Source organism: Borostomias antarcticus (genome assembly GCF_949987555.1).
Source record: "Borostomias antarcticus genome assembly, chromosome: 23".
NCBI lineage: Eukaryota > Metazoa > Chordata > Actinopteri > Stomiiformes > Stomiidae > Borostomias > Borostomias antarcticus.
In genome coordinates this window covers 18,287,942-18,360,030 of record NC_140256.1, presented here as the reverse complement: position 1 = coordinate 18,360,030, position 72,089 = coordinate 18,287,942, and the positions used below count along the sequence as shown (strand labels likewise).

Sequence of the window (72,089 nt, the reverse complement as noted above, 5' to 3'; positions counted from 1 at the left end):
AAACCTTTTTTATCACGCTGTTTTTGAAAATGTAATACATGCTTTTATGACTTCTCGCCTCGATTATTGCAATGCTTTGTATGTTGGTGTCAGTCAGGCCTCTCTCTCGCCTCCAGAGCGCTGCCGCTCGTCTGCTAACTGGTACACGTAAGCAAGAGCACATTACCCCGGTGCTGGCTTCGCTCCACTGGCTTCCTGTGCGTTTTAGGATTGATGTTAAAATGTTGCTGTTTACTTTTAAGTGCCTAAATGGTTTGGCACCCATATACCTCTCAGAACTACTGGAACCCTATGCTCCTTCAAGGTCCCTCGGGTCCTCTGATCAGCTTCTCCCGATTGTTCCCAAATCCAGGCTGAAGCTCAGGGGGGATCGGGCTTTCGCAGTGGCAGCCCCTAAGCTCTGGAACGAGCTACCCCTGCATGTTAGACAGGCCCCCACTCTGCAGGTGTTTAAATCACGCCTCAAAACACACTTATATTCTTTGGCGTTTTCCTGACATGGCCCAAGAGACTTGTCCTTTTTCATGTGACATACTGCGTATGTTTTACTATGTGCTCTTTGTGTGTTATTGTTGTTTGACTTGTACAGCACTTTGGTCAACTTTGTTGTTTTTAAATGTGCTCTATAAATAAAGTGGTATGGTATGGACTCTCATCCAATTCATACACACTGCATCTTTTTAAATGAACTGAAGCTGCATACTATATTGTAAACACAAAAAAAAAATCTTTCTGCAATCTTTTTTCCACTACTGTTACAAAGGTTTCTATATAAACAACTGTACCACATTTTTATATACCAGGTGACATTGCAGTGCATACATGTAGTTTACTTCACCCAGCATTACATAACATACAATTAGATCTACTGATTACTTTTCCAGTCATTCAGAAAATAGAGAAAATTCACACTGTGGAGTAGTGTACAAAATAACAAAATAACATTTATACTACATTGTTGCCTCAGACTCTGTTTCAATGTTAGTTGGAGGAATGGGTCAGGTCGAGGGCCACACTCTATTGCTGCGCTACAAATGAGCCATTCAAACTGGGGGGCACCTCTGACTGATGTGCACTTCATCGCTGTCATGCCATTGTTGCACGGAGATCACAGTACAGTAGCATGGTTCAACTTAGAACCCAGTATATTTTGGAGTAGATTCGAATCACGGAGCCAGCTAGTTCTGCTCACAGCTAGCTAGATTACTGCTGTCCGTCATGTCAATGCCCACTTCCCTGCAGTGAGTCAGAGACTGGAGGACTCTAATCAGGAGCTCCAGGTGCTGTATCGGCTGATTAAAAATCTATTATAAATACATCACTTGAACAGTCATGATACATTACAACACTTTTTCGTATGTCTTAACATGGATTCTTCATGAGGTTCAAGCAGCTCATGAAGGGCCTTCCAGAACCAAAACTAGACTAGAAAGTGTGCTCAGAGAGTACAGACCTCCACCCCATTTGTCATGTTATCTCATTAATCAGGGTTCTTCGACAACTTGAGATATAGTTAACCAGCTTTTCAAGCAACATGGCACCTCACATACATACAGTATATGCGGGAATCTATCAATCAATCAATCAATCAATCAATCAAAGCTTTATTTGTATAGCGCATTTCATACCCAGAGGCAACACAATGCGCTTTACAGAGAACAAGGGAGGTGGGCATACGACCCACTCTCTACATATTCCAGAGGGAAGCAAAAAAACAGTAATCACCCGGGGGCCAGATAAGTGAGCTGTAAAAATCTTCCCTGACCCCTCTCAACAAGGCGATCGAGCAAGCTCCAGGAGTATGTTTGTCTACCGGCTAAGAACATTTATAAAGCAATACATTGCATTAAATTACATTTCAGAGTGAGAGAGGCTAAAAGCATCATAGAAGAGAGAATATTCTACGGACATGCTACATCATCCACAGCAGACACAGGGGTATCTATCGGACTTCAGGAGGTCTGCTGGTGAGGGTGGGGCATCCACTGGACCTGGTTAGAAGATAGGAGGGAGAGAGAGAGGCACTAGGGAGAGGGAAGGCAGAGGGAAGGCAGAGCAGGGTTAGTAGCACATAGAGCCATACAGACCACACAGATATTGAAACAGGCAACCTGGGGCAAGCTCCTGGAATATATTTGTCTAATGGCTAAGAACATTTAAAGAACAATAAATAACATTAAATTAAATTTTCGGAGCAAGAAAGGCTAAGGGCATCAGGTCCAGGCCTAAGCCGGATGTGGACTGATGTGTGTCTGTGTGTACGTGTGTGTGAGTGTACTAAATACTACGATATCCACAGCTCCGCAGCTGACACTGGACCTGGTTAGAGGATAGGAGGGAGAGAGAGAGGCACTAGGGGAGACAGAAAACGGTTAGTAGCACACTGAGTCATTGAAGCAACACAACAGTCAGAACAAGCCTGTTTCAGGATAACCAGCTTCTGTACACTACTTGATATACATACATTGCATAGCAGGATAAATACCAATGTATACAGAGGATTCACAGGTAGGTTTGAGGCTGCCTTTCTGTGTCTCAAGGTCCTAGCTAGTGATTGTAGGCTAGGTCGAAAAGGTACGTCTTGAGGTCTCGCTTGAAGACCTCCGTTGTTTCGGCCCTTCTTAGGCACTCCGGTAGGGTGTTCCAGAGGTTGAGGGCATAGAAACTAAAAGCTGCCTCTCCATGTTTCTTGGTCCTGGCTTTTGGAACTGTTAAAAGTTCAGTACCTGAGGATCTGAGTGGTCTGTTGGGCATGTACTTAACAAGCATGTCTGAAATATATTCTGGTGAGTGACTGTGGAGAGATTTATAGACAAGTAATAGTATTTTAAAGTCTATTCTAGAGTTGACTGGTAACCAGTGTAGTGATTTTTTTTTTTTTACAATTTCTTTATTGAAGATTTTTCACCTGTTAAATACAGAGACAGTGAAACAGTACAATTCAAACGTCAATCAACCCCACCCCCCACCCCCCTCCCCTTCCCCCCTACTGGTTCAATACAATGCAAGGAAATAGTGGTAAGTAAATAAATAAAATAAAATACAACAAAGCAACATCAACAGCAAAAGATAAATGACAGTAAATGTACAGATATAAATGTAAAGAGATGTTATCCAAAGAGCACCTTAAGATTTAGACTGAAATAAAGAATAAATTAAAGGCAATACAAACAGGTATATATATATATATATATATATATATATATATATATATATAAAAGAGCATGAATAGGAATAAAAGAAAAAAAAAGGCAGAGCAGACTACTCGATGAACCGCAACCATCTCTCGTCTTGGCATGACACCTCAATCGTCTACCTCAGCTGTCTCCATAAAGTCAATCAGGTTACGCCATATCCCTTCAAATACATCAGGCCTCTGCCTCAGATTGTACATTATTCTCTCACTGGGAATACAAGAGGTTAGTTCTCTGAGCCACAAAGAGTGTGTGGGAGGATGCTCATCCTTCCACTTAAGGGCTATGCATTTATCCGCCGTTACCAGAGCTATTTTTAGGAACCTTACAGTTTTTCTGTTGCACTGCCCTGGGAGCATTGACGTATCCCCTAAAAGTGCTAGTCTCGGTTCAGGTGGGATGTTTATTTCTGTTATCTTAGACATGGTTCTCAGTACTTCTTCCCAATAACTAGACAATCGTGAGCAAGACCAGAACATGTGAAGAAGGGAGCCAGCCTCAGATTTACACCTTGGACAGTATTGAGAGATAGTTTGATTTATTCTATGCAGTCTTTCCGGAGTGTAGTAGACTCTATGTATCAGATTGAACTGAGTCAGTGTGTGCCTAACATTAAAAGAAAAGTGTAGTGCCCTTTCACACAAACCCGCCCACTCGTCATCATCAAAGGTATGATTCAGGTCAGCCTCCCATTTTCCCCTCGCTAGAAGTTCCTCCTTGTCCAGTAGCCGATTAATACCAGCATAAGCATGAGATATAAACCCTTTAATTTCCTTCTTGCTACTCAACATACTGTCTAAGGGTTGCTTTGTGATAGGTAAAAGTCTACCCCCTTGTTCTGTTTGAATATAGTGTCTTATTTGCATAAATTTGAAGAAGTGTCTCCCATCTAGGCTATACTTAGCTGCCAGTCCTATATATGAATCCAACCCCCCTTCCTTACATAGATCTCCAAAAGTCTTAATGCCCTTCCTAAACCATATTTGAGTAATCCCATCCCTTAGAGTCTCAGGTAAGAGAGGGTTAGCGTGGAATGGAGTAAGGTCATAGATGGATAAATTACTTCTAGTTTTCCTGCGTACTTCAGACCAAATTTTGTACGTGTGTTTTATGAGCGGGTTTGTTGTTAATGTTTGCAGTTGCTTGGATGAGGGTATATATGGGATTGAGGCAAGAGACATAGAATTGAGATCTTGCTGTTCTATTTGCAACCAGGAGAGGGACTGTTGTATATCTGTTTGCCACACCCAAACAGCCCGAGCCTGTGCAGCCCAGTAATAGATCTGAAAATTGGGGAGTTTTAGCCCCCCCTCCTGGTGATTTCCCTGAATGGTTCTCAACTTTATTCTAGGTGTTTTCCCCCTCCATAAGAACCTAGAAATGCTAGAATCCAGTTGTTTAAAAAAAGATTTGGGTACGGGAGTAGGTAGCATTTGGAACAGATAGAGGAACTTGGGAAGTATGTTCATTTTAATACAATTAACTCGACCCATTAAAGACAGCGGAAGGTTCATCCATCTATTGAGCTCTTCCTCCGTTTTTACCAGTAGTGGGGAGTAATTTAAAGAGAAAACTTTGGCAAGCGAGTTGGGTATCTGCAGACCTAAGTATGTTATTTTCTTCGAGTCCCAGTGGAAGGGTATAGTGTGTCTAGGTATGTTCTCACCGGCTGAGTTTAACGGCATAACCACACTCTTAGTAAGGTTGATCTTGTATCCTGAAATAGCACTATATTCATCCAATATTTCTAACAGTGCTGGTATCGACACTCCGGGTTCCGTCAGGTAAAGTAGAATATCATCGGCATATAGCGAGACTTTGTGGGTAACCCCCCCAATCTGCATTCCTTTAATTGATGGGTGTGATCTTATCGCCACCGCCAGAGGTTCTATGGCAAGCGCAAAGAGTAAGGGAGAAAGCCCACATCCTTGTCTAGTGGAGCGTGACAGGGGGATCCTAGAAGAAATGTCATTATTTGTTTGAATTTGAGCCATTGGGCGCCTGTAGAGCATTTTAACAAATTTACAGTAGGTGGAGCCAATATTCATCCTATTCATTACGTCAAACAGATAGGACCATTCCACGCGGTCAAACGCCTTTTCGGCATCCAGCGACACAGCGATTGTTGGAGAGTTATTTGTTTGGGAGGCATTAATGACATTAAATAACCTTCTAACATTATCAAATGAGGAGCGGCCCTGGACAAACCCAGTTTGGTCTAAATTAATTAATTCCGGTACGTGCTTTTCCAATCTTAACGAGAGCATTTTAGAAAATATCTTATAATCGGTGGACAAAATGGAGATCGGTCTATAGGAGCTGCATAATTTAGAATCTTTCCCTGGCTTGGGTAGGACTGTTATTAGTGCCAATTCTAGTGATTCAGGTAACTTTCCTGTCTCGCAAGCATGGTTATACATCAAGAGCAGAGGTTTAATCAATTTAGAAAGAAAAGCCTTAAAAAATTCTATGGGAAAGCCGTCCAGACCAGGGGATTTTCCAGATGTAATTTTGGAAACGGCCTCTCTTATTTCATCTTCCGTTATAGCTCTCTCCAAAGCCTCCTTGGCATTCTCAGTTAGCTTGTTTAGGTCATATTTATCTAAAAATTGTTTTGTTTTCTCCTGAAAGTTACCCTGAGAGGAGTAGAGAACTTCATAAAAGTTTCTAAAGGTGTTGTTTATCTCCTTTGGGTTAGTAATTGTACTGGAGCCTGATTTTATTACATGTATTTCTCTACGGGCTTCCTCTCTGCGGATCTGCCATGCGAGAAGCTTGCCGGCTCTGTCGCCCTGTTCATAGTATCTATGCCTTATCCTCCTCATTGCATTTTCAGTTTTCTGAATGGTTACAGTATTATATTCTAGTTGTTTAGACCTGAGTTTTTGTTGGACCTCCTTATGTTGTGATAAAAGATATTCTCTTTCAAGTTCTGCAATTTCCTTTTCAAGGGACTCCACTTTTGACCTATACATTTTCCGTTTACCAGAAGTGTAAGATATAATTTGACCTCTGATGTAGGCCTTCATTGATTCCCAGACCACATCTGGGGAAGCAGAGTTCTGATTAATTTCCAAATAGAGATCCAAATGGGTGTTAATGAACTCCATAAACTCTGGATCATTAAGTAAATAGGAGCCAAGGCGCCATCTACTGGGGGGGCTCGATGGCACAGCGGTAGGAATGGTGAGCAGTAACCCTGAGTGGTCCGAGATAGTTTTTGCCAAATATTCACATGGGGGGATTGTATGCGCTATAGCCAAAGGGACCAAGAAAAGATCAATTCTGGAGTAGCTATCGTGAACGGGAGAATAAAAGGAGTATTCCCGTAATTGTTGATTCTGAGTACGCCATATATCACAAAGCCCAAAGTTCTTAAGTTCAGTAATTAGTGCTTTTGTCGCCTTTGTTAAAGTTAGCTGTTTGGATGAAGACCTATCTAGAGTGGGGTTGAGCACTAAATTAAAATCGCCTCCAATGAAAGTCTCACCGGGTGGGCTTGCTAAGTTAAAGAAAACACCACGAAAAAACTGGGGGTCATCATAGTTAGGTGCATATATACTTGCTAGAGTGATGGATTGAGAATAAATTGAGCCCCTAATTATAACATAACGGCCTCCTTTGTCCTTGGATGTAGATGTTAACCGGAAAGGAATTGTTTTACTGATCAATATAGCCACTCCTCTAGCCCTTGAGGTAAAGGAAGAGTAAAACGCTTGGCTATATCCCCCTCGTTTTAATTTAGCATGTTCCATGTCAGTCAAGTGAGTCTCTTGAAGTAAGGCTATATCTATTCGATGCTGTTTTAAATAGGTCATAATACGCTTTCTCTTAATATAGTGGTTGATGCCTTTAACATTGAGGGTCAAGCACCTGTACTGCACAGTGTTTGTCATTATTTAAGTAATACTATCATGAAAATGGAGCTGCCCATACCTATATCTCACCCTTTCCTTGTTACCTAGACGTTGCAGACAAGAGTAAACCTTACCCAAAAAAATAAAAACAACCAAAACCATTGTAAAGATAAACCAGTAGTTCAACCCTATTGCAATGACCTCTTTCCCTATTGAGGTCTCCTCAGCATTGAACTTGCCGTGTGATAGCAGTTTTGCAAACTCAACAACACCGCTTTTGGTTCCTCCGGTGTAATAAAATCCCAAAGTAGTCCCTCAAATATCGAGGCAATGAACTAGTAAACTAACTCTTGCATAAACAAGTGCAAAATAACAACAAATCAAAGTAACAACAAACTAGGTTATACTTTGTAAACGAGCCGCCCGTAGGCAATATGGCAGCATTCTATATTAGTGCAACAGAACGTTAAATTACCCGTAGCCGATTGATCGTCTGTGTTCGTGCACTCAGGTAGGCTGAGCTCCAGCACAGTGGTCGGCACCCGGTTCAGAGTCCACAGAAATCCTCTTAAGCATGATCCAAGAACGAATATGACCCCGTGGGCCATTCGAAGAGAGAATGTAAATGCAAAAAAATAACCATAAAATATAGGCCGAAAGTGCTCGGGGGGGGGCGGTCAGGTAAAGTAGAATGCGCTTTGCGCACAATACAAGAAATAGGGGGAGGATCCGTCTGCTTCCTGGAATAACATTGTACAGCATGCAGCCAGTCCAACCGATGCTTCAGTGTCACTTCCAAAATAACTCAAATAAACTTCCTCTGACAGTCCCCTAAGTAAACAATTACAATCTAGAGTGTCTCACTCCATTCGGCTCTAGAACGTCTAGCTTATTGTCGCCTCGTTCAGTTATGAGATGACCTCCGGGTACTCTCTACGCAGGAACAGGTGTGCTGCCTCTGCCGACTCAAACGACTTACTCCCACCCGAACGCAGGTCGACTCTGAACGTCGCTGGATACATCATCCCGTACTTCACTCCGGCCTGTCGTAGCTGTTTCTTCAGCGGGTTGAAGGCCATTCTCTTTTGGTGTAGAGTAGGCGAGAGGTCGGGGAAGATCATGATCTTAGAGTTGCCGAAGAGGAGCTCTTTCTTCCTGCGAGATGCCTCCAGAATCCGAGTCACATCTCTGAACCGGAGGAATTTGAGAACGAAGGCTCTAGGCGTACCATGTTCAGCTGGGCGTCTCTGTAGCGCGCGGTGGGCTCTCTCTATCTCTACTGGGTCGGTGAGTCCCAGGATCTCTGGAAGCCATTTTTCCAAGAAGCCCACACCCCTTCTACTCCTAACGGGAATCCCACGATTCTCAGGTTCTTGCGGCGCTGCCTATTTTCATAGTCATCCAGTTTGTCTCTCAGTTCTAAGACATCATTACGGTGTTTCTGTTCTAGCTCTGATAAACCCTGACGCAGGTCGACAACGGTGGCCTCGTACTCGGAGCATTTAGCTTCTAGTTCGGTTACTTTTGTGTTTGTGGATTGCATGGTTTCGTTCAATTTTTCCAGTGCTGTGTCCACTTGATCTAGTCGGGTCGAGAGAGAAGTTTGGATTGTTGTCGTGAACTTTTGCATTTCCGTGGAGAACCACGGAGGCGGCTCAGTCATCTGTAGCCCACTGTTAGCAGCCATTGCTAGCTCTGAGTCAATGCTAGTCGGGGCTAGCTCTACAGAATCCGGATTATTCGACGAGTTTGGTGTTCGCTTTCCAGTTTTACGACTTCCTCGCGACATAGAGCCTGCCCAAGTAAAATTCGTTTCAATAGAATGGTCAGGGAGGGTTCTACATATAAGAATTCTTCAAATTACATCGGAGGACCAAATGAGCGTGACCATTCACCGTGCTGCCATAACCGGAAGTCCAGTGTAGTGATTTTAACGCTGGTGTGATGTGTGTCCTTCGTCTAGTCTTAGTGAGGACTCGTGCTGCAGCATTCTGTATTATTTGTAGCTCAGAGATTGCTTTCTTTGGTAGGCCTGATAGTAGAGCATTGCAGTAGTCCAGCCTGCTTGTGATGAAAGCATGCATTAATCTTTCGGTGTCAGCCTGAGAGAGAAAGGGTTGCACCTTGGCAATGTTCCTTAGGTGGTAAAAGGATGTCTTTGTAATATTCTTGATGTGGTTTTGAAATTAAGATCTGAGTCAAGAATGACACCTAGGTTTTTAGCCTGGCAATTGGTGTCAATTTCCAGAGTTTTTAAGTGTGCAGCTAGTTTCTCTCTTTCAGCTTTTTCTCCAATAATCAGTACTTCTGTTTTGTCCTGGTTTAGTTGGAGGAAATTATGTGACATCCATACATTTATATCTGTAATACACTTGACAAGGCAGTCAACCAAGCTGTAGTTACTGGGTGTTACGGAAATATAGAGTTGAGTATCATCTGCGTAGCTATGGTAGCTAATATTGTGCCTCCTGATGACACTGCCAAGGGGCAGCATGTACAGGCTGAAGAGTAGAGGTCCTAGGATCGATCCTTGGGGAACCCCACAGGTCATAGGGATCTTTCCTGAGCTATATTCACCGAGGGCAACGAAGAAATCACGACCGGTTAGATAGGTCTTAAGCCAATTTAGGACTGGACCAGAGAGGCCAACCCACTTTTCCAGTCTTTCGATGAGGATTGCATGATCTATAGCAGGGGTGTCAAACTCTGGCCCGCGGGCCACATTTGGCCCGCAGTGTAATTATATTTGGCCCGCGAGGCAATACCAAATGACTACTAGAGCTGGCCCGCCAGTATTATACAGCGCATTCACCGCTAATACTACAAATCCCATAATGCTCTGCTGTTGTTTTGGCGCGTCAATCAAGACAGGACCCAGAAACGCCCTCTCTTCTGTGACAGTAGTCATAGCAATCTCATTCTACAACTGTAACCGTGTTACCCCTTCTTAAAAATGGCGAAAAGAAAGGCAGAAAGCAGAAGATCTACGTTATGTAACGTCTCACTGTGATAGAGACACCTGTGTTGACCTAGCCGGCCGCTGTGTTTGCTCTGTTCCTGTTCATTCAATCATGTCTGCCTTCTTGCCGGCCTGTCTGCCTGCCTGGCTGTCTGTCTGCATGCCGGCTGTCTGTCTGTCTGCCTGGCTGTAGGACAGTCAGGGTTTTCCAAGCTTCTCTACTGAGCAGATGGAGCACCAACACTTGTGTCTGAGGGCGTATTCACATATGTTAGTGCACACCATTGATGCGCACCAAAAGCGAAAGTGATAAGTGCATATTCAATGTTAAAGCAAAACTTGTTTGGGTCCATATTAAAATTTTCATTTGTTCAATGTTGGCCCGCGACTTTGTTCAAGTTTTAAATTTTGGCCCACTGTGTATTTGAGTTTGACACCCCTGATCTATAGTATCAAAGGCTGCACTCAGGTCCAGGAGGACGAGAACAGAAAGCTCTTTGGAGTCAGCATTAATTCTGAGGTCATTTACAATTTTGACTAATGCCGTCTCTGTGCTATGGTGGGCACGGAAGCCGGACTGGAAAAGGTCAAGGGTACAACTTGTAGCTAGGAAATCATTAATCTGTTTGAAAACAATTTTTTCCAGAATTTTACTCAAAAAGGGAAGGTTGGAGATTGGTCTAAAATTGCTAAAAACTGAAGTGTCTAAGTTGTTTTTCTTCAGTACAGGTCTCACCAGAGCAGTTTTAAGTATTGGTGGGAAGACACCTGTAGATAGGGAGTCATTAACAATGGATAAAATGTCATAGGATACAGAGTCAAAAATAGTTTTGAAAAAATCGGTGGGGATGGGATCCAGCAGGCATGTGGAGGTTTTGAGTTTGGATACTACTTTTCTCAACATTTCTGTGTCCATCAGTGTAAACAGGCTCATATGTCCATTACATGGAGGGAGAGGATCTGTGAACGGGATGCATGGCCTTTCCTGAGTGATATTCCTCCTAATATTCATAATCTTATCTCTGAAGTAAGCTGCAAATTCCTCACATTTGGAGGTAGAGAGCAGGTTATCAGGTGTTTTTACGGCAGGGTTTATTAGGCTATCAATTGTTGAGAAGAGCACTCTTGAATTATTTCGGTTGATAGATATACATTTTGAGAAGTGGTCTTTCCTTGCATTTCTTATTGCTTTATTAAAAGCAGAGAGATGTTCTTTGAGAATATCATGGTGGACCTGTAGCTTTGTTTTTCGCCATATACGCTCAGAACTTCTGCAGGTTCTCTTTAGTTGATATGTTTCCTCATTTCGCCATGGGGCTTTATTATTGGTTGTGATCCTTTTCAGTTTAATAGGTGCTACAGAATCCAAGGCTGCCCTTACTCTGGTGTTAAAGGTGGTTGCCAGGTCTTCAATAGTTCCTAAGGGCCCCACTTCTGGAGTTGATAAATTGTTTGTGGTCATTATTTCTCTAAAACTATCGGCTACTGCGGAGGTAAGATAACGTTTCTTGATAAAGCGTTCAGTACTACTTTTGACTTTAGGAACCAATGCAGTGAAGAAGATACAGAAATGGTCGGAGAGGGCGAGGTCACTATTAGAGGAAACAGTGATAGTTAGGTCCTTAGTAATCACTAGATCAAGGGTGTGGCCGCGGTTGTGGGTTGGCTCAGAGATATGTTGGGTAAAATCCATGGAGTTTAGGAGGTTGATAAAGTCCCTAGCTTTCGAGTCCGCCTCAGTGTTTACGTGTATGTTGAAATCTCCAATGATGATAATCTTATCATAATTTGTATGGATGATGGACAGGAGTTCTGAAAATTCTGTAGAGAAGGCAGGGCATTGTTTGGGAGGCCTATACACGGTTACTGCCAGAACTGGGGGCTGGCATTTTAGGACAATAGCGTGGTATTCAAAAGAGGCGAAATCATCAAAGGAGATGGTCCTGCAGCTGAGGGCATCTGTTGCTATGGTGGCTGTTCCTCCACCTTTTTTCCCACTTCTGATAGATTGAAAAAAGCTGTAGTTAGGAGGAGAGTCTTCAATGAGGGCTGCTGATCCATTTATATTTAGCCAGGTTTCAGTTAGGAACATACAGTCTAGTTTACGTTCACATATAAGATCATTAATGAGAAAAGTTTTGCTTGGTAGGGACCTGACATTTAGAATCGCCATTGAAATAGCTTCCGGAGAAAAGGGCTGGCTCGCCTGACTAGTAGGCCTGGATGGTATATTCAATGGAACGGATATCAGGTTTTTTATATTAGATCCACCTGACTGTTTCATTATGGTAACAGGGGTGCGGTGGGAGATAATTCGCTGAATGGCATATTCAGGTGGGCAGAATTTGTTTATAAAAATATAGACGTCGCTATGCCAGGTCTCAGTGAGGGGCAGGGAATCAAGGTCTATGGTGATGGGGCGCTGGTGAGATGGAGCTGGTGTAGCCCGACCCGCGGGTACAGGAGGTTTATGTTTGGCAGTAGGGTGGTTGAGACGGGTCGGGCTAACCCCACATCAAACGCTGGAAGATCTCAGCGTCAGGTCCATATTCATACTGAGCAGACGGGCACCTGACCTACTAGGATGAAGGCCGTCCCTGGCGAAGAGGTCCGAGCGGTTCAAGAAAGTGGTGAAATTATCTATGAAGGGAAGCTTCAACTGGCAGCAGTAGCCTTTCAGCCAGATGTGGAGCTGACGGATCCTACTATATTTGGCATCACCATACCGGGGGGAGGAGAACGGGCCAGAGATGATGCAGGTCTTTCCTGACGCCTGAGCAGTGGAGATCAGGGCCTTGAAATCCTCCTTCAGCCGCTCAGACTGCTGGAGCTTGATGTCATTTGTTCCGACATGGATGATAATGGATGAGGCCAGGGGATAATCTGCGAGGAGTGATGGGACAACAGTCCTGATGTCCGAGACCTTAGCTCCTGGGAAGCAGCAGGTCCGGGCTTTCGGGACCACTACATGGCGCACCATGGATGATCCGATGACGAGCACAGATGGGGGGGCGGGATCAGTGGCGGGCCCACTGGGCTTAGGGGACTTCCTTTGCTGCCTCACACCTGAAGGCCAAGTGGTAGAGGGTGGGGGCCGGGGGTCCCCTCGGTGGACTGGGCTATGCTCAGGCCGGGGAGCAGGCTTATTAGCCTGGCTATTATGCCGCTCACCAACCAGAGAGGTATGGGTGGGCTTTGGAGTATGGGTATGGTACTGAGTAGGGCAGGGTGTGAAATGAGCCCCAGTAGCAGGGAGCCAGGACGAGGAGCTGATGCTAGTATCCTTGGATCTCTTGGGTACAGGCTCGGCCAGTAAAGCAAAGCTATTCCTCAGTTGGAGGGTGTCGTCGTCGGAGGGTTGGGAGGGGACCCTGGAGGTTTCCCTTCCTCGTTTCCTCCTAACAGTGGTCCAAGGGGTGGAGCTTGAATGCTTGGGTCCGGCTCCGAGTCTGTGCCAGGATTTCTCACTCAGGAGGAAACTAAAATCCACATCCCCACCCCCGGATGCCGCCGACGGTGGAGCAGTGGGAGGCTGGACGCTGACATCTGGGTCGGGTAGCAGTGAGTCCAGGAGATGTTCGGCTTGATGTATAGAGTGTAGAGTAGAGATCCTACCTTCCAACTCTGAGATTTTTAGGCTACGCTGGAGGCAACCCGAGCAGTTAGGGGCGGTAGGGTGTGGAGCCATCGCAAGACTCATTAAAATAATTGCGGAATTAAAATAAGAGGATAAAACCGCCAATCTATTTTCTAAAAGCAGGGCTCAGATGCTGGCTTGAGCAAAACAACGCTCAGCAAGCTGTAAGACCAGCGAAAACCAGAGGACAACCAACCCAATCTACTTGCTAAAAGCAAGGTTCAGCTGCTGGCTTGTAAATCCCGCTCAGCAAACTGTAAACAAACGAAACCAGAAGACAACAAACTTAATCTACTTGCTAAAAGCAAGGCTCAGCTGCTGGCTTGTAAATCCCGCTCAGCAAACTGTAAAACGAACGAATACCAGAGGACAACAACCTTAGTCTACTTGCTAACGCAAGGCTCAGCTGCTGGCTTGTAAATCCCGCTCTGCAAACTGAAGAACAAACGAAAACCAAAGACATCAGACCTCGAGATCCAGACGTCGGACTCTCAGGTACCACCAATATTAATGCGCGATTTTGAGAACGGAGGTATGGTATGCAGGTGGATAAAACTGGAAAAAAGCAATGAACCTGCGATGCTAGCGGGGAGAGGGAGTGCTATTTACGTAGTAATGCTAACGGGGAGGTAGGGCTACTTAGCTGTGCTAGCAGGGGGAGTGGGGGCTGCTACCTAGCAGTGCTAGCCGGGAGAGTGGGGGCTACTTACCTAGTAGTGCTGGTAATACTCACGCGATCTACTGGGAGCAAGGCACAGCCTCCGGTGTGTTGGGTTGGTACTGGAAAGGCAGGGGACGGCAGTCCCCTGTTGGCTAATGGGCTATCCCAGTCAGGAGCTGGTTAGGGTTGGCTAGCTGCGGCAGCGTAGCTGTTTGATCTAGACTTGGGGCTCGATGTCCAAGCGTCGGATCCAAAAAATCAAATTATTGTGTACCGCCAATGTTAGTGCGCAGTTTTAAACGCGGAGATATGGTATACAAGTGAAGAAAACTGGATAAAACAATACACTTTGGGAGAGCTGGCGAGCGCAGCAAACTTAAGACTACTTCCGCATCCCTTAGACTACTTCCGCATTTATGTCTAAATCTACCTGCCCAAGCCCTGCGTGACTCTATGTAACATTACCGTAATTACTCCAATATTTTACACAACACCACATCTCCCTTTCTTTAAGAACAAAGGGTGGACAACCTTTGTCTCGGCAGGTCTTAATGGGTTATTCTGCCCTTGTGCTGGAAGACCTGTCCCTGCTCTACTATTTCAAATAAGGTTTACACATAACTACTAATCTTAACCTTTAACCAATAGTATGCTGTGCATTCTGTGGTAATCTCTAGGCTACATTTGCTTCCCACATACAGTGACTAAAACAACTCTGTCAAGCCTTTGCTTTTCACATAGCTATAACAGAACAATACTGTTGAGCACATATACTCATTAACTAACTATAACAAAACAATTTAACCTCTCACAGATTAAGTCTCTTTGGTTTTATAACCTCTCTACCAGACCTGGTTCTGACAGAGTCTGTGGGGACCTGTCGTGGCTGTCTGGTGGTGGGTGAGCTAGTCTCTGGTAGGCCTGGTTGTGGACTTGGCTGTGGATGAGTGGGTGAAGCATCCACAGTAGGCTCTCCAGTGTTGACATCCTCACTGTTGTTCTGCAGTGGCACCAAATGATACCGGTTTCTTCTCAGTGTGCCTTGAGGCCTCTGGACGAGGTAAGAACGAGGAGTGCTGTGTGTAGATAGTACTGTGCCCTGAACTTTTGCATCAGTGATCCACACCTCTTCTCCAGGCTCAAGTGGGTCCAGGTTCCTCACTCTGTGTCTCTGGCATCCTGGTTGGCATCAGGGGCTCTCTGGCGTTTGTTCGTTCTTGGATACAGGCTCTGCATTTCAGCACCAGTTCGTTCAGCTGGCTGCTGAGTCCTGGCCACCATACTGTCTGCTTGGCTCGCTCTCTACACTTTGTCACTCCTAGGTGCCCCTCATGTAGTCTTCCAAGCACGTCGTCTCTCATGGCTACCGGGATGACCAGCCTTGTTCCTCGTAGCAGCAGTCCATCGTGTACAGTCAGCACTGCCCGCTCAGCCCAGTAGTGTCTCAACACTCCCTGCAGTCTGCTCTGGTCTGGCCAGCCGTCCTTGCAGTACTCCATCAGTGCAGAGCAGGTGCTGTCAGTTTTCAACTGCTCACGAAGGTTGCTCAGATAATCTCCACTGACAGGTAAGTCGCTGATGACACATAGTGGTGTCCTCTAGTAGGCTTGCATCTGCTTGTCCTCTGTTCTCTTTCAGAGGAGAGCGAGAGAGGGTGTCGGCTGTCAGCAGGGTTTTGCCGGGGACATGTGTGACTGTATAGTTGTACCTCATGAACCTCATTCGAAATCTCTGTATTCTTGGCGGGAGCTCGTCCAATGCTTTCCCTACCAGTAGACTCACCAACAGCTTGTGGTCGGTTTCGAGCTCGAAGGGTCTGCCGAGAATGAAGCTGTTGAATCTTTTGCACGCCCATGTTGATGCCAAGGCCTCTTTCTCCACCTGGGCATACCTCTGCTCCGTTGGTGTCAATGACCATGATGCATATGCGACCGGTGACCACACAGTGTTGCTCTTCTGCAGTAGGACTCCCCCCGATCCAAAAGAAGATGCGTCTGCAGAGATTTTCAGGTCACTGTTTGGGTTGTACAGTGTGAGCACAGGTGTGGATGAGAGCTCTTTCTTCAGATGATCAAAGGCTGCCTGCTGCTCTGTCCCCCAGTACCAATGGGTCTTCTTGGACAGTAGGTCCCGCAGCACCTTGTCCTTCTCTGCTAGGTTGGGAAGGAAGCGCCCTAGCTGATTGACCATGCCCAGAAAACTTCTCAGTTCACTGACATTTCTTGGCTCCTCCATCTCCTGCACTGCTCTCGTCTTCTCTGGATCTGGCCGCACCCCGTCTGATGAGATCACATGACCCAGGAATCGGACTGTGGTGTATGAACTCGCATTTTTCCAGGTTGAGTGTAATGCCAGCCTCCTGTGCTTTCTCCAGCACTGCATGGAGTTGCGTGTCATGCTCCTCTTGTGACCGCCCCCAGACCAGGATGTCATCTATGTGACACAGCACCCCCTCCAGGCCACAGGTTACTTCTGTCACCATCATCCTTAGGAAGTGTTCTGGGGCAGATGCTATGCCAAAGGGTAAGCGATTAAAACAATAGCGCCCAAAAGGTGTGATGAATGTGGTGTATTTTGCAGACTCTTCTGTCAGTGGTATCTGCCAAAAGCCCATGTTTGCGTCAAGTTTGTTAAACACTGTGGCGCCGGCCAGCATACCCAAAGTGTGCTCAACAGTGGGCAAGATGTATTTTTCCTTGCACACTGCTTCATTCATCTTTGTGAAGTCCACGCATATGCAGACTGCGCCTGTTTTCTTTGGGACCACCACCATCCCAAAACACCAATCCGTTCGCTCCTCTACCTTGCTGATGACGCACATCTTCTCCATGCGGTCAATCTCCTCCTTAACTTTGCCCATGAGTGGGAGAGGGACTCTGCGTGGTGACTGTAGAGAGAAGGGCACAGCGTCCGGCCTCAATTTGATTGAGTATGGCCTTCGTACCAGACCCAGTCCACTACACAGCTTTGGGTACGTTTGTTGCACCGTCTCCATGGTGATGCTGTCTACCCTGGACACCAGCTGCAGCTTGATTATAGCAATTCTACCTAACAGTGGGGTGTGTAGGTTTTCCACTACATAGATGTCCTCCGTGGCAGTCTTTTGGCCTCTGCGCAGTGTTTCTTTGGCTACACCCAGCACAGAGAGCGTAGTGCCACCTGGCCCTAGTAATGGCCGCGTTGCCTCTGCTAGGCTCTCCACTTTTTGTCCTGCTGTTATGTCATAGTACACTTCAGCTGGGAGGACAGTGACGTCCGCACCTGTGTCTATTTTGAAGCACACCTTTTTCTCTCTCACCTGGAGCTGCACTGACCACGGGTCTTCAACAGCATCTACTGTGCCTAAGAAAAAGCTGGGTTCATCTGCAGTGACTGCATGCACCAACATTGCATTGGGATTTTTGCATACTTTCCCATAGTGTCCCTTCTTGCCACAGCTGTGACATACAGCATCTTTTGCAGAGCATTCCCATTTTGGGTGTGAGGGCATTTTCCCACATCTCCCACAAGCTTTTGGATCAGGCCGTGCTCTGTATTTTCCCTTGTCTTGCGTCTGTGACTTCCTGAAGGGTTTGAGCTTTTTGTAGCTTTTAGCATGCACCGCATCAACATTCAAGCCCCCGCAGGTCTGACTGCTGTCTTTTGACTTCTTCTGCCTGTCTTGCCTTCATAATGGCAGTCCCCAGCGTCAGGTCTCTGTCTAACTGCAGCTTTTCAGACAGGGCGGTATTTCTCAGACCCACAACTAGCCTGTCGCGGATGAGCTCTTCACGTAACTGCCCATAGTTGCAATGTTCGGCTAAACCATACAGCACCGTGATAAAATAATCCACGGTTTAATTTGGCTGCTGCACTCTCTGATTAAATTTGGCTCACTCATAGATTACATTATTTTTGGGCACAAAAAATGCATCAAAGCCCTCCTTCACATCAGTGTAACGCTTCCTCTCGTCTGCAGTCAAAGTCAGCCCTCTAAGGACATCCTCCCCTTCATCACCCATGCAATAAACCAATGTGTTCACCTGGTTTTCCTCTGATGTTGCATTTAAGTTGCTTGCGAGCCGAAACGCTAGAATCTCCGGATCCACCGCTCCCACTTGTGGTTTAGCGAAATTGAAAGCCTCTGGGGGTTGGATAGTGAACGTTGCAGTCGGAGTTGCCGGTGGATTAGCCATAACTACTGCAGCTTCGTCTCCAGACATCCCTCGCACACAAACAACGTTGAAATCCTGGATAATTGAGCTACAACTTCAAGTTGGCCGCTTCTGACACCATGTCATGTTATCTAATTAATCAGTGTTCTTCGACAACTTGAAATATAGTTAACCAGCTTTTCAAGCAACATGGCACCTCACATACATATATGCGGGAATCTACCTGCCCGAGCTCTGTGTGACTCTACGTAACATTACCGTAATTACTCCAATATTTTACACAACATCACACATTAATACTTTGTAAACCCTGTGTCTCTCGCTCCTGAGCCTAAGTTCAAAACCAGTCCAGACCCTTTTGTTTTGGCTCTTTCCACATGCGTATGTTGAAGTATTGCTACCTTTTGTGCGCTTTATGTTGATCCAAACTCTGTCCTTCCAAAATCGAAATATTGTGGTTTCAAGCCCCCCAATGCAGCAAGCTCCCACCTTGTGGATGAAAGAGAACAGACATGTCAGTTTGATTAAAATAAAATATAGCATGGAAAAGTCGAAATATACTATCTAACTTTATAAAACCTAATGTGCACTACCAAGCAGCTTAAATATGTAAGACCGGAATACTGCTGATAACTTACCTCAGATACTTCAAAATGATACGACCGGCAACCGACAGGAGATAACATTACCACTAGCTATGCTACTTAAAAAGGGGTGTTGTGAGTAGTGGATATGGGGTACTCTGCATAATTAATGAGGTTAATTAAAGTGTATTAAAGTCATAAAGAAACACCACCCGTGTCAGTATGAGCCTCCATCTTACTACTATGAATCAAATGTGTTAGATATAACACTGAAACTGCTAACACCTGAGCTACCCGCTATACTCGCAAACATTTTAACCAAACGGGAGCTGGCTCCGTCTCATCAGAAAATTATCGGTTGTGTGGAAGCTGTATGTTCTCTTCGAATTGGAATCTGAGCCGGCCATTTGCTCCAGACTACGTGAGATTTGTGAACATCTGGTCAAAGACAATTGCAAATCGGCTGTTACCGAGGCATTGAGACTCTGGAGGGGAGAGGGGGAGGCTTTGCCGTGTTGTTGAAAGAAGGAAAATGGGTAATAACGCGTGCAGAGGTGGACCAGAGCCGCACACCTTTCAAGAACAAGTACGCATGGTGCCGGGCCTCTAAGAAGTAAGTCCGGTAGGGATGTCAGCCGGGCCTTTGAGAGTATACTAGAGTCAGGTAGTGTGCCATGTAATGAGTTAAAAGCCTCTGTGGTAGAACGTTTAAACCGCACCAGAAAGGGTCGGATGTGGTGATACTTGACAGCTGTCAATTCTAAACGCTACATAGATGTGTTACAAGATTTGAAGAAAATTAATAAGGTGTATAATTTCAAAATCAGTTGGATTCCTGAGAAGGATGTTGTGGATATATAACGAGCAGTCATACGCCACAACTGTTCATTCATAAAAGAAAACCGGATCAAAATGAGCGACGAAGGTTTCTATGTAACACTTCCGTCTAATGCATCCGCTACAGTCTACCCGGACAATGAGATAGGTAAATACAGAACTAATTTACGCACACTGTTGGATTTACCAGGTGCATGGGAGGTTGGACTAATTGAGATGACCTATCCACGGATATGGAAGACAATCAGCGACAAAGAGGGTGTTTTTGATATTGAATTAGTTGATGGTAGCACCACTGTTAGGTACAGGTTACCCAGTGGTTTCTACACAAATATTGTATCAATAATTGATGCTATCAACACGTTTATAGGGGGTCTAAATGTCTAAATGACTGGGGTATGATATAATACGCAATAAGGTTTATATACAATCCAGTGAGACTGTGATTCTATGGTTAAAGCCTCTGGAAACTTGGCTTGAAATAGTAAAAATGCATATATGATATCAAATGTTAGTGTCTCTTTAAGATCCACAAAAATCTGAGTTAAAATAAACGTTCAGAACCCTTCGAAAAAAGTGTTCAAAAACGGCTCATTTTGCTCTCTAGACCATTTCTCAGGATTGTGTGGGCGCGTCAGATCAGGATTTGATTGACATTTTGATCCGCCAATGACAAACAATCTCATCAAAACTAGCAACGCACTATGCACAGCAACTAAAAGTCCAGCCGTATATGTTTGAGCCGTCAAATACTCAATTCTCAGAGGATGCAAAAATACAGTAGAAGCCCTGCCATCTCCAAATAATTTATTTTAATCGATCACTGAATGGTGAGTTCCAAAATGCTTTTCTATCCATTAGTACAATTAGTTAGCCACAGCTAGTTCTAACCATACTAGCTAGCGCTAACATTATTAGGCTGCTAAGCAGCTACAAAGCACTGAGTTGGCAAGCTAACAATGTTAGATTTCTTTAGAAAAAGGTGAGGTTAACAATAAACGTGGAACATTTACTTAAACTTTATCATTAGCAAGTAACTTACATGATCGATCTCTAGGCTCTGGGCATCGGGGAGAGGCTGAAGTGGAGGGAGAGAGGGTACTGCTCCAGCTACAAGACATAGCCGTTCTGCAAAACCCATGGCTTTCTGGCAGAATTTAATGAATGAGTGCAGCATATGAAGGTATGTTTCCAGACTGCTCCACCACGGCTCACCAAAAAACGCGGTCCACTGTTTCTCTCAATCCAACACAGTTGGAAAACTAAAGAATGACTTGTTGTCATGTCACCGATGAGCACCCAGGGACAGCACAAACAATCATGATGGTGCACAGGGTGGGGAGATAGAGGATAGATAAAAATAGATACCGGTAGATGGATAGATAAAAATAGACAAAGATACTAGGCTGGATCAAATATGTTAGCTAACTGCAAATTTGCTGTCGACGAGGCAGATTTAGCGGGGAGGTAGGACTTACTAACGTGCATTTTTTAATGATTGGATCTCGGATATAATGACGTCACATTAAATGAATTAAACAACGCCCATTTCAAACCCACTGTCAGGAATGTTACAAAAACTTAAATGAGAATATTTCGAATTTTGATAAAAAATAATTGCTAATACTTTTACATGTTGTTTATTATGTACATAATACACTAAATTACATAGTTAGAAGACTTTTGTGGATTTGAGTTTCCAGAGGCTTTAAGTGTGAAGTTGTCTACTTTATTGGACCTGGAGCTCGTCGGTGGTGTGGGGGTTTTAAAGGCCGTGGGTAGTAAAACATATCTCGCAGATTTGGAGACAGGTCGGGGGGTAAAACACTATGCCCGATACCCTTCGGATTTGTATGGAGGATTCTATATGTTATTTATCTACACCGATATCATAAATTACCAAGTTGTGAGAGATCATTATGTACCTCTGTTGAGATGTGTTCATATATCCGTTGCACACCACGAAATGGTCACAATCACTTATGATAAGCTTCATTACGTGTCGGTCTCTAAACACAGCGTTAGCGATATTGGTATTGATATTAAAAATGATCAGAACCAGACAGTAGGGGAGAGCCAGGACGAAAGTAACACTTTTTTGTTTGATCCCATTTACTCCGAAATTAATGGTGGTAGAGATTCCATGTTTTATGACACACAACTTGCACACGTCCTTCATTATTATCAACTGTAATTTACGTTCTAGGATATATGCGTTTAATATAAATAGGCTGGGAACGTACCGAGTGGAATGTTACTTTCATCCCTACAGAGCGGGACGAAAGTAACACAACAGTGGGGCGGAAGTAACAGCAAGGGTCCTCGTATCTCTTTACTATCAATACATGTACTATTACACACAACACATATATTATTATACACAATATAATGTTTGTATAGATTAAATAAATGCTATAAATTAGAAATCCATACAGCGCACAGACAGCTGCTCAGCTATGACCTCCTGTGCAGCCCCGCAGGCTACTGTTACTTTCACCCCTCTCCGCTCTCCCGTCACTTATCCCTGGCTAGTCTCCAAGACTTCATCGCATGAAACTTGAAACATATGCTATCATTTAGTCACTAGATGTCTTAAAGGAGTAGTAAAGGGAAAATGAATGTTTAGCCCTGTTTTAAGGTTACTTATGATCATATACAATGGTTCAGATCAAAACGTTGAAAAAACTAGCACTTTTGAGAAAGTCTGATAATTGCTCTACCACCATTTTGGTCATACAATGGATGTGGGTGGGCACTCACCGAGGGGATAATTGGTGTCCGTTGGTTTTCTGACATCAAATTTGCCGCAAAGTATGCTATGCATTCCTCCATCAGATGTGCAGTGCATCCTTCCATCACATGCACAGGTAATTCCTAGCATCCTGCACACTAAGAGGGCTGTAGAATCCATTAAAGTTCTCATCTAAAAAAAATATATTTCAAAAATGTAATTTTTTAAATTTGTATTAGAAATGTTTGCCTGCATGTCTGCTATAACAAAACAAAATGTTTATATATATGTCTGTATATGACAAGGTAAATACAGTTGGTACAAATAACCCCAAAATCCCCAGTTTATTCCTGTTAATTCCCATGGAAGGTTTGCAACTTTGAATATTCATTGAATTTTTGCAACTCTTACTGTTGGTACAATTATCATTAGTTATAATCATTATATTTCACAAGGTAGATCATATTAGGCTACTTGTATGTAGTTCAATCATGTTGAATAGATCAGAGTTAGAGTATGGCTAGGTCATATGTGTCCAGTCTGTGTCTGAGTCTGTGCGGACCTATGTTAGATTGAGACATAATAAAGCTCTAATAATCCACGTTTGTTGATGGGCCATGCGCTCGGAGGGCTGACAGATTGGTGTTTATGAGTTGGATGGGTGCATGAAACTTAACACCGGATTCAGACTATTTACAGTTTCCTTTTGGCGTTATCCAATGTGACTGTTCACACCGTCACTCTGCGGCTGGCACGATTAAAGTGCAGAGGAGCAGAGTCGCTTGGTTACCAGCACGGACAAATGCGCTTCTGGTGTGAACAGCCAGGCTCCTGCTCACGTAAATGTTTACACTTCACGACGTTCTCGCATCCAGTCTGAACATAGAGTAATTCTGAGAAACTCACAGATAGCTATGTTATGAAGTTCTGCCATCATTGTCCGAGCATGTGCATTGAACAAAGCACTCTAGACGGAAGATGCATCTCTGAGAAGCAGAGCGAGTGAAACCCTATGGTCAGAAAAGCTACATAGGCCTATGTATCATACTGCAATGAATCCTTTGATTTACATGCAAATGGTCGGAGATTTCATAAATTCAGGAACAGTGTAACACTCCATCTGCTTTGCATTGCCGTGATACAAGCAAAAAACTGACTGGTGCACATTTTGTCTTTGCCAAACAATTGAGGAGAGCCATTCAGGTGGTTTTCTGGACTTCCAGAGTGCTCAGGGGCCCTTCTACTTTTCATACAGAGTTTAGAGTTCTGGGAGTTAAATACTGTAAATAAAATGAATAACACTTAAAACATTTAATATATTAATATTCACGAAGAGCATATCACGTTTCCACTCCTTCGTTACCACAAAGGAACTTGCAACATGGGTGGGGGTCAACATGTTTACTGTGCCCTAGACATAGATATATAGGTACTTTATTGATCCCAGAGGGAAATTTCACTGTTACAGCAGCAGTGCATACTGTAAGGACAAACAAATAGCAAAGTAGCCTACTCCTAGTGGTGAGCTCTGGTTCATCTCATGGGATGGAGGAACACGCCGTTTAAAGCCAGCCCCTCCGATCTCATTGGGTGGAGATTGGGGAACCATAACACAATCAATAACAAAGTCGGCGAGACACAATACCTTCCATCTAACAGAAGCACCCCAAAAGAAAACTTGTTCCCCTGCCATTGGTCAAATCTGAGTAAGCTCACTCTCTATCTCTCACAAGCAGGCACAGCCATGCATGCACGCACACACACACAGACACACACACACACACTCCCAGATACAGACTCTGCTGAAGCTAGAAATCGTAGCAGCTCCAGGTCACACATTCAACTTCTACCTCTGGTAGAATCTCAGCCTCCGAGGGGAGCAGGAAAGGAAGGGAAGCCGAAAGTAATTATATGTTCTCTTTGTTGGTCTTTAAGAATCTGATATCCATGCTGGGAGAGAGGAGTCCTCTCAGCAGACACCCCTGGGAGGAGCGAGATAATGAGCCACTGCAGACTGACGGCCGGAGATTCTCTCTCTGAGCAGGAAGCCCTGGGGAAGACATTCCTAGAATTAGACAGACCTGACTAACTCTTCTTCTTATCTTACCTCACAGGTGGTACACTCACTGCACACACAAACGCACACAAACGCACACACACACACACACACACACAAATGTGCACACACTTTGCTCACTGTCATTGTGATTTGGATAATAACTGCCACGATAATGGAAACTAATTTCCGGGTCTCTGAAAATCCCTGGTGGGGAAATATTTCAGTCAAGGATGAAGTAATGAGTTTTCTGGAAAATAAATTATCTTCACAACTATACAATTTATAATTACACTGGATTATCTGCAACTGTGATCTTATCACTGATCTTTTCTCAGCTCAAATTTCCAATCAACTTAATGCATATCAGCAATAACACTGATAGAGATCATTCTCAACCGATGCATATCAACCATAATACAAGACCGTGGTCCAGCCCAACCACAATCAGGCTGAATTGAGGCTCTTGGAGTGGGGGGTTGATTCAGGGGTCTCATATGGACTCAAACCTCTGTGGAGAGAAGAGAGAGTGTGTGTGCAGGGGACATGTAACAATCGTTATATATAACAATCGATTGATCTATCTAAAACAGACATTTTGGCTCCTGAGCCCAAGTCTAAATGAATGGAGGTGAATGGGTGGCTGTGTTTGGGCGGCTCTCTGTCGTCCCCCTCAGGTTGGCTCTTCCCCCGCACACCCCAGTTCAAACCGTGTATCTCTAGTGCTGTGGCTCAGTGGTAGAGCGGGTCGTCCAATGATCATAGGGTTGGCGGTTCGTATCCCGAATCCCTCTGTCCACTGTCAGAGTGTCCTTGGGCAAGACACTGAACCCCAAACTCCCAATGAGCAGGCTAGCACCTTGCATGGCAGCTGCCGCCATTAGTGTGTGAATGTGTGTGTGTGAATGGGTGCATGAGAGACTATTGTAAAGCGCATTGATTAAAAGCGTAAATGCAGTCCATTTACCATTTACCATTTACCCACACGGGGAACTGACTTTGCTCAAAGTTTTGTTGAGCAGAACATGTTTGGTATTGCTACGTTCATTACACAGAGAGCGTTCTGCCAGTCCAAACCGCGCATCTCTGTACCCTTCCCACGTCAAGATATGGCTGTTTCAATATGGTCGACCCTCCCCTACCTACCCGGACCGTTTCTGACATTGTAATATACTTTTGAAAGGGCTCTATTTAGAAATTCAGGCACTTTGTATCATTGTGGAAGTTTGAAGAGAACTGATTGGGGGATGTTTGAAGTTTGAAGGAACTGACTGGGAAACGTGTGTAAGGTCTGTTGCACACTATAGTCTCTACTAGTGCCAGGGAAACAATATTCTACCACACCACGCCTGCTGCCAGATACAAAGCGAGAGAGAGAGGAAGAAGGGAAATAATCCCCCACCTGATACTGACACTGTGGACCCAAAATTGCACCGAAATATAATACTGATATACTATAGGTCATATATCGGGCTAGGAGTATCACATATTGCAGTTAATATAATACTGTATCACATACACAGTTGAGTACTAGGGGATAGTACAGTTCCTATCAGCACAGCCGACCTGAAACGGTTGAAGAGGCTCAAGGTGGTAACATTGTGGAGGAAGAACACTGAGCGTTCCCTGAGTAGTTACTGCTATTCACTGCTGGGAAACCAGACGGTACATGTCTACACATGGTCCCCTCTCTGCCCATCACTTCTCTGAAACAAGCCAAGTCCTTCTGCGGAGAAGAACAGGGCTCTGGTTTCAGCCCACTCTCCTACGGCAGAATGAGGTTATTTATTCCATCGTCCTACAGACCTTCTGGAACACAAAGAAGGAATCCCCAGATACAAGAAAATCTCATATTTCAGTGTTCCTTTGACTTCTGATGTAAATCCCATGTCTATTGTAGAAATTATGGGTTTACAATATTTTGCGCAACAAGTGGAATTCCCATCTAGGCATTTTACCAGCTGCAGAGTATTGAAAAGCCGGAAGTGGTGTGTAGTTGTGTGTTGTTGTGCGTTTGTGTGTTGTCCTCTTTCACCCTGTGCTTCCTCCTCACCTCCTTTCCTTGCTTCTAAAAATGACGCCATGCTACTCACACACGCACACACACACCTCACACACATGCACACACACACACACACACAAATAAACAAACAAACAACACGCAAACATGCACACATGCACAGACACACACGCACACACAGGGACACACATACATACACACCTGTACAAATACGCACATACATGCACACACACACACACACACACACACACACACACACACACACACACACACTAAAAGAGCACTCAGTCGCAGCGGGTGTTCCAATGCGGAAAATCATTTCAAACAACACAGGAGTATTGTTACTACTTCATGTGTAGCCAGCGGGCTTCACAACAGCGAGTGGGTGAGCAGAGTGGTGTGTGACGGTGCAGCAGGCCGTAGGGGACGACACAAAAAGACTCAAACAGACAGACAAGTAGGCAGGCAGCAGGGTGGACGTGCTGGCACCACACACAGACTGATGATGAGAGACTGACTGTGTGGGCAGACTCACATGCCTGCATAGACAGGAAGGCAGATGGGGAGAAGAGGCAGGAAGAGGATGCTGGACCAAGGACGACTGAGGAGGCCGTGCTTACTGTAGCATTTGGTCATGTGCACCTTCTGAGGAAAAAAACATGGAAACCACGCAACTCTGATGTCTGTCTCTGAAACCATTTGTATCGTGCATTTTCTAAGTGTTACATTACATTACATTACAGTCATTTAGCAGACGCTTTCATCCAAATCGACTTACAATAATTGCATTTAACGTATAGTCAGTGTACTTCGCCAGAACTCACAAGTGCATCTCCTTCCTAAAGCAGTGACTAAGAGCCTATAATCTAGTGTTCTATTTGTGTCCTGGGAAAATGTGAAGCAAAGCTTGTCCTGACTGCAGATAAACAAGTAGGAATTTGATTCTCCATGACTGGTGATGTGAAGTAATGGCAGTAAAGATCTGAATCTGAATTATCCAGTCAGTGTTTGAGTGCCGGATGTTCCTGAGGAAAATATAAAATAGCTGTATTTTCAGAGAAATGCATTGGTTTAACCTGATCCTGTTAGCTGTTTCTAATTATGATGATTGCAGTGGCGATTGCTCCTATAAGCCAGGGTAAGCCTGGCTTACCCATAGAAATCCAAATAAAACTTGTTTTTTGCGCCTTCTTTCAGTGAAAGAGGGCACGGAAATTGACTTTCAGACCGTTTTTGACTTAAAAGCGTCTTGTATTCTGCCTTATCGCTTAATTTTCATCCGTGTTTAGCGTTTTGGTAGTGCTTCGTCTCCCCCTACAGTCCTCATGAAAATACAGTCCATGTTACGGTCCGTTGACAGCTGTCTTACTAGCTCGTCATTCACTTAACATTGTAGGCCAGGTAAAATGATTCTGGCTTACGAAAATCAAGACCGAATGAAAAATCAACCGATCAAATTAGCCCACACATACAAAACAAGAATAATGTCGTCATCAGTCGAAATGTAACCTAATCTGTCATTTGTCAAAATGCTTGAAGGTATAACATGGTCATTTTCAATCTTTTTGAGTTTGTAAGTGCTATTTGCACAAGAGGACATTGAAGAAACACAATAAAAACATTAAATATATCCGTTTTGTAGTTTTGAAGAAACTGAAAGCTTAACATTTTCAGTCCAATTTGACTCGGGGTGAAAATGCTCCAAATTCTTGACGTTTTTCCCATTGTTGACGTCACCCTAAAGTTTGAAAAACCCTCCTCCACTCCCCTGCACCGCCTCCAACAGAAATCTGTCTGGCTCACGCACCTGCTGTCTGCGCCATTTCACCATCTATCCAACATGGTAAGGCAGCTCTGAACCCTTTCTCATCTTGAGAATAATTGAATAGTTGCAGTCTCAATGATGACCACCTCTTATTTTAATATAATTTGTACGTTTTATAGGCCTAATTGTATTTGTGGTTGTCATACAAATCGGGAAGTTTTTTACCATGATCTCTGTGTCTGATTAGCAGCCAACCTAGCTAATGTTAGATAAACGAACCATAACGTTAATTAACGTTACATAACGCTGTAATTGGCAAGTTTTTAAAAAGCTGTCTGATCCAGCTAGCTTTGTCTTTATCCAGCATGTTGACGTTAGCTAGCCTAATGTTTGGAATGTCAGCTAGCTGTGTAAGTTATCCTAGCATGCTAACGTTAGCTCTCAATGCATTTGCTTTTGGTAACGTTAGCCCTCCTGTGCAATGGCAGAAACACAGCGCATCATACTGTACCCTTCCCTGGCATAAAATCTACTTGCACCAGGTGCAAACTGTGCTATAAGGTTTTCAAAGCGATAGCCTACCATACTGTTGTGAGCGTGCTTTGTTGTATAGGCCAATACAATAGGCAACGTTACGAAGTCAAAGTTGGTTATAAGTCAGTTTGTCTCCACAAGAATCTCCCGATTATCCCTTGCTCAAACTTAATTCGATATATAACTTGACAAGTACAGCAAATACAATGGGCCTCTCTTTCAAGCAGACTGGCTTTGGATGAGTGGGCGTAATTCCCAGTGGAGTTTCACTTACACTGTGATCTGGCAACACAATTTGTGTTATGAGAGTTAGATGTGAGTTTGCATCCATTATATTTGAGTTTCAGTTCAGTTCAGTTTATTTAAGAAAGGACAGTGCATATTAATCAACAACAAAAGTTAATATGTCCGATTTAGTCCCTAGCCAAGGTGTTATAAAAAGGCTTCCTAAAAAGACAAAAGATACAAGAAAATGGTGGAACATACTGTACAGAGCAAAGATAGTTAAGAAAAAAATAAGACATTTATTTAAACCAATACATCACGATAGTTGGACCTTTACAATCATGTCTGGTGCTAATTCTCCAATTAGATTTACTAAAAGTAAGCTGAATCGTCCAAACAGTCTACTCAGAAAGATAATACATTGACATGTATTACCTTTTAAAACTCGCGCCCCCAGGACGCAAGTTTTCAGTCGAAGTGCGCATGCGCAACGTTGTGCTTAAACAACACAGTAGTAGCTAACTATTCCGGCGTCTATGGATATCATGCATGGATGTATTAATAGAACATGGCGATGATTAATATCATGGCGGAGGTGAGAAAACTGAAGCGAAACATCACGGAGGAAGCCAGAAAAAGAAAAAGACAATCTGATAACTTTACGACAGTACGACAGTGCACTTACTCGCAGAGCCTGTGGGGGCGCAGTTCCGAGAAAAGGCTATGTATTGCTTTAAAATAGGTAAGTGGATAAAAACATACAACATAGAACAGGACAGTACAAGCAAGCAGGACATACAGTGAGGACTGTTACTATAATTGAAGTTAGTATACAAAGTGCAAACAGCAAGCCACACATACAACACAGAGAGATACAGGGAGTAGTGATCAGCATAAGCAACAACAGACAGTAGAGGGTACACAGACATGACACAGAACAAGACATTTCAGTGCTGACAAGTTTGTGTTAAGTGATGGCTAAAAGTCCTGTAGGTTTTGAGTTCTTTGAGGTGAGTTGGAATTTAGTTCCACTCTAATTCAGGGATTCTCAACCTTGTGCAACTTAAGGCCCACTTTTGATTGTTACAAAAATTCAGAGGACCACCTTTCCAAATAAATGAGAAAAAAAAGACAATATCACAAAAAAATGCCAACACCAACGGATATGATTACGCTATGTTTCTCAAGGTGATATTCAAACATAACTGGTGTAAATGAAAATCTTACTTGGTTTAGTTTAGATTTCAAAGAACACGCTAAGTGGTCGGTCAAGCTGGTCGGACTCTAGCACAGGAAGTGAATCCGGGCTGAGTGAGTTCACTTGAGGACGAGGTAGATAGGTTATACCGTGAAAAAGGAAGTGACAGTGTCAGGATGAAGAGAACAGGGAAGTGATGTCACACAGGAAGAATTTGTAGTTTTAACAGACTGATCTATGAGAACGAACTACAAAGTTAGAACAAAAGTCAAGTAGGAAAACAAAACACTATAGGTGAGACTTGAATTTCATTCACACTGGTCATTGAAATTATGCATTTTAACTATTTTATATATATATATATATATATATACAGTATATATGTGAATTCTTGAGTACATTTAGATATAAAACTAACTAGCTACCTAACTACCTAACTTTTTTTTTTTTTTTTCTCTGCGCCCCTCTGGGTGGCGCTCTGCGGACAACCAGTGCACTACGTTGCTTTCTGGCAAGCAGAAACCTATGGGTTATACATATAATATTAAAGGCGCAAGCAGCAATGAGACAGGGTCCTACAGTTATGCCACCTTAAAGGGGTCCACATTTGCAAAACTACCTTTTTAATTGTTTTTCATATACATTTGAGTCTCTGATGGGCCTACTAACGCACAAAGTATGAAGTGAAACAACCCAGTCATTTTGTTGTGGTCAGCCGAAATGAAACATTACAAAAAAAATAGTAAGTCCCAGCAAGCCATTCAAATCTCTCTTGTCAAATTACGTCAGTCGGGGACCTATTATAATAATCCCACCCCCATCTGAATACCTCCAATCACCTGCGTTTGTTTACCTGGCTTTAAAGGCTGACATTATTTGCAGCTCCCACTAGCTAGCATAATGTCTTCGCACAGAAAATGCTCTGTTCTTGGATGTACTAAGCAGCACAGATCATCTCCCAAGCTCAAAGGACAGAAGAGTGGATAATAACATGGGCACTATCATGTTTAGGCAGGGAGAGAGCTCAATGAAATGTGTCACAGTGGCATCAAGTGTGGATGGTCCAGGCTAGCCAGCTATATTTGAGGTAGCATAGCGTCAACAGCCCTCGTTCTCGAGCCTGCCGACTTACTCTTAGCTGAGCTCATTTGAAATATGGAAAAAAAGCGCTCAATCTGATCTCGTGGTTAACAGAGGGGTATAGAGGCATGCTAGAACGCTTATTCTGAGTGGTATTTTCAGCAAAAATACTCAAAGACATGTTTTGGGGACCCCAAAAACTTATATTAAATTGTTGAAAATTAGCATAATAGGACTCCTTTAAGACTGACGGACTGTGGGAGACTGACCAGACTGACTCTGTCTCTCTCTCCCTCTCTCTCTCACTCTCTCTCACTCTCTCTCACACACTCTCTCTCTCCCTCTCTCTCTCTCTCCCTCTCTCTCTGTCTGTCTCTCACTCACAGCCAGGGAAGTCATCTACTCTGTATTGAGGTCACACCTTTAGGCTACCATGGGCACAGTTTTATATACCACCTAGCAGTCAGAGGATGCCCAGGAAGCGGAAGGAGTCAACAGAGGCCACTGGGGTGTCATTCAATGTGATCGGCGGGAGGGGGGCTGGTTTCTTTCTAAAGTCTGCAACCATCTCCACTGTCTTGATAGCGTTGAGCTCCAAGTTGTTTTGGCCGCACCAGGACAGCAGCTGGTTAATCTCCCACCTGTAGGCGGACTCGTCACCCTCGGAGAGGAGGTATGGATCCTTGCAGGACACCCGTAGGCAACTTCAGTGACTCATATCGATGATTACAGTATATGTACGCAGACTGACTGAGACTAGTTTGAGGTATGTTTCCACCTATTTCACATTTCTCATTAGAATGTTTGGCCCTGGAGCTGCTGCCTCCGTGACCCGACCCTGGATAAGCGGATGAAGATGATGATGATGATGATGTTTGGCCCTAAAGCCAAACTGCATACAGTGTAGGAAGAACAACCTGTTATTGGGATGGAATGTCTCTGTGCAACCTTGGACACTGTGGGGAGGATGCTGATTGGCCTGAGTTTGCAGCTCTTACGTACTGAAGGAGCTGATCTTCCAAGTCTGTGTGTACCGTTCTTATTATAGATGTGGGTTGCCATAGTGATAGCACCACCCACATGGAAGATCATGAAGAGTTGGTCCTCAGGAGTTATCTCTGTGAGATTTTTTTTTTTAAATGTATTTATTTATTTAGCTCAAACACATAAGTTAATTGTTAACAGTGAGTAAATTGAAATGTTAATCTGAATGATTCCGTTTTTTCTGCCTGTCTGGTAGACATTGTTTCCTCACTCACAGCATTGTAGTTTGTAGATTAGCAATTATGGGGTTTACGATTGAAAAAGGAAACAAACTATGTGGTTGCTGTTACCCTTAAATAGACATTTCCGCTGCTGAATTTTAGAAAATGTTTTCATATGAAAGGCTTAAATCTGCTGTGTGACGCAAGTGAGACACACACACCTCCACACGTCATCCAACAGGAGCGGGTCACGCTGAGCAGCTTCTCAGCAATGTAGCGGAAATGAATGTGCCCACTCACTTTCAGAGCTGCTTGAAGTCAGCGATTATTGGTCCAACACAGTAAATATGAAATTTCGAAAGAATGTGTGGGAGCAGACTTAGCTGTACAACTTTTTATGATGTAAACGAAACACATTATTTTCCCTAATCCGCTGGAGATGTACTAACAGACATAGTCGCCAGCATAGATGGCTCTTTGATATGGAGTAAATGAGGGAGATGGAATCATCAGTCTCTCCTGAGGTTCACACATCTCTCTCTCTTTCTATCTCTCTCTCTCTCCCCTCTCTCTCTCACTCACTCTCTTTCTCTCTCTCCCTCTCCTCCCTCTCTGCCCCCCCCCCCTCTCACTCTCTATTCTCTTTCTCTCTCTCTCTCTCTCTCTCACACACACACACACACACACACACTCTCTCTCTCTCTCTCTAATATGCAGTGGACGTTCTTGGAACATCGTGTCTCATTATGGAGAAACCGCCTAATGCTGAGAGATCAGGATGGCCTGCTGTGGCCCAGTTTGGGGTATAGGCTAACAGACACGCCTCTGGGCCCAGGCACGAACATGAACTCAACAGCCTGGCTTTACCACCTCAGCTTCTACACCCCCCCAAGGTCTATGGGCCAACTGATAATGCCCACATTAATCATGCTACTGTATGCACATTAGTTGGCTTCAATTCATCTTTCAGGGGAGGACATCAATTCCAACCTATAGTATTAGATGCTAATTTAAATTAGATTACCTTATTTTCTGTTGTTTCTGAATGTTCTCTCTCCTATGATGCTTTTAGCCTCTCTCACTCTGAAATGTAATTTAATGTAATGTACTGCTTTATAAATGTTCTTAGCTGGTAGACAAACATACTCCTGGAGCTTGCTCCATCGCCTTGTTGAGAGGGGTCAGGGAAGAATTTTTACAGCTCACTTATCTGGCCCCCGGGTGATTACTGTTTTTTTGCTTCCCTCTGGAATATGTAGAGAGTGGTTCGTATGCCCACCTCCCTTGTTCTCTGTAAAGCGCATTGTGTTGCCTCTGGGTATGAAATGCGCTATACAAATAAAGCTTTGATTGATTGATTGATTGATTGATTTTGATAATCAAAGCTAAGCTTCATGGGCTGGGAATCTGACTGTGTTCATAGGAGGGCATGGTAGGGATGTAGATGCACAGTTACCTGCACAATAGGTCACACTCATCATATATATATATATATATTTATTTTATTTTTTTCAGTATACATGTTGCACTTACACCTAGTTTAATTGAAGGCTTAAAATAGCTCTGGCTCTGTCCAGCACTCTGGCAGACGGTGAGAGTTGGCTGAGAGCCAGGCAGACAGGGGCAGAGCGGAGAGACGAGAGAGAGGTCGTCTAGACATTGGGAACACTTGATTAAACTCGTTTACCTGCTGACGCCCAGCTGTCTCCCTGACTGGGCTTATTTCCCGTTCCGCAGAGCGATGGGACACAGGCCATGAGGTGACCAGGAGATGGACACAGTGCCACTGAGGGCCACCCAGGCAGAGATGTAGAGCCTGTGATGGAGGCTCAAGACATAAAGCGTCGAAAATAACTATAATGGCTACAGTATATACGTCTGGTTGATGAAACAGTGGAAATAGTGTTCTACATCTGTGGTTTTAGTGAAGGCTTCTAAGATCTACAGTATAAGCTGTGATCAATGGATATTGACTGTTTCAGGACTGTAGAATTTCCACTGCTAGCTGGATGCTTGGAAGCCTCTGCATGATCTGCATACTGTATGTTACACCTTTATACTGTATGTCAAGAACATAATCCCACTCTGCCAGAGGAAGCACTGTAGCGCCCACACATTTCTGCTCTTTGCTCGCCTTGTTCAGGATTTCTGCGAAATCTCATAATTATGCAAATGTGATGGAACAAGTTGAGTCAGCGTTGTTATAATGTTAACAGAATCTGCCAGAGTGTGGCCCAATCACCTTGGCTTGTGTTGGATGATCCAATTCTGACTCAGTCCACAGACTGTCACTCTATACAGATGCAAAGGTTCTACTCTAATGACTCACAAATCTGAAATGTAAGACAAAAAATTAAGCAGGGCATATGAAGTAAGGAATCTGTTGAGCATAGAAATAGGATCAGGTCTGGACAATGATATCACATAAGATCATAGTTGTTTTCTCATTGGCTGAAGGATGATCTGAAACCACTGGGAACAATTTGACTTTGCAGATTACTGCATCCAAAATCCAGGATGACTTCATTTTGCTCCTCATTTCTCTTATGGGCCCCCTACCAGATAACAAGACAAGTTACAGTCTGCTAACTGGGCAGGTTACAGGCAATACTTTTTGAGTGAAACTTTTTTTGTGGCTTCCATGCACCCACTAGGCTTTCAAAGAACTTTATTTCGTTGAAAAGTATTGTTGAGAGAGAAACAGGTGCTCTGCAGCTGCAGCTGCTCGCCAGTGTTTACAGATCCTTCCCTACATAAACACTCGACATGTAAACAAAACAGCAGTGTGAACACGGCAGGGGTCTGCTCTATTACTGTATCTGGATCATAGTGATCAGATCACATAAAAGTGTTGAGGTGATTTTGACTAAAGAAGAAAAAATGGTTATCATGTATTGCCCCCTGGTGGTTGGCTAGTTTTCATGGGCTCAAACTATTGTACTGTGTAACTGGTTCTTATGTTGTTTGTCATAAGGTGTGTAATAACAACATGCAGTATGACTGCCTAGATTACACAGAGCTCACACTAAGAAGATGTTTAAATTTGCTGCTTGAAGCGTGGGTGTAGACTTATAAACAAAGTCCTGGCTCCCAACAGCATGTCAGTGACTTTCATGCTCACAGGCCTCACACATTGTTAATGTTATTCATGAGTCATGACTATTTCTTAGAAGTCCTCCATAATTTATTTATAATGGAATAACCTACTGCATTGGCAACCAATGCCTAATATTTATTATAGCCATGCTCCTTCTTACTCGACAGCTAATCTACTGTAGCAGACGTGTTATGTGAAGCAATACTTTAAAAGGGCAAGATGGTCTACTTCCCTTCAATTTGTTTCATATTGACTGAGGGATGCACTGTGCTGACCAGCCTAGAATCAAATCAAATCCTATCACACTTTCTTTTGTTCAGGATTCCACGTTTGCTCATCCAGATGACGGTGCTGCATCCACTCTGCTGTGCAATTTGATCCCCTTTATACCCCTCCCTGGAATGGCAATAATTTGCTTTTGGCTAAAATGTTTTGTCCTCAAAAGAACCTGTCGCAGACCTGCAATAAGAGGCTATTTGTGTGATCGTCATCATGGTCATCCTCATGTACAAATTGCTACTTTGCAACCACGTACATGTGTGTTACTCAACATGGCTAAACACTAACTTGTTTTCCTTAGTTGAAAAAGCGTTGATCAATAAGAGTTTGCCAAGATTTATAAACTTTACTTAAGGTAAACTCCCAAGGTGTTCTCTCTCAGAATCTAACCAGTTTTGGTGATAATGTCAGTGGGTTATGGAGATGATTCTGTGCAGATTATTGCTGGGATGAATTGTGATAATACATGGAAGTTATTAACATGTCTCCCCCACTCACTCTAACATGACTCCCCCACTCCCCCACTCACTCTAACATGTCTCCCCCACTCACTCTAACATGTCTCCCCCACTCACTCTAACATGTCTCCCCCACTCACTCTAACATGTCTCCCTCACTCACTCTAACATGTCTCCCCCACTCACTCTAACATGTCTCCCCCACTCACTCTAACATGTCTCCCCCACTCACCCCCACTCACTCTAACATGTCTCCCCCATTCACTCTAACATGTCTCCCTCACTCACTCTAACATGTCTCCCCCACTCACTCTAACATGTCTCTAACATGTCTCCCCCACTCACTCTAACATGTCTCCCCCACTCACTCTAACATGTCTCCCCCACTCACTCTAACATGTCTCCCCCACTCACTCTAACATGTCTCCCCCACTCACTCTAACATGTCTCCCCCACTCACTCTAACATGTCTCCCCCACTCACTCTAACATGTCTCCCCCACTCACTCTAACATGTCTCCCCCACTCACTCTAACATGTCTCCCCCACTCACTCTAACATGTCTCCCCCATTCACTCTAACATGTCTCCCCCACTCACTCTAACATGTCTCCCCCACTCACTCTAACATGTCTCCCCCACTCACTCTAACATGTCTCCCCCATTCACTCTAACATGTCTCCCCCACTCACTCTAACATGTCTCCCCCACTCACTCTAACATGTCTCCCCCACTCACTCTAACATGTCTCCCCCACTCACTCTAACATGTCTCCCCCACTCACCCCCACTCACTCTAACATGTCTCCCCCACTCACTCTAACATGTCTCCCTCACTCACTCTAACATGTCTCCCCCATTCACTCTAACATGTCTCCCCCACTCACTCTAACATGTCTCCCCCACTCACTCTAACATGTCTCCCCCACTCACTCTAACATGTCTCCCCCACTCACTCTAACATGTCTCCCCCATTCACTCTAACATGTCTCCCCCACTCACTCTAACATGTCTCCCCCATTCACTCTAACATGTCTCCCCCATTCACTCTAACATGTCTCCCCCACTCACTCTAACATGTCTCCCCCACTCACTCTAACATGTCTCCCCCATTCACTCTAACATGTCTCCCCCATTCACTCTAACATGTCTCCCCCACTCACTCTAACATGTCTCCCCCACTCACCCCCACTCACTCTAACATGTCTCCCCCACTCACTCTAACATGTCTCCCCCACTCACTCTAACATGTCTCCCCCATTCACTCTAACATGTCTCCCCCATTCACTCTAACATGTCTCCCCCACTCACTCTAACATGTCTCCCCCACTCACCCCCACTCACTCTAACATGTCTCCCCCATTCACTCTAACATGTCTCCCTCACTCACTCTAACATGTCTCCCCCACTCACTCTAACATGTCTCTAACATGTCTCCCCCACTCACTCTAACATGTCTCCCCCACTCACTCTAACATGTCTCCCCCACTCACTCTAACATGTCTCCCCCACTCACTCTAACATGTCTCCCCCACTCACTCTAACATGTCTCCCCCACTCACTCTAACATGTCTCCCCCACTCACTCTAACATGTCTCCCCCTCTCACTCTAACATGTCTCCCCCACTCACCCTAACATGTCTCCCCCACTCACTCTAACATGTCTCCCCCACTCACTCTAACATGTCTCCCCCACTCACTCTAACATGTCTCCCCCACTCACTCTAACATGTCTCCCCCACTCACTCTAACATGTCTTCCCCACTCACTCTAACATGTCTCCCCCACTCACTCTAACATGTCTCCCCCACTCACTCTGTCTCCCCCACTCACTCTAACATGTCTCCCTCACTCACTCTAACATGTCTCCCCCACTCACTCTAACATGTCTCCCCCACTCACTCTAACATGTCTCCCCCACTCACTCTAACATGTCTCCCCCACTCACTCTAACATGTCTTCCCCACTCACTCTAACATGTCTCCCCCACTCACTCTAACATGTCTCCCCCACTCACTCTGTCTCCCCCACTCACTCTAACATGTCTCCCCCACTCACTCTAACATGTCTCCCCCACTCACTCTGTCTCCCCCACTCACTCTAACATGTCTCCCCCACTCACTCTAACATGTCTCCCCCACTCACTCTAACATGTCTCTAACATGTCTCCCCCACTCACTCTAACATGTCTCCCCCACTCACTCTAACATGTCTCCCCCACTCACTCTAACATGTCTCCCTCACTCACTCTAACATGTCTCCCCCACTCACTCTGTCTCCCCCACTCACTCTAACATGTCTCCCCCACTCACTCTAACATGTCTCCCCCACTCACTCTGTCTCCCCCACTCACTCTAACATGTCTCCCCCACTCACTCTAACATGTCTCCCCCACTCACTCTGTCTCCCCCACTCACTCTAACATGTCTCCCCCACTCACTCTAACATGTCTCCCCCACTCACTCTAACATGTCTCTAACATGTCTCCCCCACTCACTCTAACATGTCTCCCCCACTCACTCTAACATGTCTCCCCCACTCACTCTAACATGTCTCCCTCACTCACTCTAACATGTCTCCCCCACTCACTCTAACATGTCTCCCCCACTCACTCTAACATGTCTCCCCCACTCACTCTAACATGTCTCCCCCACTCACTCTAACATGTCTCCCCCACTCACTCTAACATGTCTCCCCCACTCACTCTAACATGTCTCCCCCACTCACCCCCACTCACTCTAACATGTCTCCCCCACTCACTCTAACATGTCTCCCCCACTCACCCCCACTCACTCTAACATGTCTCCCCCATTCACTCTAACATGTCTCCCCCACTCACTCTAACATGTCTCCCCCACTCACTCTAACATGTCTCCCCCACTCACTCTAACATGTCTCCCCCACTCACTCTAACATGTCTCCCCCACTCACTCTAACATGTCTCCCCCACTCACTCTAACATGTCTCCCCCACTCACTCTAACATGTCTCCCCCACTCACTCTAACATGTCTCCCCCACTCACCCCCACTCACTCTAACATGTCTCCCCCATTCACTCTAACATGTCTCCCCCACTCACTCTAACATGTCTCCCCCACTCACTCTAACATGTCTCCCCCATTCACTCTAACATGTCTCCCCCATTCACTCTAACATGTCTCCCCCACTCACTCTAACATGTCTCCCCCACTCACCCCCACTCACTCTAACATGTCTCCCCCACTCACTCTAACATGTCTCCCCCACTCACTCTAACATGTCTCCCCATTCACTCTAACATGTCTCCCCCATTCACTCTAACATGTCTCCCCCACTCACTCTAACATGTCTCCCCCACTCACCCCCACTCACTCTAACATGTCTCCCCCATTCACTCTAACATGTCTCCCTCACTCACTCTAACATGTCTCCCCCATTCACTCTAACATGTCTCCCCCATTCACTCTAACATGTCTCCCCCACTCACTCTAACATGTCTCTAACATGTCTCCCCCACTCACTCTAACATGTCTCCCCCACTCACTCTAACATGTCTCCCCCACTCACTCTAACATGTCTCCCCCACTCACTCTAACATGTCTCCCCCACTCACTCTAACATGTCTCCCCCACTCACTCTAACATGTCTCCCCCACTCACTCACTCTAACATGTCTCCCCCACTCACTCTAACATGTCTCCCCCAGTCACTCTAACATGTCTCCCCCATTCACTCTAACATGTCTCCCCCATTCACTCTAACATGTCTCCCCCATTCACTCTAACATGTCTCCCCCACTCACTCTAACATGTCTCCCCCACTCACTCTAACATGTCTCCCCCACTCACTCTAACATGTCTCCCCCATTCACTCTAACATGTCTCCCCCACTCACTCTAACATGTCTCCCCCATTCACTCTAACATGTCTCCCCCATTCACTCTAACATGTCTCCCCCATTCACTCTAACATGTCTCCCCCACTCACTCTAACATGTCTCCCCCACTCACTCTAACATGTCTCCCCCACTCACCCCCACTCACTCTAACATGTCTCCCCCATTCACTCTAACATGTCTCCCTCACTCACTCTAACATGTCTCCCCCACTCACCCCCACTCACTCTAACATGTCTCCCCCACTCACTCTAACATGTCTCCCCCACTCACTCTAACATGTCTCCCCCATTCACTCTAACATGTCTCCCCCATTCACTCTAACATGTCTTCCCCACTCACTCTAACATGTCTCCCCCACTCACTCTAACATGTCACCCCCACTCACTCTAACATGTCTTCCCCACTCACCCCCACTCACTCTAACATGTCTCCCCCACTCACTCTAACATGTCTCCCCCACTCACTCTAACATGTCTCCCCCACTCACTCTAACATGTCTCCCCCACTCACTCTAACATGTCTCCCCCTCTCACTCTAACATGTCTCCCCCACTCACCCTAACATGTCTCCCCCACTCACTCTAACATGTCTCCCCCACTCACTCTAACATGTCTCCCCCACTCACTCTAACATGTCTCCCCCACTCACTCTAACATGTCTCCCCCACTCACTCTAACATGTCTTCCCCACTCACTCTAACATGTCTCCCCCACTCACTCTAACATGTCTCCCCCACTCACTCTGTCTCCCCCACTCACTCTAACATGTCTCCCTCACTCACTCTAACATGTCTCCCCCACTCACTCTAACATGTCTCCCCCACTCACCCCCACTCACTCTAACATGTCTCCCCCACTCACTCTGTCTCCCCCACTCACTCTAACATGTCTCCCCCACTCACTCTAACATGTCTCTCCCACTCACTCTAACATGTCTCCCCCACTCACTCTAACATGTCTCTAACATGTCTCCCCCACTCACTCTAACATGTCTCCCCCACTCACTCTAACATGTCTCCCTCACTCACTCTAACATGTCTCCCCCACTCACTCTAACATGTCTCCCCCACTCACTCTAACATGTCTCCCCCACTCACTCTAACATGTCTCCCCCACTCACTCTAACATGTCTCCCCCACTCACTCTAACATGTCTCCCTCACTCACTCTAACATGTCTCCCCCACTCACTCTAACATGTCTCCCCCACTCACTCTAACATGTCTCCCCCACTCACTCTAACATGTCTCCCCCACTCACTCTAACATGTCTCCCCCACTCACTCTAACATGTCTTCCCCACTCACCCCCACTCACTCTAACATGTCACCCCCACTCATTCTAACATGTCTTCCCCACTCACTCTAACATGTCTTCCCCAAAGATGATGACATTAAGTGTCAGTGCTCAGCCTATGTTTGACAAAACCACATAAATGGATTTCTGAATTATTATTATTTTTACAATTCTGGAAAAAATAAACTACTTTTTACTCCTAACTTAAGCTTTATTGATGTTGGTCATCTAGTTAGTAAACTAACAGTCTATAAAAAGTATCACCTCCCATTGCTGATTTTTATTTTCTTTGACCAAATGAGTATACAATATGCCTATGTTTATTTGTCTATCTATGCAATCTATGCAAAGTACTGTTGGCTTTTGGCGTTCTTCTTCTGTTGCTCTGCGTTGTGTTTTTTTTTTGTAAGCCTTGATAAGAGTTGCAGCATCGTCTTATTATGAACCACGATGGTAATAGCCTTTCTTGTCATTGATGAAATCACCCAACATGGGATTGGAAGCGGCGACAGATGATAGATTTATTGTACAAAGATACAATCACATGGAACACTGGGATGTTTCCCTGGTCTCTCTCTCTCCCTGCTTCTCTGGGATGTTTCCCTCGTCTCTCTCTCTCCCTGCTTCTCTGGGATGTTTCCCTAGTCTCTCTCTCTCCCTGCTTCTCTGGGATGTTTCCCTAGTCTATCTCTCTCCCTGCTTCTCTGGGATGTTTCCCTAGTCTCTCTCTCTCCCTGCTTCTCTGGGATGTTTCCCTGGTCTCTCTCTCTCCCTGCTTCTCTGCTGGCTGCGGCTGTGGCGCGAAGTCAAGGCCTTAGACTTCCCTCCCCGCATGGTGTTATCAGCGGGCCTGCCTGCTGGGAGCAGCGAATCGGTCCGTCTGAGTTGCCTACCGTTTCCAAATCGAAGTCTCAAGGTTTGGTTGAGACGTTAAATAGTGCTCTCTCGGCCCACCCCCCACGCCTAGGCCTGCCCGTTTAGGGCCTAGTGAAGCTAGATTGGTGGAGGAGTGACCATACAGATGTGTCGCCTGTCACCCTAACATGATATCTTAATCACCATTGGTTGTCAGTCTAGGTTGTGTCTGTTTATAGTGTCCCATAGAGATGTGTCATTAATACCTCAGAGGAGAGCCCCCCCCCTGTGGCCTAAGTGTGACCTCTTGACACCCACTACCCTGAACGGCCACAGCAGCATCAGCCGTCTCCCTCACTCTATCGACTACACAGTGTCCACGTGAAAACAAACAAACACATTAAATCAAATACATAGCAGTAATACTCTGTAGATGTTAGAGACATTTCTCCCTAGATTCTTCAGTACTCTTAAAGGAGATAGGTCAGGGTGTGAATGCGACAAATTTACATTGGACTGCTCGTATGTATGTGAACCTATTTTAAAATAAAAAGTGAAATTCATTATATGTGTGTGTCCTCTTTCAAACAAAATGATTTTAGCCTTAGCCTATCATTTCAAATTGTATAATATTGTTTACCTCCGCTACAGCGTCACAGGGCAAAAGGATATGTTTTCGGTGTGTTGGTTGGCTGGTTAGTTGGTTGGTTCTTTAGCAGGATTACACAAAAGCTACCTGACTGATTTTCACAAACTCAATGGAGGGGTGTGACATTGGCCAACTTAGAACTCATTAAATTTGGGGGCGGATCCGAATCACAGCTTGGGGTAGGAACTCACAGACTGCCTTAGCAACTACAGGGGGAGTGGTCAGAAAACCATGTCCACAGTGCTGGGGGAGAGGCGGGGGGGTGCACTGAGACCAGGGTGCATCAGCCTCGCCTCACCAGGTTCTGCTCCCCCATTCACTATCAGATGCAGATCTTGTCTAGAGCCTGCTTACTCCAAAACTGGATTCGGCAGACTGGGCAACCTCACCTTATGGCGCGTTCCAGGCAACCCGTAACTCGTGTTTTTCCGACCTCCTACTCGTGAAAATGCTCTGGAATGGCAGTCAAACCCGTAACTTCCCACCCGTGAACTCGTAACTTCCCACCCGTGAACTCGTACAGATCGATGTACTCCCAGTTGCGCTCTCTGACGTCACACAGCCCTCTAAGCAAGATGGCAGCCCCCATGGGTATGGCGACAAAGATAACTTTAGGGCAACGTAAAATAAATGTTACGGCGGCACCACCGCGCGCATTCCCCTCCGCTCCTCCGAGCTTGCCGGTGGCCCGACGCAACGTGCGTCGGTCCGGCTCTACCCCGCGGCGTTCGGGGTCTCCCGAATTCCCGCCTCCTGAGAGTATTCCTGAGACGCCCAGCACCTCAGCACGCGCACAGCGCGCGCTCCAACGCCACAGGTGAAGGCAATCGTGGTGATTAGTGAACGCGCTTACGGCTGAGTGCTGCGCACCGGGTCCCAATCATCATCATCGCCTGCCTACAAGAACCCTGGTTTTCTCCATGCTCATCGCCAGAACTTCCCATAGAATTCCTGTGGCAAGTACCCTAGCCAGCGTAGCCTACCTTGTTGATTGCTGTCCGTATCTCTGTTTTTGCTTATCCATTTTTTCTCGTTCCGTTTTACTTTCCCTCCAGACCCAGTGTGCAGTGCTCGGCTTGCCTGCTATCACCACCCCTGGACTGAAACACGGATTCCCTGACCCCCCTTCTGGATATGGACTTTGACTACGGATTACGGATATTGGACATTGTTTGCTGATCGCCTGACCCCTGCCTGTTTATCGTTTTTGACCTTGCCTGCTGGACTTATTAATTTATTATTAAACCGCCCTTTGGGCTTTGCATTTTTCTCTGCCTCCGGTGTCGTGCGTTTGGGTCCAAATCCAACCCAGTCATAACAGAAGTTCTGGCCAGTATGGACCCAGCCGACACTGGAGAGCAGTGGACCCAGCCCCAGCGTGAACCTCACCTAGCTAACCCCAAGCCATATGATGGGACCTTCTCTGAGTGTAGGGGCTTCCTCATGCAGTGTGGATACATTTTCCAACATCAACCCAGCATGTATTGGTCTGACGCTGCACGGGTGGGCTACATTGCTACACTCACCACTGGGGAGGCTCTGAAGTGGGTCCAGGCAGCCCTGGGTCCGGGCAGTCACCTCCGCGATGACTATGCTGCTTTTGAGGCCGAGTTTAGGCTAGTTTTTGATCATGCGGCTGATGGTCAGGACGTTAATGCCCGTCTCACCACCATCCAGCAGGGTGGCCGCTCCGTGGCTGCCTACGCTACCGAGTTCCGCACCCTGGCTATGGGTAGCGGGTGGAACGACGTCGGTCTGCGCAGCGAGTTCCGACGAGGCCTGAGCGAGACTCTCAAGGACGCGCTGGTCAGGGACCGCCCCACCTCCCTTAACCAACTCATCTTTCTCGCTATGGAAATCGACGAACGCAACCAGGAGAGGAAGCGTGAGAAGGCGCTGCGTCATCCCGCCCCCTCTGGTCGCTCTCCGGGCAACTCCTCCACCGTTCCACTTACCCTGACCATGCCTGCTCTCACCAGCGAAGAGCCCATGCAAGTGGGTAGGGCTCGCCTCACGGCTGTTGAGAAGGACCGAAGGAGGGCACTGGGATTATGTCTCTACTGTGGAGCTAAGGGCCATCTGAGGGACAACTGTCCCACTCTGCCAAGAAGAGTAGGCTCACCAGCCGGGAGGGGATTTCTGGTGAGCCGTGTTACCCATTCCCCACCATCTGTCAGCCCTGCCCGGTTCGAAGTTACCCTCGCCTGGCACGGGCAGACGCTTACCATCGGTGCGCTCATTGACTCTGGGGCTGATGACAACTTTGTGGATGCGCACCTTGCCGCCTCAGCGGCTTTCCCCCTCGCCGCCCTGGAAACCCCTCTCACCGTCTCGGCCTTGGATGGACACGACCTAGGCCCCCTCACACACCGGACCGAGCCACTGACCATGACAATTTCCGGAAATCACGTGGAGGAGATCCGGTTCTACATTCTTGAGACCCCCCGGGCTCCTCTCATTCTGGGCCGACCATGGCTGGAGCTCCATGTGCCGCATGTCAGCTACGGCCCCGGCCGCATCCTGAGCTGGAGCACGGCCTGTTACGCGCGGTGCCTCCGTGCTGCTCAGACTCCCTCCCTGTCGTCTCGGCCGCCCCCTGCTCCCCCCGACCTCTCCACCGTGCCAGAGGTTTACCACGACCTGGGAGAGGCCTTCAGCAAGGAGCGCGCCCGCACCCTTCCCCCGCACCGGCCCTACGACTGCGGCATTGAGCTCCGCCCCGGCGCCCAGCTCCCAGTTAGTCGCCTGTACAACCTCTCCCTCCCTGAGAAGGCGGCTATGGACAGCTACATCTCTGAGTGTCTGGCTGAGGGCCTCATCCGACCCACTCTCTCCCCGGTGGCGGCGGGGTTCTTCTTCGTGAAGAAGAAGGGTGGGGACCTCAGGCCATGCATTGACTACCGGGAGCTGAACGCCATCACCATCAGGAACACGTACCCTCTCCCCCTCATGAGTTCCAACTTCGAACCCCTCCTGGAGGCCACCATCTTCACGAAATTGGACCTCCGGAACGCCTACCACCTGGTTCGAATCCATGAGGGGGATGAGTGGAAGACCGCGTTCAAAACTCCCCGAGGCCATTACGAATACCTAGTCATGCCGTTTGGCCTCACCAACGCCCCCTCCGTGTTCCAGGCTATGATGAATGACATCCTCCGGGACATGCTGGATATCTTTGTTGTGCTCTACCTCGACGACATCCTGGTGTTCTCCAGGAGCGCTGAGGAACACGTCCAGCACGTCCGCCTTGTCATCCAGCGTCTCCTGGAGAACCGCCTCTTCATCAAGGCCGAGAAGTGCACCTTCCACACTCCCTCTGTGGAGTTCCTGGGACTTATTGTGGAAGGTGGACAAACTCGGCCTGATCCCAAGAAGATCCAGGCTGTCGTCGAGTGGAGCCAACCCACCACCCGTAAGCAGCTGCAGTCCTTCCTTGGCTTCGCCAACTTCTACCGGCGATTCATACGGGACTACAGCCGGGTGGCCGCTCCCCTCACTGCCCTCACCTCCTCTCTGCGTCCTTATACCTGGACACCTGCAGCCAGTGCCGCCTTCACCGACCTCAAGAGGCGGTTCACCTCCGCGCCGGTCCTGCTTCATCCCGACCCCTCGAGGCCCTTCACCGTGGAGGTGGACGCTTCAGACACGGGTCTCGGCGGGGTTCTCTCACAACAGTCAGCGGCCGACCAGAAGATGCATCCCTGCGCCTTCTTCTCCCGCCGCTTCACACCTGCAGAGGAGAACTACGACATCGGCAACAGGGAGCTGCTGGCTGTTGTGGAGGCCTTCCAGGAGTGGCGGCACTGGCTAGAGGGCGCGGAGCACCCCGTCACCGTCTGGTCGGACCACAAGAACCTGACCTACCTCAGGTCGGCCAGGCGGCTGACCTCCCGTCAGGCGCGCTGGGCCCTGTACCTCGGACGGTTTAATTTCCACATCACTTACCGTCCGGGGTCCAAGAACACCAAGGCTGACGCACTGTCTCGGCTTTATGCGGCAGGGGAGGATCTTACCACTCCGGACACTATTCTTCCCGCCTCCCGGGTGATCGGGGTGGTCACCATGAACGTCGAGGCAGTGGTCAGGAGGGCCCAGCGCACCCAACCCGACCCCCGGACTGGCCCGCCCAACCGGCTGTTCGTCCCGGCTGCCGTCCGGACCCGTGTCCTCCAGTGGGGACATGCGAGCCGGTTTGCCTGCCACCCGGGTTCCCACCGTACGCTGTCTTTCCTACGCCGGCGGTTCTGGTGGCCCACCATGGCAGCGGACGTCAGAGAGTTCGTCTCCGCCTGCACCACCTGCGTCCGCAGCAAGGCATCCCACCAGCCGCCGGCTGGCCTGTTGCGACCCCTTCCTGTGCCCAGTCGTCCGTGGTCACACATCGCTCTGGACTTCGTGACCGGTCTCCCTCCCTCCCGGGGAAACACCACCATCCTCACCATTGTGGACCGGTTTTCGAAGTCTGTGCGCCTCGTGGCCCTACCCAAGCTCCCCACCTCGATGGAGACGGCGGAGCTGCTGACTGAGCACGTCTTTCGGCTCTACGGTCTGCCCCAGGATGTGGTGTCTGACCGTGGACCCCAGTTCACGTCTCAGGTATGGAGGGCATTCTGTGCGGGGATTGGGGCCACGGTCAGTCTCTCTTCTGGTTACCATCCACAGACCAACGGCCAGGCGGAGAGAGCCAACCAGAGCCTGGAGTCAGCCCTCCGGTGCATGTCCTCCCTTCACGCTTCCTCCTGGAGTAAGGACCTGCCCTGGGTCGAGTACTCACTGAACGCCATGGTCAGCGAGTCCACCGGCATGTCACCCTTCGAGTGCTCCCTGGGGTTCCAACCTCCCCTGTTCCTGCTCCAGGAGGCCGAGGCGTCGGTGCCGTCAGTCCAGGCTCATCTCCGCCGGTGCCAGGGGGTCTGGTCCGCAGTGCGGTCCGCCCTGCTCCGCGCTACGGCGCGCGCCTCCCGCGGTGCCAACCGGCGGGGTGTCCCGGCCCCGGTGTACCAGGTCGGTCAACGGGTTTACCTCTCCACTGCTGACCTGCCCCTCCACGTCTCCTCCAGGAAGCTGGCGTCGAGGTTCATCGGGCCCTACCTCATCGACCGGGTCGTCAACCCCGCCGCTGTCCGGTTGGTTCTCCCCGCCTCCCTTCGCCAGGTCCATCCGGTTTTCCATGTGTCTCGGGTCAAGCCCGTCGTCACCAGCGCCCTCGTGCCACCGGCTCCCGCGCCGCCCCCTCCGCAGCTGGTGGATGGCCACCCTCAGTGGGCGGTGAGGCGGCTGCTGAAGGTCCGCCGCCAGGGCCGCGGGTTCCAATACCTGGTCGACTGGGTGGGGTATGGCCCGGAGGAACGGAGCTGGGTTCCTCGGTCCCAGATCATGACCCCTGTTCTCCTCCGCGACTTCTACCGGGCCCATCCTGATGCCCCCCGTCGGTCGCCAGGTGGCTCCCGCTTGGGGGGGGGTCCTGTTACGGCGGCACCACCGCGCGCATTCCCCTCCGCTCCTCCGAGCTTGCCGGTGGCCCGACGCAACGTGCGTCGGTCCGGCTCTACCCCGCGGCGTTCGGGGTCTCCCGAATTCCCGCCTCCTGAGAGTATTCCTGAGACGCCCAGCACCTCAGCACGCGCACAGCGCGCGCTCCAACGCCACAGGTGAAGGCAATCGTGGTGATTAGTGAACGCGCTTACGGCTGAGTGCTGCGCACCGGGTCCCAATCATCATCATCGCCTGCCTACAAGAACCCTGGTTTTCTCCATGCTCATCGCCAGAACTTCCCATAGAATTCCTGTGGCAAGTACCCTAGCCAGCGTAGCCTACCTTGTTGATTGCTGTCCGTATCTCTGTTTTTGCTTATCCATTTTTTCTCGTTCCGTTTTACTTTCCCTCCAGACCCAGTGTGCAGTGCTCGGCTTGCCTGCTATCACCACCCCTGGACTGAAACACGGATTCCCTGACCCCCCTTCTGGATATGGACTTTGACTACGGATTACGGATATTGGACATTGTTTGCTGATCGCCTGACCCCTGCCTGTTTATCGTTTTTGACCTTGCCTGCTGGACTTATTAATTTATTATTAAACCGCCCTTTGGGCTTTGCATTTTTCTCTGCCTCCGGTGTCGTGCGTTTGGGTCCAAATCCAACCCAGTCATAACAATAAATGTGTACGTTGTAATCAAAATAATACAAACAATTATGCACTACAACCTGCTATGTGTATGTAATGATGCACAAATATGTTGACAAGAGATAGCTAGTGCTAGCTAGCTAACATTAAGGTAAAGCTGAACGTGACCATGCAAACGGCGAAAAGTCGATGATGTCAATAAATAAAATGTAACGTACGATTTCTTACCATAGCGAAATTAGGCATACAATGTTTAGCTTGCCAGCTCTGACAATGTGCCAAATCTCAAGCTTTCACCATATCGGCTTGTTTACATGTATCCAGAACCACGCATTCAGACAGTTTGCCTGGAAGCTATGAAGTCGTGAGTCGTGACTTGAAGTCGTAACTTCCGAGATCAAAATCCTCTCTGGAACATTAGATGATCTCAAAATCCTCTCTGGAACATTAGATGATCTCAATATCCTCTCTGGAACATTAGATGATCTCAAAATCCTCTCTGGAACATTAGATGAGCTCAAAATCCCATCTGGAACATTAGATGATCTCAAAATCCTCTCTGGAACATTAGATGATCTCAAAATCCTCTCTGGAACATTAGATGATCTCAAAATCCTCTCTGGAACATTAGATGATCTCAGAATCCTCTCTGGAACATTAGATGATCTCAAAATCCTCTCTGGAACATTAGATGATCTCAAAATCCTCTCTGGAACATTAGATGATCTCAAAATCCTCTCTGGAACATTAGATGAGCTCAAAATCCCATCTGGAACATTAGATGATCTCAAAATCCCATCTGGAACATTAGATGATCTCAAAATCCTCTCTGGAACATTAGATGATCTCAAAATCCCATCTGGAACATTAGATGAGCTCAAAATCCCATCTGGAACATTAGATGATCTCAAAATCCTCTCTGGAACATTAGATGATCTCAAAATCCTCTCTGGGACATTAGATGATCTCAAAATCCTATCTGGAACATTAGATGATCTCAAACCTCTGTTTCTGTGACTTAAAGACTGAGCTGGAGAGCCTATATACCCATGCGTATAGCGGCATATCTCAATAAAGCCTTTTTAACTTTTTGGCAGTTAGGCTACTTTTCTTTGAACGAGAGAGTATTAGGCTAATATAATATTAACGCCAAATTCAGGATTCTCATGACGGCACCTGCGTTGTTATGAACGGAACGCTGCTGCTAGAATAGGCTGCTAGAATGAGCTAGCCAGCTAGTTTATAGCACCGGTCTCTCCTCGTGGATAGAAAGAAGCAATATCATCCCGAGCTCACTAGTCTAGCCTACTACACTGTCAGGCCTGTAGCTAAAAGTGCCAATCAAGTGATTTACAGTGATTCTGGAACTCACCTGTGACTCACAAACCTGGTGGTTTTGTCAAACGAGCCTTGTAAATCGTGACGTCACAAAACGCCCTTGTGACGTGACAAAGGAGGTGTATAATCGTGACGTCACAGAACGCCCTTGTGATGTGGCAAAGGAGGTGTATAAAAGCCCGAAAGCAGCAGAGAGAGAGCCAGAGCGGAGGAGGAGGAGCCAGACAGAGGGAGCGTGCCAGAGAGGAGGACTTCTCCCTCTTTCTCACTGGCTCTCTCTCAGAGAGCTAGAGAGAGAGAGAGGAGGGGGAGATCTTCTCCCCACCTCTCTCCCTCACTCTCTCTGGCTTATTGAGGGCGAGACAGAGACACACTCTCTTGCTTTCTGTCTCTCTCTCTGTGAGCCGGAGAGAGTGAGGGAGAGAGGGGGGGGGGGGGATCTCCCCCTCCTCTCTCTCTCTCTAGCTCTCTGAGAGGGAGGAGAGGGAGATGTCCTCCTTTCTCCCACTGGCTCAGAGAGGCAGAGGAGGAGCCAGAGAGAGAGGAGGAGGTGCCAGAGAGAGAGGAGGAGGTGCCAGAGAGAGAGGGGGAGGTGCCAGAGAGAGAGGAGGAGGAGGAGGTGCCAGAGAGAGAGGAGGAGGTGCCAGAGAGAGGAGGAGGTGCCAGAGAGAGAGGAGGAGGTGCCAGAGAGAGGAGGAGGTGCCAGAGAGAGAGGAGGAGGTGCCAGAGAGAGAGGAGGAGGAGGAGTTGCCAGAGAGAGAGGAGGAGGTGCCAGAGAGAAAGGAGGAGGAGCCAGAGAGAGAGGAGGAGGAGGTGGAGGTGGGATGGATGGAGGGAAAATATAAATAAAATAAAAAAATCAAATTTGAATATTGTGTGTAGTGTGAGTTTGTAGTAAGTAAGTAAGTAAGTAAACTTTAGTTATATAGCGCCTTTCACAGCACGAATGCACAAAGCGCTTCACAATACAGATAACACATAAAAAGGAAGAAAGAGCGACATACAAAATGCAATACATACAAAATACAAGGCAACAATACCAGGGGAGGGGAGGGGAGAGGGAATTACCATACAGGCAGCCAGCCTCGACAAGCAGCCAATCAGGCGCGGCCAATATCCTGACAGCACTGTCACTCACTGTCACTGCTCTGCACCTTTCATGCACTCTTAAGGAATTTGCTGTATGCAGCGTCTGGATGGGTCAGATAACAACATTATAGTGGCTCTGTTTGTCTAAGGAATCTCACCCAACATTTCTATCAGTGTCCCTGCAACAACAAAAGCAAAGGGCCCCTTGAGGTCTTGGGCCCCTGGGCCCGGTAGGCCCGGTCGGTACTATGTCCAGGACCGTGCTGGCCATCTGGAGGTTCTGGACAATCACAGAACGGCTGCCGGCGATAACAGCCGTCGGCCGTCAGGTGGCGCTCAGCACCCCGTCTACACTGAAGCGGCCGGCTCAGACTCCAGGGCCGTGTCTTCGTCCCAGCTTGGCCTGAATATGTCTTTGACAGTAGGCCTGCCATGATATAACATGTTTGTAGTGACTACAACATTTTAGTTCTTATTGTGCGTAGATCACCCTGGGTCTGGCTGGGTAGGCCATAGTAGACACTTGCAGAAAAACAGAATGTCCAGATGAGGGTTGAAATAAAAATGTTCTTGATTTATTGTTCCAGGTTGATGTTCAAAATGAAAGCATACTGTTCACGTTATGAAAATAATAAGCATATATAACACTGGCAAGCAAGTATTGTATTAACGAGCTGCAAGGTCTAAAGACTGTGTGCTTTCCCAGCCAAAAGCCACACTACTAGGCCTTGGCACTTCCTTTAAGGGGCATCCTCGCCTGCAGAGGGAGCACACACACTAAACAGAAATTAACGTCACACCAATGAACAAGTAACATCACAAAAAGGATAACATAAAGAATTGGCTCCTACAATGTTGATGATATGTTTTAAAGTGTTTTACTATATAGGTAGCTTGGCTGGTGAGATTGAGGTCCCCAGGTTTTATTGTGAGGAGATGATCTTTGTTCGGCTGAGTTCGCTGTTCTGGATTCAGTATTTGAACTGTAATGTGTCTGTGTGCCACTAGGGGGCGTCTGGAGACTTGGGTTCTGCTTGTTTCTTCCACCTCTCTCAACCATGAGGGAGTCTCCCTCGTTTAGCCTCCTCCCCTGCCTTGGTAAACCTAGAAAACCTATACTAACCGGTCCTTCTCTCCACTCTTCCTCCAGCCCTGCCTTCCTGAGTTTACCAGGGACAGCCGAAAGAGGGGGACTTTAAATTGGCCAGTGTCACATCAAGAGTGAGTGTGTCAGTTAGTAAGTGTGTCAGTCTCCCCCCTTGTACTAGAATCCACCATGAAAAGGGCACCTTTACAATTCATCTTTCCATTGACAGGTACATTTTGATTTGACATCAAAAGCGATGCCTCAGTAGAAGCTCACTCAGTGTAATAACTTGACGTTTATCTCAAATGATCATCCAAGCCTTGCTATAGTTTAACTGGTTTAATAATCATTAATGAATGTACAATTACCAGCCACCTAACATGCCATTACTCTCCTGACAGGTGCTGTTCTGAGATCTGCTGAACAAGGTAAGTGGTAAACCCAAGGGCGTAGGTTTGGTTTCAACATTGGTAGGGACCATATAACAGGGTAGCTGCATACAAATTTTTTGCTGGGGACGAGAGGTTAAACCTCTTAAATATGCATATACTTATGAAATTGAATAATACTGATACAATGTTCTTAGTGTATCACATCCTGCCTGCTGCTGCTGCTGCGTCCCTCCACTCTCTCTCTCTCTCTCTTGGTTGCTGCTGTGTCCCTCCACTCTCTCTCTCTCTCTCTCTTGGTTGCTGCTGTGTCCCTCCACTCTCTCTCTCTCTCTTGGTTGCTGCAGCGTCCCTCCACTCTCTCTCTCTCTCTCTTGGTTGCTGCTGTGTCCCTCCACTCTCTCTCTCTCTCTCGACTGCTGCTGTGTATTATATATAAAAATGATTTGATCAAAATTGAGATTTTCATTGGATTTTTACACTGACATTCAACTCATAAATTGATATATCTGTCCATTAGGGGAGTCACAAAATACCAGACATTTAGTAGGCAATACCAATTGAGAAATTCCACAATCCTGGATACCCAATTCGATACCATAGTTGGAAAAAATAAATCCCATGTACTTCAACATACACTACTTTATTTAAAACACCCTCCGGCCAATATAGTGAGAGCAAAATTATGAGATTCCAGTTAGTAAGTATATGTTAGCTAATAACTGTAAGAAAACAGGAGTCTGAGTCCTCATAAAAGTAACGTTAACGGCTCTCACGGGCTGGATAACCTCTAGATAACGTTGCCTTATGAGTATTCAGTTTCCCCTATAATTCTAACAAGAACCCCAGTCAGGCTAAAACAATGTATTTATTTTTAAATCAAAACTTACGACTTTAATATCACTGGCGTTTTTTAGCATAAGTTAATGGGAATTTAAAATTAGAAAATTAGCATCCCGTCTAGCACAGACTGGGTTTGACAAAGCTATAGCTAGCTAATAGCCCATCGGCTGGTATGCTGACACCAACGGTCGTTACTTGTGAGGACGCCGTGATGTCCCATTCAATTAAATTTCTGGTGGGCAGCTAATGTATAATAATGTAATGGCTGCTGCTATCCTAATGTTACAGGATGATAGAAGCCATCTTAACAGTTCGCTAGCTAGCCAGCTTATATCACCAGTTGATAATTTGCCACAATGGAAAGACAAGTGATGTTAGTTTAGGTAACGTTAGCTAGCACCAACCTAGCTGGTTTTCATGTTGCTAATGCCTAACGTTAGCTACTTAGTTTACCAGTAACTAGCTAACCTAGCTAACGCTAACATTACTTACAGTTGCGGAGAAAAAGCTCCTGATATCCCTCATCCTCTTCAGAGGGGGAGGCGACATTGTGGTGGATGTACCTAAACGGCTGTCAGAATCATAGCTGTCAGCGGTCTGTAAGGCTGTTGGTCTTCAGATCCAGCGAAAATGCAACAATCTATCTCAGCCAAATGAGCCAATATATAAAAAACATACTGGGATGGCACATTCACGGTGGAGGAAAGGGGTAGGCTAACGGCCTAATGTAACTCCGAACATAATGCAAACTAACTCACTCAAAATGGTACGGCCAATTCTATCCTTCCAAACTATGGGAAGGCCATCTAAATGATCTAATATAACTGCACTCCAAAGATAATGCGAGCAAGGTTGCTTAAAAGTTGGTAGGGACAATTTGGGCCTCCCAAAATGTTGGTAGGGACATGTCCCGACCGTCCATACGCAAACCTACGTCCTTGGGTAAACCTGAACGTGACCATGCAAACGGCGAAAAGTCGATGATGTCAATAAATAAAATGTAACGTACGATTTCTTAGCATAGCGAAATTAGGCATACAATGTTTAGCTTGCCAGCTCTGACAATGTGCCAAATCTCAAGCTTTTACCATATCGGCTTGTTTACATTTATCCAGAACCACGCATTCAGACAGTTTGCCTGGAACGAGATGAAGTTGTGAGTCGTGACTTGAAGTCGTAACTTACGAGCTCACAATCCCATCTGGGACGCGGCATTAGACCTGCCTGAGACCAGTAAAACACTACGCAAATTGATTGGCCCCAGACTATCTAGAGCAGGGGTGTCAAACTCAAATACACAGTGGGCCAAAATTTAAAACTTGAACAAAGTCGCGGGCCAACATTGAACAAATGAAAATTTTAATATGGACCCAAACAAGTTTTGCTTTAACATTGAATATGCACTTATCACTTTCGCTTTTGGTGCGCATCAATGGTGTGCACTAACATATGTGAATACGCCCTCAGACACAAGTGTTGGTGCTCCATCTGCTCAGTAGAGAAGCTTGTAAAACCCTGACTGTCCTACAGCCAGGCAGACAGACAGACAGCCGGCATGCAGACAGACAGCCAGGCAGACAGACAGCCAGGCAGACAGACAGCCGGCATGCAGACAGACAGCCAGGCAGGCAGACAGGCCGGCAAGAAGGCAGACAGGATTGAATGAACAGGAACAGAGCAAACACAGCGGCCGGCTAGGTCAACACAGGTGTCTCTATCACAGTGAGACGTTACATAACGTAGATCTTCTGCTTTCTGCCTTTCTTTTCGCCATTTTTAAGAAGGGGTAACACGGTTACAGTTGTAGTATGAGATTGCTATGACTACTGTCACAGAAGAGAGGGCGTTTCTGGGTCCTGTCTTGATTGAAGCGCCAAAACAACAGCAGAGCATTATGGGATTTGTAGTATTAGCGGTGAATGCGCTGTATAATACTGGCGGGCCAGCTCTAGTAGTCATTTGGTATTGCCTCGCGGGCCAAATATAATTACACTGCGGGCCAAATGTGGCCCGCGGGCCAGAGTTTGACACCCCTGATCTAGAGCCTGCCTACTCCAAAACTGTATCCGGGTGAATGCAACCTTGCCTTAGACCGGATCTAAAATGCAAAGTGAATGGTCCCAGACTAATTCAATGACAAAGACTCCCAGCCCCCAAATCTGATTGGTCAGTGGCCACGTCAGTCATCCTTGCATCCAGTCTGCATGCTGTCGCTGTTGCCATTGATGATGCCCCTGGAGGGGTGGGCCCAGCGCATGGATGTATTAATTAAACTGGATACAGCCACTCCATTCACTGGCCGCTATCAACAATGAAGGCCTATTGAACCGCGCCATCTTGGCAAATTTGTAGTCACTTGGCTATTTCCGGTGACTTTTGACTTGCGCAGTTGAGCTTCTCTGGCCGACGCGCGTCCACGAAAAAGTTCACATTTATCTGAGCGCACGTTCCCGGCTCTCCCCGCTTTGATTTAGCAATGAAAACCGGCTTGCATATTAACCTGTTTTTGTCAAATATATCAATTGGAGAAATTATTTTTTGATCCTGGCATCTTAGTTTTAACAGGTTAAATATAATTGAACATGTTTTGTTTGCTAGTAGATGGTATTCATTCCGTTCGCGATAACGTTATTGCAGCCAGGCTAAATTCCTCCAGGGAGCCAGTGACAGGCGAGTTGAAGAGCTTCACTCCCCGCCAGCAGGAGCTCTGGCCGCGGTTACCGCACCTCGGATAACCCGCTGAGTTCCTGGCTGCTATTTCACACTCGCCCTTGATCAATCCCAATACCGATCCATGGTAACAATGAATCAATCGTTCAGATCAGATCGGCAGTGCTGCATGCATGTTACAACATCATCGTTACCTTTATTAACATAACCATAGCCTACATTTATCTCTCTAACGTTAGGCTATCCATCTTACACCAGTCGGCCATTCGATAAATGGAAGCGGTGAACGCCAACGTTGACTGAAAACACCCAAACTCAGTGTATCGTTTCATCTTCATGCTACACATCAACTCCTTTACATTGTATGTGAATAAATTCCTGTTATTCTAAAAATATCCCATTTCTGTCCATTCTTGGAAAAGGCTAATAATTGCTGTCAAAAGATCACTCCAGTTTATCACCGTATCCCACTACCATTTCAACTATGCACAGGAGGTTGTCTTGTGGTCATTTTCATTAAAAAATGATTAGCCTGATCAGTTTGTTGTATGTATTAAGCCCTTTTTGAGCGTTTTGTGTGTGTGCATTGTTAAGTGTAAGCTTATGCAGCCTACTCCAAACTTTAATGGTTACAGCAGTCTGAAACTGTGAAAGTCTTCATGTAGGCCTAGTTGTTATTTCCAAGTCTCCAATAGTTTAAGAAAATTTGTTTGGAAACACTACAATATGTGCCTTTAGCAGCTGTAGTAATGTAATAGTTAAATATTTTATTTAATATAAATTAAAGTAGCCTCAATTATTCAATTTTACTGGGGAGCAGTGACCATAGCCTACTTGCCAACCCTCCTGACTTCCGCGGGAGATTCATAAATTTGAACTAGGTTGTGTAGTAGATAGGCTACAATAAATTAGGACAGATGCACATTTACTGAACAGCACAGACAAAAGTCGGACATTAAAAACAATTGCTCCATACACACATATATATATATAATGTTTCACATTTCGTTTTAATGCTTTTAATGTCTAATTTGTAATGCTTTTAATGCCCCCCCCCCCCCCCGCAATTTGGTTTGGAAATGCTCCCTATTTCTGAGGTCCCAAGGTTGGTGAGTATGGCAAGCTATAAGCTATTAATACAAGCATACCGCTCAAAAAGGGCTTAATACATACAACAAACTGATCAGGCTAATCATTTTTTAATGAAAATGACCACAAGACAACCTCCTGTGCATAGTTGAAATGGTAGTGGGATACGGTGATAAACTGGAGTGATCATTTGACAGCAATTATTAGCCTTTTCCAAGAATGGACAGAAATGGGATATTTTTAGAATAACAGGAATTTATTCACATACAATGTAAAGGAGTTGATGTGTAGCATGAAGATGAAACGATACACTGAGTTTGGGTGTTTTCAGTCAACGTTGGCGTTCACCGCTTCCATTTATCGAATGGCCGACTGGTGTAAGATGGATAGCCTAACGTTAGAGAGATAAATGTAGGCTATGGTTATGTTAATAAAGGTAACAATGATGTTGTAACATGCATGCAGCACTGCCGATCTGATCTGAACGATTGATTCATTGTTACCATGGATCGGTATTGGGATTGATCAAGGGCGAGTGTGAAATAGCAGCCAGGAACTCAGCGGGTTATCCGAGGTGCGGTAACCGCGGCCAGAGCTCCTGCTGGCGGGGAGTGAAGCTCTTCAACTCGCCGGTCACTGGCTCCCTGGAGGAATTTAGCCTGGCTGCAATAACGTTATCGCGAACGGAATGAATACCATCTACTAGCAAACAAAACATGTTCAATTATATTTAACCTGTTAAAACTAAGATGCCAGGATCAAAAAATAATTTCTCCAATTGATATATTTGACAAAAACAGGTTAATATGCAAGCCGGTTTTCATTGCTAAATCAAAGCGGGGAGAGCCGGGAACGCGCGTCTACATTTCAGATAAATTTGAACTTTTTCGTGGACGCGCGTCGGCCAGAGAAGCTCAACTGCGCAAGTCAAAAGTCACCGGAAATAGCCAAGTGACTACAAATCTAGCCAAGATGGCGCGGTTCAATAGGCCTTCACTTTAGATTTCGAATCCTGGGGGCTTGGCCCAGCGCTGGTTCTGCAGGACCATGGGCAACGTCCTGCACTTGGTGTAAGCGTGGTACCACAAGTTGAGGAAGAGGAAGATCATTCCATAGGAGCCGATGATGTTTGTATATAAAGATGGGGAACTGGTAGGAGCTGTCAAATACTGGCACATGTGGGTGATTACAATCACAAATGGGATCTTGTGGGTTGGGGGGATGAGGGGCACTTTTAAAAGATTTCTAACATGAGGTAGTTAAACTATTTTTTACAATTTTGCTACATATTATTCTCAGATGTCCAAGAGACACTGCTGTTGAAGAACAACATAAAATCCTGGCATGGTCGGCCGTTAATGATATAATAGTCATAACAGTTCTTCATTCATTATATAACTTACAGATTAAAAAGAGTCAAAAACAGTTGAAAATCAGGTTCCAGCAAATGAAAGACATACATGTAGTTAACACAAGAGCAGCTAACACAAATTATTATGTATTACTTAGGAGTAGGCTTGTAACAGGTCAAATAATGTTTTCTTATGTAAGGTTTAGGTAATTGTCATGATACATAAGGCATAGGAAATTATGTACTAAATATATGTACTAATTCTAAATATGTACACTTTATGGACTGACGTATTGAGACACCTACACATTACACCTACAGGAGCTTTCATGATATCCAATTCTAAATTCATATGCATTGATGTGGAGTTCGTACCCCCTTTGCAGCTAAAGCAGCTTCCACTCTTCTGGGAAGGCTTTCTACAAGATTTTGGAGTGTGTCTGTGGCAAGGTTATAATAGTTTTACTTTTTTCATTAGGGCCCGAGCACTGGCGGTGCGAGGCCCTATTGAAACTCGAAGGATTATTATTCTTCTCCTTCTCCTTCTTCTCCTTCTCCTTCTTTACTCCAAACAAATGCCTTTTAGGCGGCCTGAACATCGATGAAAACGGATGAAACTTTGCAGATACGTCAGTCCCGGTGAAAAATTTGATAATTCATGGGTGACGGAACTGGGCGTGGCAAAACGGCTCAAGAGCGCCCCCTGGAAAATCTAAAATGGCGAGCCCCACCTTTCAGTTTGATGTAGGCGAACGAAATTCGGAGGGCATATGTAGTTCATCGAGACGCACTAAAATGTCTCTTGGAGCTATACCCAACATGCAACAGGAAGGCCGCCATTTTGCTTTTAATGTGCCATTTTGTCCTTGTTTTGACCATTTCCATGCCTCGTACTTCGACGAACTCCTCCTACAGATTTCATCCGATCAACTTCATATCGGGTCAGCTTCATCTTAAGACCTTTGTGATCAAAAGTTATCAAAAAAATTGAGTTTTCACCAAACACCCTTGCCGTGGCGCCCCGCCAAAGTTTGACATTTCGCCATAAAACACGAAGTCCTCATAACTCCTACATACATTATCCAATTTGTCCGATATATCTCACGCTTCATGACGGTTCTGTCCTGAACACATCTATGTGTCAGTATTGCGTCATACTTATAGCGCCACCTATTGGTGAAACAGGAAGTCCTCATAACTCCTCCATACATTATCCAATTTGTCCGATATATCTCACGCTTCATGACGGTTCTGTCCTAAACACATCTATGTGTCAGTATTGCGTCATACTTATAGCGCCACCTATTGGTGAAACAGGAAGTCCTCATAACTCCTACATACATTATCCAATTTCTCCGATATATCTCACGCTTCATGAAGGTTCTGTCCTGAACACATCTATGTGTCAGTATTGCGTCATACTTATAGCGCCACCTATTGGTGAAACAGGAAGTCCTCATAACTCCTACATACATTATCCAATTTGTCCGATATATCTCACGCTTCATGACGGTTCTGTCCTGTACACATCTGTGTTTCAGTATTGATTCATACTTATAGCGCCACCTATTGGTGAAACAGGAAGTCCTCATAACTCCTACATACATTATCCAATTCGTCCGATATATCTCACGCGTCATGAAGGTTCTGTCCTGAACACATCTATGTGTCAGTATTGCGTCATACTTATAGCGCCACCTATTGGTGAAACAGGAAGTCCTCATAACTCCTACATACATTATCCAATTTGTCCGATATATCTCACGCTTCATGACGGTTCTGTCCTGAACACATCTATGTGTCAGTATTGCATCATACTTATAGCGCCACCTATTGGTGAAACAGGAAGTCCTCATAACTCCTACATACATTATCCAATTTGTCCCATATATCTCACGCTTCATGACGGTTCTGTCCTGAACACATCTATGTTTCAGTATTGCATCATACTTATAGCGCCACCTATTGGTGAAACAGGAAGTCCTCATAACTCCTACATACATTATCCAATTCGTCCGATATATCTCACGCTTCATGAAGGTTCTGTCCTGAACACATCTATGTGTCAGTATTGCGTCATACTTATAGCGCCACCTATTGGTGAAACAGGAAGTCCTCATAACTCCTACATACATTATCCAATTCGTCCGATATATCTCACGCTTCATGACGGTTCTGTCCTGAACACATCTATGTTTCAGTATTGCGTCATACTTATAGCGCCACCTATTGGTGAAACAGGAAGTCCTCATAACTCCCCCATACATTATCCAATTTGTCCGATATGTCTCACGCTTCATGACGGTTCTGTCCTGAACACATCTATGTTTCAGTATTGCGTCATACTTATAGCGCCACCTATTGGTGAAACAGGAAGTCCTCTTAACTCCTACATACATCATCCGATTTGCACCAAATTGCTGACGCTTCATGAAGGTAACCTTCTGAACAAATTTATTCGTCGGTATTGAGTCACACTTACAGCGCCACCTACTGGTGAAACAGGAAGTACTCATAACTCCTACATACATTATCCAATTTGTCCGATATATCTCACGCTTCATGACGGTTCTGTCCTGAACACATCTATGCTTCGGTATTGAGTCACGCCTAGAGCGCCACCTACTGGTGACAGGAAGTTTCTCTCAGTACTGCACACCGAAATAGCACAGCCTTTAACGGCGCAGCACCCCGACACGCGTGGGGTGCGAGGGCCCGCTCACTGCTGCTCGTTATTATTATTCTTCTCCTTCTCCTTCTCCTTCTCCTTCTCCTTCTTCTCCCCAAACAAATGCCTTTTTGGCGGCCTTAACATCGATGAAAACGGATGAAACTTTGCACATACGTCAGTCCCGGTAAAAAATTTGATAATTCATGGTTGACGGAAATGGGCGTGGCAAAACGGCTCAAGTGCGCCCCCTGGAAAATTTAAAATGGCGAGCCCCACCTTTCAGTTTGATGTAGTCGAACGAAATTCGGTGGGCATATGTAGTTCATCGAGACACACTAAAATGTCTCTTGGAGCTATACCCAACATGCAACAGGAAGTCCGCCATCTTGCTTTTAATGTGCCATTTTGTCCTTGTTTTGACCATTTCCATGCCTCGTACTTCAACGAACTCCTCCTACAGATTTCATCCGATCAACTTCATATTCGGTCAGCTTCATCTTAAGACCTTTGTGATCAAAAGTTATCAAAAAAATTGAGTTTTCACCAAACACCCTTGCCGTGGCGCCCCGCCAAATTTTGACATTTCGCCATAAAACACGATGTCCTCATAACTCCTCCATACATTATCCGATTTGTCCGATATATCTCACGCTTCATGAGGGTTATGTCCTGAACACATCTATGTGTCAGTATTGCGTCATACTTATAGCGCCACCTATTGGTGAAACAGGAAGTCCTCATAGCTCTAGCATACGTCATCCGATTTACTCCAAATTGCTCATGCTTGATGAAGGTCGCATCTTGAACACATCTGTAAGTCAGTATTGCGTCATACCTACAGCGCCACCTACTGGTGAAACAGGAAGTCCTCATAACTCCTACAAACATTATCCGATTTACACCACATTGCACACGCTTGATGAAGGTCGCGTCCTGAACTCATCTGTAGGTCAGTATTGAGTCATGCTTATAGCGCCGCCTACAGGTCAAGCAGGAAGTCATCATAAGTCCTACATACATTGTCCGATTTACACAACATTTCTCACGCTTCATCAAGGTACTGTCCTGACCACATCTATGTGTCGGTATTGAGTCACGCTTAGAGCGCCACCTACTGGTGACAGGAAGTTTCTCTCAGTACTGGACACCGAAATAGCACACCCTTTAACGGCGCGCACCCCGACACGCTTGGGGTGCGAGGGCCCGCTCACTGCTGCTCGCAGCCCTAGTTAGTTTTTATTTTTATATCGTTTTTACTTTTTTGTTTTCAATTTCAGTTTAGTTTTGATAAGTTTTAAAGCAGGTTTGCTAGTTTAGTTTAGTTTTTATTTTTGGAAAATGCTTAGTTTTAGTTTAGTTTTTATTAGTTTCAGTATTAGTTTTTTTTTTTTTTTCTTCTGCGCCCTTGTGAGACTATCCTGATCTCACAAGCTCACGTTGTTTCACTCTGTGTGAAACACACCATCTGCCGCACGTCAGGTTACTTCTGCGCAGGGACACAGCTAAAAAATTGACACATATCCACCCAAAATAGTAGGCTTATGTATGAAATGAAAAAGACTAAAACTAAAGACATTTTCTCAATAATTTTCGTTTATTTTAGTTAGTTTTGTAAACACACAATACAGTTTTAGTTAGTTATCGTTTTTTTGTAAAGTCTAGTTTTTATTTTTATTTCAGTTAACTTAAAATGTTTTTTCACACCTAGTTTTCGTTTTTTAGTTAGTTTTCGTTAACTATAATAACCTTGGTCTGTGGGAATGTTTGCCCATTCATCCAGAAGAGCATTTGTGATGTTAGACTAGAGGGCCTAGCTTGCAATCGCTGTTCTAGTTCATCCCAAAGGTGTTCGATGGGGTTGAGGTCAGGGCTCTGTGTGGGCCAGTCAAACTCTTCCACACCAACCTCACCCAACCTGGCTTTATGGACCTTGCTTTGTGCACTGGGGCAGTCGTGCTGGAATAGAAAAAGGCTTTCCCCAAACTCTTCAACAAAGTTGGAAGCATTGTCCAAAATGTCTTGTTAAGATGAAGCATTAACATTTCCCTTCACTGGAACTAAGGGGCCTAGGCCAACCCCAGAAAACAACCCCAGAACATTATCCTTCTTCCACCAAACTTTACAGTTGGCACAATGCAGTCAAGCAGGTAACATTCTCCTGGCATTTGCCAAACCCAGACTCATCCATCAGACTGCCAGAATGATTTGTCACTCGTCAGCTTCACAACACTCCATCCGACGCTTGGCACTGCGCTAGATGATGTAAGGCCTTCTCGTCAAACATCAGTGTCTGACCTCACAAATGCTCTTCTGGATGAATGGACAAACATTCCCACAGACACACTCCAACATCTTGTAGAAAGCCTTCCCAGAAGAGTGGAAGCTGTTATAGCTGCAAAGGGGGGACCAACTCCATATTAATTCCTATGAATTTAGAATGGGATATCATAAAAGCTCCTGTAGGTGTAATGTGTAGGTGGCCCAATACTTTTGTCCATATAGTGTATATATTTGTAATATTTGTATTGATATTGACAATGTACTTCTATGTATGCTATTTTAAGCAACCTGAATTGAAATTAAGATTAATATTGCTTATTTTCTATACAGTATATTGGTGTGGCTGTATTATAAATGTAAGATTGATTGAATGACTGATTGGGTGGTATAGAATGCATGCATACAGTAGGTTGTGTTGTGTGTTTTATGCCATCGATGTGTGTGAATGTGTTGAATGTACACTTATACTTCGATAATCATAGACTGTTGTTTCTATCTGTATTCAATGTTTTTATGTCGTGGACTCTTGGGAGAATAGCCCAATATGGCTAAATAAATCCAAATAAACAAACAAACAAAAACAATACATAAATCATGTTTATTTGTCATGTGTAGTACATGATATGAGTACCATGTACAATGAAATACTTAGCAGCACCCAACGTGGGATGTGATGGTTCCCTTTTAACCGCCTGTGATTCCGCCAGCCCTGTGATACCTGTTGAGCCAGATGAGAGGCTTTAGTTTATCAGTACAGTAGAGTACAGTAGAGGGCTACCAGCTGGATGCTGGTGAGGTACTTCTTCTACCAGAGGAACTTCTGGTATGCGAGGCCCAAGACAGACAGGCCGTAGTAAGTATACAGTACATCATGACGTGGACCATACAGTTGAGCATGACATGGAACGTGCCCACAACCACAACAACAGCACCACCAACAACAACAACAACAACAGCAACCTATTAACATCTAACCAGCAGGTCACTTCTCTCTCACCTCCGCCTTTTTATTTTTTTATTTAACCTTTATTTAACCAGATAAAAGCATTGAGATAAAATCTCTTTTACAATACTGACCTGGCCAAGAAGGCAGCAAAGTTTCACATAGAAAGACACAAGGACATATAAAATACAGAGAACAACACAACTAAATATACAAAAGGCGTAGACCACGTGGGAACAATAAGAAATTAAGATATATTACTACATGAGCAGCTGGTGGTAAGGACTTCTGATCATTTCAGTTTAAAGCTGGCTAAAGGAATAAGTGCCATCAGTTTGAGGCTTGACTGAAGGTCATTCCAAGACCAAGGACCAGAATAAAAAAGGCTCCTTTTTCCAGCCTCAGTCCGCACAGCAGGTACCTGGAACCGTATCCAGGCACTGGATCTGAGGCCTGGGGCCTGAGTGAATCTCTCTCTATCTTCCTGTCTCTCTCTCTCTTTCTCACACACAGAAGGCAAGAGGTGAGCTTGGGGAGATCTCCTGGAGAAGAATGTATATTTCGACACGCCAAGATCTGAGTCAAACCATAATACCAAAGATCTTTAATTCAAGGATTTTTATTTATCATAGTGCGATATGGGTTACGGGCACCATGTAGGAATAGATGTCTATATTAAGCCAACCACGCTCATGATCATTGTTAAGCAAGCCTCTCTGTAGGAGTGGGGATCAGGTCAGTGTGGATAATCACCCTTTCACCTATTGGCCACGCCTGAGTAAAGATGGAACCCATGCTTAACACTCAAATCATGTATAAACATAACATCCCCTGATTGTAAGTATAACATTCCTTATTCACAAAGGCATCCATTACACACGGCCCACCTCAGGAGCTACTCTATCACAACATTCCACTATCTCCCGGACAGAAAATCATTATCATCTTGATCTGCGTCACAATCCTAGCCACAGGCTAGGACACTGAACTGCAAAAACACATTAAAGTGGTGATATGCTACTAACAATTAGTGCACAAGGGTTATTCAGGTTGACAGATGAGACATTCTTCTCAACAGTTGATTACCTCCTACGAGTACAGTTGACTGGATAAGAAGGGTATGTTTTGATAACCTCAAAATCTTGTCTGCATTTCTCCATCTTTAGTCAGACGTGGCCAATAGCTGAGAGGGTGATTATCCAGTCACCTGATCCCCACTCATGAGAGGTTTACTTGACAATGATCATGATTGTGGTTGCTGTAGACCTATTCAGCAGCTTTTTTAGATCATCTGATGAAGATGACTTCGCCAGAGGCTAATCTTGTTATTTTAATGATGAGCTGGGTTAGTTTAATGGTCTAGACTAGACGGCACACAGTGCTCAGCTGGATCGTGTGTGGTAGTGGTGGATCGTGTGTGGTAGTGTTGGGCAGGAACTGTGCTCAGCTGGATCGTGTGTGGTAGTGGTGGGCTGGATCGTGTGTGGTAGTGTTGGATCGTGTGTGGTAGTGGTGGATCGTGTGTGGTAGTGGTGGATCGTGTGTGGTAGTGTTGGATCGTGTGTGGTAGTGTTGGATCGTGTGTGGTAGTGGTGGATCGTGTGTGGTAGTGGTGGATCGTGTGTGGTAGTGGTGGATCGTGTGTGGTAGTGTTGGGCAGGATGTGCTCAGCTGGATCGTGTGTGGTAGTGTTGGGCAGGAACTGAAACTGTCACACTGCAAACCGCTGACTGTATCTTATTGTATTGCTTGTTTTTATTGTCTGTGTGGGGAGAAGGACTCAAGAAAGCTTTTCATTGTAAACATACCCACACCTTTAACATATGACAAACAAACTTGAACTTCTCACCTTAGAACCCGTATAACTGTGCTCATATCAGCATCTAGAGACTACAAGCAGAATTGCATGTGGTTCGAAAGTGAGAATCAGATACAGTCACAGTTTAAATGTCAATAAAAATCAGAACAGAATGAAATGCAGACATTTTAATGAATTAATAAAGATTTTATTAATTAAATGTCCTTAATACAGGTGGTGGATCCAGCCTCCTCTTTGTGCGTGGCTGTAAGCCAGCGCACCATAGATAGCATTTGTTGGGTTGTCACTCCCTCTCTCCCTCCTTTCCTCCGTCCCGTTGCTGACCTGCATTTCTATGTTGCCACCACAAGAGGCAGTAGTCCCAGCACACCAAAATAAATACACTATGACATCCTGCACTTTTAAGTTTCTCGGTAGTGTAGTGGATGAAGCGTCCGTCCCATGCGGGAGATCAGGGGTTCGATCCCCGGTGGGGACGATTTTGGGAAACCATACCCACACCCTCTGCTAGCTTGTGGGTTTATTCCTATGTTTACTTTCGGCCTTTCCATTCCTCTCCCTCCCTTCTTTCACTCTCCTCTCCTCTTTTTTTGGAAATACGGGAGAGATTCCATATGACCAAAAGCACTATGACATCACATACTTTCAAGTTCCTCAGTAGTGTAGTGGATTAAGCGTCCAATTCCCATATGAGAGATCAGAGGATCCCCGGTTGAAGACGAACCTGTTTGATTCCTAACTTTAGCCATGACATAAAATGAAGACATAGGCTACTTTCTCATAAAACGGGGGTGTTGTAACATATTTATAATAATATCATTAGTTGACATTGGCTGCAACTCCGGGTTGGGGCGCCAGGACTTGTACACCTCCAGAGCCCTGAAGCGCGGGACCTGGACCTCCCTAGGCCCGGCGGGAGGCAATTGGCCGCCCTAGGCAAGTTGGTGAGCGGGGGTGTTGGGGGTGGGGGTTCTAGCAGACTGATTGTCGGGAGATTTTTTGAGCGGGGGGGGGGGGACTATTCTGATGTACCAAGACGGTCCGCGCGCCCCTAGTTGCTCGGCGCCCTAGGCAATTGCCTTGTATGGCAAGCGCATGCGCCGCCCCTGGACCTCCCGAGTCTCAGTATTGGAAATGTACTTAGTGATTGGGCTACAAGAAAAGGGGACAAATTATAAAAGCGATTAGTAATACCATAGCTATTTTGCATATACAAAACAGCATAAATTACAACAGTAGGCTATTTATCAGTAAGTCTACAGTATATTGAATGTAGTTTGAGCGAGAGATGACAATCGGGAGATTCTTGGGGAGACAAACTGACTTCTAACCAACTTCGTCTTCGTCATTACTTTGTAATGTTGCCTATTGGCCTATACAACACAGCACACTCACAACAGTTCTAGTAGGCTATCGCTTCGGAAACCTTACAGCACAGTTTGCACCGATTAATTCTGTGTTTAATGCCAGGGAAGGGTACAGTATGGTGCGTTTCTGCCATTGCACAGGAGGGGTAACGTTACCAAAAGCAAATGCATTGAGAGCTAACGTTAGCATGCTAGGATAACTACAGCTAGCTAACGTACCTAACATTAGGCTAGCTAATGTCAACATGCTGGATGGTAAATGGTAAATGGTAAATGGACTGCACTTATATAGCGCTTTTATCCAAAGCGCTTTACAATGAAGGCCTCTCATTCACCCATTCACACACACATTCACACACCAATGGCGGTAGCTGCCATGCAAGGTGCTAACCTGCTCATTTGGGAGCAATTTGGGGTTCAGTGTCTTGCCCAAGGACACTTCGACATGCAGTCAGGAGGAGCCGGGATTAAGACAGATAGCTAGCTGAATCAGACAGCTTTTTTTTTTTTTTTATGTTGCCAATTACAGCTAACGTTATGGTTCCTTTATCTAACATTAGCTACGTTCGATACTAATCATAGACGGATATCATGGTAAAAACGTCCCAATTTGTATGACAACCACAAATACAGTTATAAAACGTATGTTCAAATTATATTAAAATTAGAGATGGGCATCATTGAGCAATTATTCAATTATTCTCAAGATGAGGAGAAAAGGTTCAGAGCTGCCTTACCATGTTGGATAGATGGTGAAATGACAGCAGGTGCGCGAGCCAGACAGATTTCTGTTGGGGGTGGGTGTAGGGGAGTGGGGGCGGGTTTTTCAAACTTTAGTGTGACATCAAGAAAGAGAAAAATGTCACAAAGGGGAGCATTTTCAACCCGAGTGAAATTGGACTGAAAATGTTAAGCTTCCAGTTTCTCCAAAACTACAAAACGGATGTTTACTGTTTTTATTGTGTTTCTTCAATGTCATCTTGTGCACTTACAAATTAAAAAAAAAGTGGAAATGACCTTTAATATGGAGTTGGTCCCCCCTTTGCAGCTATAACAGCTGCCACTCTTCTGGGAAGGCTTTCTACAAGATTTTGGAGTGTGTCTGTGGGAATTTTTGCCCATTTATCCAAAAGAGCATTTGTGGGGTCAGACACTGATGTTGGGACGAGAGGGCCTAATATCACCAAGCGCAATGCAAAACGTCGGATGGAGTGGTGTAAAGCACGCCGCCACTGGACTCTGGAGCAGTGGAAACGTGCTCTGTGGAGTGACGAATCACACTTCTCTATCTGGCAGTCTGATGGATGAGTCTGGGTTTGGTGAATGCCAGGAAAACATTACCTGCCTGACTGCATTGTGCCAATTGTAAAGTTTGGTGGAGGAGGGATAATGTTCTGGGGTTGTTTTCTGGGGTTGGCCTAGGCCCCTTAGTTCCAGTGAAGGGAAATATTAATGCTTCAGCTTACAGACATTTACATTTACATTACATTTACATAGATACAAGATATTTTGGACAATTCTATGCTTCCAACTTTGTAGCACCCATTTGAGAATGGCCCTTTTCTGTTCCCGCATGTCTGTGCCCCAGTCAGGTCATTATATGATCAGTGGGAGATGGATTAGACTTAAACTACACCAAGAGTGACCTGAGGACAGAAACTCATGTTAATTATGATAGCTACTGAGCTTATGCTTACAGGTAGGGCTACAGAGAGGCCAATGAGAGGAGGGAGGGACAGGGTTGAGGACAGGTTTGGATCAGGGGGAAGAATACTGGCCTGTAGGGGATGCTAGATAGCACAATAAAACCCCACATACAACACTGTGTACATGTGACTATATATTGTTTGTCTTTCATATCATCTGTATTGCTTGTATATTGTGTTTTGTATATTATTATGAATATTATATATTGTCTGTAAATAATATATGTAGCCTACATTGTCTGTATTTTGTCTGTAGTGCTTGAGAGTTACCAACGGCAGGAACCAAATTCCTTGTAGTATGTGTCTCATCTCATCTGATTCTGAAGGTCGGTGGCAAAAACCTGCATTACTAAAAATATTGATCCATTAAAAGTAGCTTATCAATTCAGTAATTTAAATAGACTCTAAGCTGTCCAACAGGCAATAGGCTAGTGCGAATTGTTTTTGGCGACCACTGTTTTGTGTTTTTTAAGACACCTTAATAGGGGGATAATAGGAAATTAACTTGGCAACCCTGTTCATACGCAGTCCCTTGGTCTGTATTTCAAATCTTTTGAATCGGATCTTCAGAGAGATGACTCACTAATACATGAGCACGACAGCTAGCCAAGGAATCGTTTGAATCATTTCGTTTCACTGCAAAGAGTTGTTCACGAACTGCGCCCATTATTGGACTCCTTCTTCTCGGTCCTCTGCTCCTCCCTCCAGGCTCCTCCCTCCAGGCTCCTCCCTCCAGGCTCCTCCCTCCAGGCTCCTCCCTCCAGGCTCCTCCTCCAGGCTCCTCCCTCCAGGCTCCTCCCTCCAGGCTCCTCCCTCCAGGCTCCTCCCTCCAGGCTCCTCCCTCCAGGCTCTTTCAAACCCAGACCTGGGGAAGCGGATATCTGGATTTCGAAAACAAACAGATAGTTCATATCTTCAACACAATTCAGTTGAACTCATGAAGAATGGCAGCTAGTTTTGGGAAGATCGTCGTGGGCGTGTATGTGGAGATCAAACGAAGCGATGGTGAGTCCCGCACGGTGGCCGGGGTCTGTTCCCTCGCTTCAGTTGAGTTAGCTAGCTAGCCTACCTAGCATAGCCATCCAGCTAGCTAGCACTGTTGCTGTGGTGATGTGCTGAACACACAGCTGCTTGGATGGATAGGCGCTCCCCTGCAAAGCCGGGATGGAGTAGCTAGCTAGCTAGCTAACGTTAAGGGCGGCTAGAACAAACCAGGCGGATTTGAGTGTACTTGCTTGGTTGTGCTCGCTTGCTAGCTCACGGTAGCTCAACCTGGAAGCAGCTGTCTCACTAACGTTAGTCCACATTATGCTAGCATTAGCTAGCTAGCTACCTTTCCCCTTTCCCATTGAAACACCAGCGTAACATAGCTAACGTTACGGGTGGTCCCATTGATTTAGTCTCTGAATAAGAACCGACCCACAGAGCTCTGTTCAGACAGGGCAGTACCAGAACCAGTACCAGAACCAGTACCAGTCAGTGAGAGCTGTTGTAGGTTAGCTCAGCTAACCTCCAGTGCTAGCTAGCTAGCTAACGTAACGTTTCTGCAGGATAGGGTGGTTGGGTCGACTAGCTTATTTAGCTAGCAGTAACATTAAGCCACAGTTCTTAATATAAAGTTAGACATGCTTGCTATTATTATCCAGACTGCTAGCCAACTTAATCAATTTGATCTATCAGATCCATCTGAATGGTATGTGGCCCAGTTTGATAGGGCCATGCATACTGCATGTTCTGATCCCCAGCATTATATGGCGCCTAAAGCTGGAAAGCAGCTGTTGAGTTTATAGATACTACTAGAGCTGGTAGAAGGAAACTGATCACTGCTATCTGCTCCTTTTCTGCCAAGTCTGTAGTCCCAGCAACTTCAAGTTGTCTGCATCTTTGACCAAGTGTACACACTACACAGGGCTAAAAGTGAATGAGTTGTCTATGGGCTCACTGGGCTGGCTGGTGGAGCATCCTGAGTGGGGATTGCCCTCCCTGGGGGGCATTGGTGGGGGCTGGCGAACCCTGATTCCAGCTCTTAACCACCATCCCATCTGTTCCAGCTCTGGGTTCTGCCAGGACTCCCTCCCTCTCAAGTCCTGCCGTCATTAGACAGGCAGGCAGTGGTGACTTCT

At 45.8% G+C, this 72,089-nt stretch overlaps 1 protein-coding gene across 1 annotated transcript in view; it reads left to right on the top strand.

Moving 5' to 3' along the window:
* Positions 1 to 70,830: 70,830 nt before the first annotated feature.
* The window catches only part of LOC311324599 (kinesin-like protein KIF2A), a gene marked incomplete at its 3' end in the record, with an annotated part of 27,995 nt that continues 26,736 nt past the window's right edge, over positions 70,831 to 72,089 (top strand). Inside the window, exon 1 of the mRNA XM_084457090.1 lies at positions 70,831 to 70,971. Within this exon, the coding sequence (XP_084313216.1) occupies positions 70,911 to 70,971 (61 nt within the window). The 5' untranslated portion in view covers positions 70,831 to 70,910. The remainder of the gene's footprint in view (positions 70,972 to 72,089) is intronic.